Source organism: Triticum aestivum, chromosome 2D (assembly GCF_018294505.1).
Source record: "Triticum aestivum cultivar Chinese Spring chromosome 2D, IWGSC CS RefSeq v2.1, whole genome shotgun sequence".
Taxonomy (NCBI): domain Eukaryota; kingdom Viridiplantae; phylum Streptophyta; class Magnoliopsida; order Poales; family Poaceae; genus Triticum; species Triticum aestivum.
In genome coordinates this window covers 601,735,917-601,806,677 of record NC_057799.1, presented here as the reverse complement: position 1 = coordinate 601,806,677, position 70,761 = coordinate 601,735,917, and the positions used below count along the sequence as shown (strand labels likewise).

Genomic DNA, 70,761 nt, shown 5'->3' with positions numbered 1-70,761 from the left:
GTTGATGCTGTTCCAGAGATCGACAGCGAAGGGATCGTCGCCGGGCGTCATGACGGCGTCGAGGATACTGAGCGAGACAGACCCATAGAGCCAAGAGACGACGGTGGTGTCGAGGAGAGACCACTCAGGGTTCGGCGCATCGGGAGCATCGAAGTCGAGGTGATCCAGGAGGGCGTACTTGCGACAGGCGGCGCGGAAGAAGGTGCTCCACTGCCGGTGAACGCCGGTGTCGAGCGCGAGCTCGACGGGAACGTGGCCTTTGATGGAGTGGAGGCCGACGGCCTGGGCGTGCAGCGAGGTCAAGGAGAAAGACCCCGCGCTCGTCCCGGATCCATCGACGGCGGTCGCGAGAGGCAGCTTGGCCTTGGCGGCCTCGGCGTCCTGGCGCTCCTTGGCGGCGGCCAGCGCCTGGTTCGTCACGTCGGTGTCGGGCTGCGACATGGATGCGGCGGTGCGGGCGCGGCGGTGAGAGAGGAGGTGGTGGCTTCGCGGCAGCGGAAGGAGGAGGAGGGCGGCACAGGCTAGGTTTAGGTTTTTAGGCTCTATACCATGTAAGATTAGGGAAACCACACGTTGTGGTGCCTTGTATTGATCAATATATATAGGTTACAAGGCAGAGTTCGTATCGTACAATATACGGACACCTATACGAGGACTACACATATACAACCGTATAACTATAAAAAACAATACGGTTATATATTCTAACAATATGTCGCAATGTTCTACATCTTCCATTATATAGGAGTGTACGGTATATAATGTGGAAAGGTAGGTGAGCAGGAATGCAGCTCTCTAGCCGAAATAAAGTAACCAAGCTACCTAATACCCATTTTTTTGGTGCTACACAGAATCATCACCCATTCGCGTAAGGACAACGCTAGGCGCCGGCCGGCTGGCCCAAATTTTCGCCAGCCGCGCTAGCCGGCCGGTTCGCCCAATTGTGGCGGTGCGATTTCTTCTTCCCCGCGACATGCATCTCTTTCGTGCGAGTCCACAGAAAAAACAGAGAATAGCAGCGCCTCCTGCTTGCGAGCGTCACCGCCGCCCACCCCAGCTTGGACCACCGACAGCGCCGCTCATTTCCTCGGCACCGAGGCTGCTCATCCCGCCTTGCCGTTGCTGGTTGCAGCGTGGTGCATCCTCAAGTCGCAGCACCACCCCCCCCCCCCCCCCCCCCCCGCGTTGTTGCAGCTCCCATCGCCGTTTCCAACATTATCACATCGAGGTTGAAGCATTTTGTCGCCTAGTTCCATCAAACGACAGTGGGCGTTCCAACATTTCGGCCGACTGGTTCTAGCACTGCCGCACTCCTGTAGGCCAGTTCCAGCAAATGCTAGCCACTGTTCTAACAAATGTTGTTTTTGTTGTTTCAGCAAATGTTGTCGTTGTCATTCCAACATTGTCGTCAGCAGGTCACAACAACTGCAAGCGATGGCCCCGACATTCACCGATGCCGGTTCCAGCATGTGGTGACCACGTGCGCAACATCACGTAGAAGCTCCCATTCCAGCATGTGCTGACCACGGTCCTAGTATTTGTCGATGCCGGTTCCAGCACGTGGTGACCATAGTCCTAGCATTTGCCAATGTCAGTTCCAGCACATGGTAAGCATGGTCGCAACATTTGCCAATGTTGGTTCCAACACAAGCTGGCTGCGGTTGTAACATCTGTCGATGTTGGTCCTAGCAGGTCGCCGGTGATTCGTAGTAGCACCGAGCTTCATTTACGTCTTTGGGGTTGCTATGGTCGTTGACAATGGAGTCAGAGCCGCTTGCTCGGAAAGAAGTGATGACGATGATGACTTGTAGGCAACCTCAATGGCGATCCTTTTTCAGCATTGTATATGCATGGGTCCTATGGGTACATAGAAGCTCCTGGGTGCTCCACCCCCATAAGAATATTAAATTAAAAATACTAGAAAAATTCAAAAAAAATGGAATTTTTTGATATCAACCCTAGGTGCCCATTTTTACTCTCGTGTTTAGTTTCTTTAAGAAATGGCATACCTGATATCTCTGGCAAAGAAAATACTGTCCGACCTACGATCCATTCAGATAGTTTTCTCTATACAATTTTTTTTTTTAACTTTTTTACTGAGAATATGCGGGCGTCATTTTTCACGAAACTTCACAAGGGAGTAGATTGGGCACCCAGGATTGATATCCCAAAATTTTAGGTATTTTTGAATTTTCCTGGATTTTTTATTTATAATATTCATATAGGGGGTGGAGCACCCGAAGCTCTAAATCCTCATCCGTCCTATGTGTTGCTAGTTCTTACGGGAGCGTTATAAAAGTTTTTAATATCACCCGCAAAAGTGAACTAACCTGTGATTGGATGGTTATAGGTGGACAGCGGTATCCCGGCCCATCAGGGTTCAAATCCTAGTGCTCACATTTATACTGGATTTATTTCAGGATTTCCGGCGATGTGCCCTCATAGGGGTTGGGTGTGCGTGTGTGCGGATTCATATGGGTGAGTGTATGCGTGTATATATGAGCGGTTGCGTGTACTGTGTTAAAAAAATCATCCACAAAAAAAGGGTGCTTATAGGCGCCGACGCGCCGGCCAAAAGTTTTGGCTGGTCCAGCCCAGGCCGTTCGATTTGAGCCACGCAGCCGTTGGATCCAAGCAAAAAAAAAAGAATCGCCCCCAGCTCTCTTCTTCCTCGGGGAGTTGGTTGGATCCGCATGTCTCGTTCGGGGGAGCGCGGCGCGCGCCTCCTGTCCCCTCCGGTGGTCGTCGGTCCCCACCCTCGCTGGTCTTCCTCGTCGCCGCCGAACCCCGCCCTCGCCGGCCGTCCTCGTCGCCGGTCCCCGCCCTCGCTGGCTGTCCTTGTCGCCAGTTCCCATGCAACAACTCCACCTGCGTTGCAGCTCTTGACGGCAACGGTTGTAGCTCGACCGCCGCCCCTCGCCATTGATGCTCGCTGCAGGAAATTATGTCGACGGCGGCCGTGAGTCAATCAACGCCGTTTTGAATGGATGTAGCAAAAAGCTTCACCCGTAGTAGCAAAATAAACTACGGTTGCAGCAAAAATCAAACACCGTCGCCGTCTTTCGCGAGGTCGCAACTCCGCCTTACATGGATGTAGCAAAAAACTTCACCGGTAGAAGCAAAATTCTACTATGGTTGCAGCAGAAATGAAACACCGTCGCCGTCTTTCGGGAGGTCGCAACTCCGCCTTACATGGATGTAGCAAAAAACTTCAGCGGTAGTAGCAAAATTCTACTACGGTTGCAACAAAAATCGTCGTTGTCATCGTCGCGAGGTCGCAGCTCCGCCTGATGGATGTAGCAAAAAAACTTCGCCAGTAGTAACAAAATCCAACTGCGGTTGCAGCTTCCCCTTATTGTGCAGTTCCATTGAAGCTTTTCTGTCTATGGTTGAAGCTTTTTCAATAGCTGTTGAAGCTGTTCTAGGTGACGGTTGCAACACTAGTATACGCGGGGTGCATCCAGCCATGGCGGCCGGCGAGGGAGCGCCTGGCCACCGGCGATGGAGGTCGTGCAGCCCGGGGGGGGGGGGGGGGGGATGCGCCCGCGTGAAGGCTCGAGGTAGGGGATGGATCTGGCCATGGCAGCCGGCGATGGAGGTCGTGGTGGCCCAGTCGCAGCTCGGGAGGAGGGGGAGGGGACATGCTTCCAGTGGGAGGCGCTCGTGAGAGGAAGAAGCACAGAAGGAAAAAAAATTCGCTTGAGGCCCACCTAGCGTACGTGGAAAAGAGCGAGCGAGCGAGGGGCACCGGCCGAGCGTTCGGCCGGTGCGTCGATGCCAAACGTTTCCCCAAAATAAACTAACGGTTTTTAATGAATGCATCGTGCCCTAAGTCTCCCGACTTGTGGAAGAAATAATGGAAGTCAATCGCGCAACTATATATCTAGATCTTGATATATTATGAATATGAAATCCATCTAAAAAAAGAATATGAAATCAAATTCATTGGGAAAAAAAAACCTTTCCACAGCAAAGCCGGTAAAACTTGCTACATGTGGAATATTCATACGACGAATTTACCCTTTATCAATGGACGGTCAAAGTTGGAGCACTAGCATGGCCTCGTGCTAATCGGAACGTCGCTTTCCTGCGGAATCCGGCTCCGACAGACCTACGGCGAGGAGAGCTCATGTAAGACTCCGTCATCGAGATCAGCCCCGCCTCCTACGTGAGCGCGAGCCAGGAGTCGGAGGACGGCGTAGTTGAAGCCTTAACCTAGCCTCGTGCTAATCGGAGGACGAGGTCGCTTTGCTGCGGAATCCCGCCGCAAGAGACCTGCGTCAGCTCCGGCGCGAGCGGGAGGCAGCAGTCGGAGGGCCGCGTCAGCTCCGGCGTCCGGAAGTGTACGCGAGGAAGAAGAAGGCGATCAACACCCTCACTCGCCTCTATGCCCTCATCACGCCCCAAGGTTCGTTTCGACGGCTTTCTTACATCCTAGTATCATAAACCTCCATCTGATGCTGCTTCTCGTGGGCAGAAATTAAGCTTTGCTTCGGATGCTTTGAACTGTTTTTTTTTTTTTTTTTTTGAGAATTGAACTGTTGTTTCTGATAGTCGTGTCTCCTCTCTTTCTGGGTTTGTTTAGGAACCATGGGTGGTTTGACCTAAACAGCTCTAGGAGAGAGTTTTCCCTTATATATTAAAATTCCTCTAGTATATATTTCATGTAAGCTTTGTTATAAACAAGTCATTAGGTTTCATTAATCTCCTTTTCAAAAACAATGTATCATAAACCTGTGCAATGAGTCTGATCCACCGTTGCGTTGCCAGTTTGCAGCTGGAACAACCAACGAACACCTGCAAGTGATTCAAGACATCGATGAGCTTGACCTGGACAATCAGCTAGGCGTCGCGGATTACATTGAGGATATCTACAACTTCTACAAAGTTGCCGAGGTAACCGCATAATTAACTCTTACGTAGCGTGTGCAAAAACCTTGTGATATGTTGCTTGTATCTGAAAGTCTGAATCTGAAGTCGATCTTTGCTGTCCGTTGCAGAACGAGTGCCGCCCCTGCGACTACATGGACTCCCAGGTGGACATCGACTCGAGGAAGCGGGGCGCCCTCGTCGACTGGATAATAAGAGTGCATGAAAAGCTTGAGCTCATGCCGGAGACCCTCTACCTTGCGGTGTACATCATCGACCGGTACCTCTCGATGCAGCGGCCCGTGCTTCGAAGTGAGCTGCAGATGGTATGCGCCTCGGCCCTGCTGATCGCTTGCAAGTACGAGGAGGAGGACGCCTGGGATCCAGAGGTAGACCGAATGAAAACCTCACCCCTTTATTCCCTTTGCGGCGTACGAGCAGACGTTCTGATTGTTCAATTGTACACTTGCACAGGTGGAGGTTTTCGTCTATATATTAAACGACGTCTACACCAGGGAGCAGATACTGGGGACGGAGATGGCCATTCTGAACAAGCTTGAATGGAACCTGTCAGTTCCTACACATTACGTGTTCCTCTCGCGCTTTGCCAGGGCCGCGTCCTCCTCACATCTGAAGAACGACGAGGAGGTAAAGAATACCATATATATGTAAATTCAGAAGTATTTTGCGCCGTAAAGCGGCGAGTTTGTGTGCTGAAGTTTCTCTCTATGCATGTATGGATGCAGATGGAGAACATGGTGTTCTTTTTTGCTGAACTGGCGCTGCTGCAATATGCGCTGGTGCCGTCCAAGCCCTCCATGGTTGCTGCCGCTGCTGCCTATGCAGCCAGGCTCACACTCAAGAAGACGCCTCTATGGACTGAGACTCTCGAGCACCATACTGGCTTTACCGAGTCTCAGCTAATGTAAGCATGCACTTGTAGCTTAATAATCCTCGTGGGTTTCTGCCATGATTTCAGGTGTCCTGACATTTTTTGTGATGGTTTCAGGGATAGTGTAAAGATCCTGGTGACCGCACACTCGGCTGCACCTGAGAGCAAGTTGAAGGTGGTTTATGAGAAGTATTCCAGCGAAAAGTTGGGAGGAGTTGCCCTGCGCCCACCTGCAATCGACTTCTGCAAATAAATGGGATTTCGTCGACAGTCCCTGCCATTTGTGTGACAAAATGCACCTTGATCAGCCACACGGAAATTCAAGGAGGAAGCGATGGCGGACTTCATCACCAAGGCGAAGTAGCTGCTGCATCCACCACCTAGGCTAGACAACCACAATATATATTATCCATGGTAGTTGTCAAGGCTTACGGTCCTGATAATTATTTTTCAAGGCTGTAACTAAGCTTTGTGATACGCATGCATGGACATGCAACTTCAGAGGCTGGTTGTGTACTTATTGTGTTTGTATCCCCTTGATGGTTCATTAATTTTGAGTTAATAAATTTCACCGTTTGTTGAGAAAAAGCAAATTCAGCCTACGCCTAACATATCTCATGTCGGAATTCTGCACATTTCTTCTCGGAAAGGGTTTGTGAGGCTACTCCCATTTTCTGAGTTAATTCCATAGCATGTTATCTAGAAAGTATTTTGGTTCAGCTTCTACTGCGACTCCATACCATCTACTCTCTTTGTTCCAAAATAATTGATGTTCTAGATTTGTCCTATGTCAAATTTGCATAAGTTCGACCATCTTTATAGAAAATGTGTTAAGATCTAGTACAACACAAAATACACATAGTACGTCGTCAGCACCTTGTCTATTTCGTCAGCGAGGTGCTCTCCGAGATCAAGGCCTGATATCCACAAATTTAGAATATAATCTATGGTGTGCTCATGACATCTCGCAAGCTGATTAGAAGGAAAACAAGGAGGATGGCTCCCGCTCCCGCTCCCGCTCCCGTTCCCGCTCCCGCTTCCCCCTCCTTCTCGCCGGGCTCCGGCCAAGCTCCAGCCACCAAAAAAACCCCGGCCGCCTCCTCGCCTGAGTTAGCACTAGCCACCAGTCCTCTCGACGAGCTCCTTCCCACAGTGGCTCCTCCACCATCGCCATTCTTCGACCCGCCGTATGTCAAAGCCGGGCAGGTTGCGCTCCGCTGCTTCCTGGGCAGTGGCAATGCCATGGGCTTGGAGTTCGAGGATGATTGTTCATACTACCTCCGCCTTGACATCACCACCCCAGCCCTCCACCTCGCCTCGCCGCTCTACATCGTTTTCCACTACTCCAACCGCCACCTTGATGCCACAATCGTCGCCGCTCTGCTTCAGGCTGTCCTGGGAGGTGCTGCTGCTCACTTCTTCGTTGCTCAATGCTCTCCCCTCGTTTATCGTTTCCATGTTGCTTCTGCGCGTGTCGCTGAGCTCATCCTCGCCCAACCACGCTCCGCTTCCGCTCCTACTCCTTCTCTTTTGTGAGAACCCTGCCTCCGATCCCACCTTCACCGCTCCATGCTGCGACATGCATGTCACTGCCACAACTGCTCCAAATCCCAGAGGATCTGGGGCTCCACTTTGAAAGCGTAGCTTGGGCACAATGTCGCTCGCTCGTCTCCCTGCATCCACCAAATCAGCCGCATGGATGTCGCATGTATGCGCGCGTCATACAGTTTCCTTTTACCCTAGATGCTACCACGGTGGGTCTCATCCTCGCTTGCCTCTTCGGCGGCATCCACCACCACTTCAACATCACGGACGAAGGAGACTCATGCTTCTCCTTCACTATGGCCTCGCCTGACGTTGCCACGCTCATCGCCTCCATGGGCGACTTCCGCAAGCTGGGCATTCTGCTCCGCTTCCCGTGGCCTTTGCCTGCGGGAGGTGTTGCATGCTCGTCATCGGGACTGGCCTCGCCGTCGTCGAACGAACCCGCGTTTTCCTCGTCGTCAGCAATCGATCCTGCTCTGCTGCCACCTGCGACTACAACTTCTGTTCTCTCTAAGGAGCGTCGTCAACGGCCTGGTATTAGCTTCTTTTACCGTATGCTTAATGTTATCCGCTCTTGCCAGCTTACACCATACACAAATTACACTCAACACACGCACCTGTTTTGGCTTACATTCCTACCAATTACTGTTAGACCTAATGAACTACTAGTAGAATCTGCCCTAAACCACTGTTTTTCGGTCAAACAAGATTTTCTAGCAGTCAAAGTTCATGAGCATGTGTTTAAGTCTGGCGTCTTCTCCCGCTCAATTAAAATTCAAATCCTAAAACTTGGGTCCATAGATTTTGAAGGGTTCTGGCTCTTTCTCTTTGACCAGCTCGAACAAGCCGTTGCTCACTGCAGTCGTTTCTTTCATCATTACACCAAGTTTGCTTATCCTACCTTGCCCCCTCGGCCCTCGATCAGACTCCATTCTTGGCCCCTTTGATCGTCAGCATCTTCAGACCATCAACACACTGCACACCCCCGCGGTCGCACGCTTGCAGCACGTCCGCCCTGCTGCGCATGCACCGCTGGCCCACTCCATGCATCATGATGGTTGTGCGGCGCCCCCAGTCCCACCAAATCTCCCAAAAGATCTGTACACTGTACCTGATTCGCTGCATGCGGGTGGTGTTGGCGCGTGCCCCCAGAACCTCCCCTCTGTCTCTCTGCCTGTGCCATTTTTGGACCCGTTTGCCCACCCCGCGTCTAATCCGGGCTCAGCTGCGCCGCCCCCTGTCTCCCCACGCGCGGCCCCGACGACCGCATCATCACCGAATCTTGCGTTGGGAACCGACGATGAGACGAGACCGTGCGCTCGCCCGTCGCTGCAGACCCCCACGCCACCTATGATCAGCATCTAGACCTCATTATCAAGCCTAATCTCTCTGCTCAGGCTACGACGGCCGCTCGGTCTCCACGCCTCTGCCCGTCGTCCCCTCGCTCTCTGTCACACGCAATGGGCTCAGCCGCCCTGACGACGGATATGTCACCCATGCAGTCCAACCACAACCCGACGATCTCGTACAAAGATGCCCTCCTCTCTTCCCCTCTCGCCCATAGCCACCCGCATCCTCCCCCCTATATAACTCCTCGACGCCTCCACCCTCCCCATCGTCGCTCTCACACTCCTCCACCAACACTAAGAAAGCAGCGCTGCTTCCGCTGCCTAGCACTAGATCACCTCGTCGAAGCTTGCCGTGACCCAGTCCGCTGCGCTCGTTGCTGGAGGAACGGCCACCGCAGCCGTGACTGCAGGTACAGGCGAATCTGGCCCATCTTCCCTCCTCTCCCCGACGCATTCCAATCTCAACCAAACCCAGCATTTTGCACTCGCAGCATGGACTCTGCCGAATCTTCCTCGACGGCGGCTCGCGCTTCGCACACGCTCATGATCGGCGACGTCCCCATCATCCTCTCCGAACCTTTTCCCGCTCTCTGCGTCCCCTCTCCATTCATCCTCCATGGCACTCCAGTCAGCACCGCCAACCGAGCCCCTCCCCCCTCCTCACCACCACGATCCTCTGCACCTCCACCCACGCCCACCTCCCTCCCAACAGCTTTCAACCACACACACTCTCCCCCTTTCGACACTCAGGAGCTGAGGGACTGGCTTGCCGACGTCTTCCTCGCCTCCCAATACACCAGAGCCTCATCACACGTCTTTGAGACAGACACGGAGGATGATCTGCCCCGTCCGGCCCATGAGGCCGGGCTGCTGCCTTCCTATGGAGACATGCCCCTAATCGCAGCTCCTCCCTGCCTCGTTCACTACCCACGCCGCTTTGCTTTCGTCCACCTTCGCACACTAGTCCACAATCCCACTCCCCTCATCCGTCGAGCCATTCAGCATACTTGCGGCAACCCCGCATTTATCATGGGCGGCTCGTGGAGGGGGGTCGCCCGCCTCACCTTCCACACGCCTGTTGCAAGCAATGACGTGATCAGCCACAGTCCAATCGAGTATGAGGGAAACGTTGTCACTATCGAGCCCGTCGAGCACGTCGACCGCTCCATTGCCGTGTTCACTGACCTTGCAGAGGTCGAGGTCTCTGAGTTCCCACACGAGCTATGGCATGAAGATGGCATACGTTTCGCCTTGGCTTTCCTTGGCGACGTGTGTGCCACTGATGACTTCTGCCTTCATGGTATCGACTACACGTCAGTCCGTGCCTTTGTACTCGTCCAATCAGGCAAGCCAGCCCCACCAGGCATTGTCATCCAGCTTCCACCCATAAATGAAATCAAGATCGCCAAAGTAGTAGAGGTCTCCCGTTGGCACCACGGCGATGGTGCAAATCCGTTCAGTGATGGCTCCTCTGACGGTGATTCTGCACCACTTTCCCAGCGTGCCTCTTCATGCCCGCTCTCCCCTGCTCACCTTGCTCCTGTTGTCTCCGCGGTACGTGCGGGGTGGCGTGCCGACCCCACCTATGGCGGCACTAGGCTGGTCGCCCCCCCCCCCCCCCCGTGCCCCTGCTGCGTCTCCTGGCTCCGACACAAACCAGTCAGCTCTGGCCTCACCTGTCCCTCTCCATGGAACCCAGCGCCAGCCTCTCATCATTTCCGACGACGATTCGGCTGCCTCGGATGACTTGCATGCACCGCTCCTGCATGTCATCTCAGACTCGCTAGACGTGGTGCATGCACTCCCTTCCGACACGCATGCCCCTCCTGTCATCTGTCCGGTTGCCCAGGTGGGTTCCGTGGTGCCGCCTAACCCGTACACTGCACTGCCAGCCGCCCCTCTGATCGTGGACCCGCTGGTACAGTCCAGCACCTCTGGCGTTTTCCGCGGTTATCCCTCCTGCACATGCACCTGCTGCCCCTCCTACCTTCATGTTCACCACGGGCGAGTCCTCCCGTGCTGCTGGTAACCACTCTCGCCCTCCTACGCTCATTCCATCTAATCTTTCGCCCTCTGCTTCTCTGCCACTGACCGATGTCGCCTTGGACGCAGCCCTCCCTCTGCAGGATCTGGACACCCATGAGTGCACCATTCGCAAGGCGCGCCGCAAGACGGAGCGTGATCAGTCCGTCTCCAAGGACAAGCTGAGGCGGAGTGCGAGGCTGGCTGGCAAGCAGGCCATCTACTCCCCCATGCTTGCCAAAGCCGTCAAGGCCAAGGCTGCTCGCCTATCCGCTGTGGATGTGGACACGGCCATTGGTCGTGCTATCCAAGAGGCCCGCCTCCACGAGCCCGATGCCCCCCTGCATCCACCGAGGACCTTGCAGCCATTGCACTGCTCTGTGGTGCTGACGACGGCCAGCTGGATGCTATCCTTGGATCCGAGGACTCTGCCTCTGGTGATGACGATGCTCCATGATCAGTTCTCCTTGCCTCCCTAGAGTTGCGGCGCGACCCCGACCTTCCTTAGCTTTGCCGCCTGTTGCTGCTGGCACGATGCTCTTTTGGTTACCGTACCCTCTGTCGCATGTACCAATGTTACTCTTGGTCCCACCTGTAGCTTTTGCGTCTGTACGACAGTTGTACCCCGTTTCTACCCGCTGGTGTTCAAACGTTTTTAATGAGTAATTACGCTTTCTTAATTTGCTCCTGGAATGTACGAGGTCTTGGTGATAACGAAAAATGCTTTGATGTGCTATCCGAACTAATCGCAACTAAGCCACACATTGCCCTCTTGCAAGAATCAAAACTAGACTCTCTCACTGACATCAAAATAAAATCCTTCCTACCACGTCAATTTGACCAAGTCTTTCCCTTGCCAGCTGTCGGAACAGTGGGTGGCACCGTCTCTGCCGTCAACTCTGCGTCCTTCCAAGTAGTCTCCTTCTCTCATCTCACCTTTTCCTCCACACTAATCCTACAATCAACTGCGTGCGCCCACCACATTGCCATCACAAACATCTACGCCCCCTCCTCGCGTTCTCTCAAGTTAGCGTTTTTAGACGAACTCGCTTAAATTTCATAACCCGATGACACCCCCTGGCTTATCGCCGGTGACTTCAACCTTATCCGGTTTCCTTCCGAAAAAAATAACTCCGCCTTCCGCCCCGCCGAAGCCAACGCGTTCAACCAAACCTTAGATAATTTAGCGCTTATAGAACTGCCTCTTCTGGATCGTCGGTTCACCTGGTCAAATAACCATGCCACCCCCACCTTAGAACGGTTAGATCGCGTCTTCTTTAACCTAGCATGGGCGAATGCTTTCCCTAACACATCGCTCTCCTCTCGCTCTCGTTTCACGTCCGACCACGTTCCACTCCTCATCCACGTCACCACCTCCATCCCACGATCCAACTTTTTCAAATTTGAGGCTGCTTGGGCCAACTCTCGGCCCTGTAGAGACATTGTTACACAAATTTGGGATGCACGGCCCTCATCGCCAACCAATGCAGCTGCCTCCCTCGTCTCCGCTCAAAAAATCACGTACCTATCTAAAAAAATGGGCACGTTCTTGAAGGAAATATGCCCTAGAGGCAACAATAAAGTTATTGTTTATTTCCTTATTTCATGATAAATGTCTATTGTTCATGCTAGAATTGTATTAACCGGAAACATAATACATGTGTGAATACATAGACAAACATAGTGTCACTAGTATGCCTCTACTTGACTAGCTCGTTAATCAAAGATGGTTAAGTTTCCTAGCCATAGACATGAGTTGTTATTTGATTAACGGGATCACGTCATTAGGAGAATGATGTGATTGACTTGACCCATTCCGTTAGCTTAGCACTTGATCGTTTAGTATTCTGGTATTGCTTTCTTCATGACTTATACATTTTCTTATGACTATGAGATTATGCAACTCCCGTTTACCGGAGGAACACTTTGTGTGCTACCAAACGTCACAACGTAACTGGTTGATTATAAAGGAGCTCTACAGGTGTCTCCGAAGGTACTTGTTGGGTTGGCGTATTTCGAGATTAGGATTTGTCACTCCGATTGTCGGAGAGGTATCTCTGGGCCCACTCGGTAATGCACATCACTATAAGCCTTGCAAGCATTGTAACTAACGAGTTAGTTGCGGGATGATGTATTACGGAACGAGTAAAGAGACTTGCCGGTAATGAGATTGAACTAGGTATTGAGATACCGACGATCCAATCTCGGGCAAGTAACATACCGATGACAAAGGGAACAACGTATGTTGTTATGCGGTTTGACCGATAAAGATCTTCGTAGAATATGTAGGAGCCCATATGAGCATCCAGGTTCCGCTATTGGTTATTGACCGGAGACGTGTCTCGGTCATGTCTACATAGTTCTCGAACCCGTAGGGTCCGCACGCTTAAAGTAAGATGACGATCGGTATTATGAGTTTTGTGTTTTGATGTACCGAAGGTAGTTCGGAGTCCCGGATATGATCACGGACATGACGAGGAGTCTCGAAATGGTCGATATGTGAAGATCGATATATTGGACGACTATGTTCGGACACCGGAATGGTTTCGGGGAGTTTCGGACACCCCCCGGAGTACCGGGGGGTTACCGGAACCCCCCGGGGAGTTAATTGGGCCTAGTGGGCCTTAGAGGAGAAGAGGAGGGGTGGCCAGGGCAGGCCGCGCGCCCCCTCCCCCTCTAGTCCGAATTGGACAAGGAGGGGGGGCGGCGCCCCCCTTTTTCCTTCTCCTCCTCTCTCCCTTCCTTCCCTCTCCTACTCCAACAAGGAAAAGGAGGAATCCTACTCCTGGTGGGAGTAGGACTCCCCCCTTGGCGCGCCCTCCTCCTGGCCGGCCGCCTCCCCCCGTTGCTCCTTTATATACATGGGCAGGGGGCACCTCTAGACACACAAGTTGATCTGTTGATCTATTCCAGCCGTGTGCGGTGCCCCCTCCACCATATTCCACCTCGGTCATATCGTAGCGGTGCTTAGGCGAAGCCCTACGTCGGTAGCAACATCATCACCGTCATCACGCCATCGTGCTGACGGAACTCTCCGGTGAAGCTCTGCTGGATCGGAGTTCACGGGACGTCATCGAGCTGAAAGTGTGTTGAACTCGGAGGTGCCGTACGTTCGGTACTTGGATCGGTCGGATCGTGAAGACGTACGACTACATCAACCGCGTTGTGCTAACGCTTCCGCTTTCGGTCTACAAGGGTACGTGGACAACACTCTCCCCTCTCGTTGCTATGCATCACCATGATCCTGTGTGTGCGTAGGAATTTTTTTGAAATTACTACGTTCCCCAACAGTGGCATCCGAGCCAGGTTTTATGCGTAGATGTTATATGCACGAGTAGAACACAAGTGAGTTGTGGGCGATACAAGTCATACTGCTTACCAGCATGTCATACTTTGGTTCGGCAGTATTGTTGGATGAAGCGGCCCGGACCGACATTACGCGTACGCTTACGCGAGACTGGTTCTACCGACGTGCTTTGCACATAGGTGGCTGGCGGGTGTCAGTTTCTCCAACTTTAGTTGAACCGAGTGTGGCTACGCCCGGTCCTTGAGAAGGTTAAAATAGAACCAACTTGACGAACTATCGTTGTGGGTTTGATGCGTAGGTAAGAACGGTTCTTGCTCAGCCCGTAGCAGCCACGTAAAACTTGCAACAACATAGTAGAGGACGTCTAACTTGTTTTTGCAGGGCATGTTATGATGTGATATGGTCAAGACATGATGCTATATTTTATTGTATGAGATGATCATGTTTTGTAACCGAGTTATCGGCAACTGGCAGGAGCCATATGGTTGTCGCTTTATTGTATGCAATGCAATCGCCCTGTAATTGCTTTACTTTATCACTAAGTGGTAGCGATAGTCGTAGAAGCAATGGTTGGTGAGACGACAATGATGCTACGATGGAGATCAAGGTGTCGCGCCGGTGACGATGGTGATCATGACGGCGCTTCGGAGATGGAGATCACAAGCACAAGATGATGATGGCCATATCATATCACTTATATTGATTGCATGTGATGTTTATCTTTTATGCATCTTATTTTGCTTAGATCGACAGTAGCATTATAAGATGATCTCTCACTAAAATTTCAAGGTATAAGTGTTCTCCCTAAGTATGCACCGTTGTGAAAGTTCTTCGTGCTGAGACACCACGTGATGATCGTGTGTGATAGGCTCTACGTTCAAATACAACAGGTGCCAAACAGTTGCACACGCGGAATACTCAGGTTAAACTTGACGAGCCTAGCATATGCAGATATGGCCTCGGAACACTGAGACCGAAAGGTCGAGCGTGAATCATATAGTAGATATGATCAACATAATGATGTTCACCATTGAAAACTACTCCATCTCACGTGATGATCGGACATGGTTTAGTTGATTTGGATCACGTGATCACTTAGATGATTAGAGAGATGTCTATCTAAGTGGGAGTTCTTAAGTAATATGATTAAATTGAACTTAAATTTATCATGAACTTAGTACCTGATAGTATTTTGCTTATCTATGTTGTAGATCAATTGCTCGTGTTTAGCTCCCCTGTTTTATTTTTGATATGTTCCTAGAGAAAAATAAGTTGAAAAATGTTAGTAGCAATGATGCGGACTAGCTCCGTGATCTGAGGGTTATCCTCATTGATGCACAGAAGTATTATGTCCTTGATGCACCACAAGGTGACGGACCTATTGCAGGAGCAGATACAGATGTTATGAACGTTTGACAAAGCTCGGTATGATGACTACTTAATAGTGTAGTGCACCATACTTTACGGCTTAGAACCGGAACTTCAAAAATGTTTTGAAACACCACAGAGCATATAAGATGTTCCAAGAGTTGAAATTAGTATTTCATACTCATGCCCGGGTCGAGAGGTATGAGACCTCTGACAGTACTTTGCCTACAAGAGGAGGAGAATTGCTCAGCTAATGAGCATGTGCACAGAATGTCTGAGTACTACAATCACTTTAATCAAGTGGGAGTTAATCTTCCAGATAAGATAGTGATTGGCAGAGTTCTCTAGTCACTATCACCAAGTTACTAGAACTTCGTGATGAACTATAATATGCAAGGGATAACGGAAACGATTCCCAAGCTCTTCGTGATGCTGAAATCGACGAAGGTAGAAATCAAGAAAAACATAAGTGTTGATGGTTGACAAGACCACTAGTTTCAAGAAAAGGGCAAAGGGAAGAAGGGGGACTTCAAGAAGAATGGCAAGCGAGTTGCTACTCAAGTGAAGAAGCCCAAGTTTGGACCTAAGCCTAAGACTAAGTGCTTCTACCGCAAAAGGACTGGTCACTGGAAGTGGAACTGCCCTAGATACTTGGCGGATAAGAAGGATGGCAAGGTGAACAAAGGTATATTGGATATACATGTTATTGATGTGTACTTTACTAGTGTTTATAGCAACCCATCGGTATTTGATACTGGTTCAGTTGCTAAGAGTAGTAACTCGAAACAGGGAGTTGCAGAATGAATAGAGACTAGTTAAGGGTGAAGTGATGATGTGTGTTGGAAGTGGTTCCAAGATTGATATGATCATCATTGCACACTCCCTATACTTTAGGGATTAGTGTTGAACCTAAATAAATGTTATTTGGTGTTTGCGTTGAGCATGAATATGATTTGATCATGTTTATTGGAATACATTTATTCATTTAAAGTTAAAGAATAATTGTTGTTCTGTTTACATGAATAAAAACTTCGATGGTCATACACCCAATGAAAATAGTTTGTTGGATTTCGATCATAGTGATACACATATTCATAATATTGAAGCCAAAAGATGCAAAGTTAATAATGATAGTGCAACTTATTTGTGGCACTGCTGTTTAGGTCATATTGGTGTAAAGCGCATGAAGAAACTCCATGCTGATGGACTTTTGGAATCACTTGATTATGAATCACTTGATGCTTGCGAACCATGCCTCATGGGCAAGATGACTAAGACTCCGTTCTCCGGAACAATGGAGCGAGCAACTGACTTATTGGAAATAATACATACTGATGTATACGATCCGATGAGTGTTGAGGCTCGCGGCGGGTATCGTTATTTTTTGACCTAGGAAGGGGACGGCGAGGCCTAGGAAGGGGACGACGCGGAGCCGGGGAAGACGCGGCAGCGGATGCCCACACGTAGAGGAGTATGAGGGTTCACTCGTTCGGCTGCGGTGTGAGGCTGCCGTCACCGCAGAATAACAGGGGGTGTGGGTGCGTAGAGGGATGGCCTGGCCAGCGGTGGGAGTAGTAGGGGGCGGTGAGGCCTCCGCGGCATCACAGCCGGCCACGGGCAGCAGGAGCAGGCGGCACGACCGGCGCTGCTTTGGGCGGCTGGAGCAAGAAGACCAGAGGTTGAAGAAGCACTACGGCTGTTGGATGGACATCGTACGGTCACTGGAGCTAGAATCGTTCATATATTGACTAAAGTTGACAAAGGCCTCCGTCCCAGTCAACTTAGTAGGCCCACAAGTCAGCCTCCCACTAAGGTGGGTCCCAGCTAGCAGGGGGTATTCATTTTTTTGTGCGTAATAAGGAGGCACTTCCGGTGGGTCCGAGCTGACAGCGGGGGGAACGTTTTTTTCGCGAAATACGGTGGCCCGTCCTGTGGGTCCCAGCAGTCAGGGGGAAATGTTTTTTTTCGCGAAATACTGGTGGCCCGTCCGGTGGGTCCCTGCTGTTAGGTGGAGGAAGAATTATTTTCCGCGTAATAAGGAGGCACTTCCTTGCGGCTGCCGTGGACCCAGCTGTCAGCCTCTCCATGTACAGTACTCTTCCGATGGAAGTCGTTCGTTGACCACATTGACCACGCCGCGCCGAGAGCACCACGGCGGTGGACGACGGCGAGGCCTAGGAAGGGGACGACGCGGAGCCGGGGAAGACGCGGCAGTGGAAGCCCGCACGGAGAGGAGTACGAGGGTTCACCGGTTCGGCTGCGGTGTGAGGCTACCGTCGCAGCAGAATAACAGGGGGTGTGGGTGAGTAGAGGGATGCCCTAGCCAGCGGTGGGAGTAGTAGGGGCGTTGAGGCCTGCGCGGCAGCACGATCGGCCACGGGAGGCGGGAGTAGGCGGTCCCGCGGCGCTGCTTTGGCGGCTGGAGCAAGAAGATCAGAGATTGAAGGAACACGACGGCCGTTGGATTGACATCCAACGGTTACGTCTGCTAGAATCGTTTGTTGACGTATATAATAACTAAAAAAATCTTGCATACGCGTCAACTAAATAGGCCCACAAGTCAGACCACTCCCTCTTTTTTTTAATTTATATATAGCTCATGGCAACTTCTTATGCAATTTATTGCAGTCATTTTTTTTGGTTGGCCAGGGCCAATTTTGCATATTTCTGTGGGTTCCAAACTATTTTTAATACCAAAATGTCGAGCCAGATTTAAAGTACTTTGAAGATATATTTAAATTAGGTTAATGCCTAGTGAAATAGGAATCTGAAAATGTGAAAAAATTCAGAAATTATAAAGTAATTGCCAATTTGTCATCAATTTTTATATTTACAACCCATTTCATATTACTTGCAAGATTTGCAGGCGTCTTGAAAGAGTTGCAGCCCATCAGGGCGTAGAAAAATAAGTAGGGCTGGATTGGGTATTCTTTAGAAAAAATAAACTGGGCTCATTTTCACAAACAAAAAATAGCTGGGCTGGTCACATGGTGAACATAAAATATAAGCCTGGGCTAGAGAGGCCACAGCCCAGTTCAAACCCTGCTCCGTCTCAACAATACCAAACAAAAAAAATACTGCTCGAGTAGCTACATCCCAGGTGTCAGCCGATCTTGTGTTGTTCTCTTGTCTATTGACTATATACGCTCACAATGTCGTGGGTCCCAGATGTCAGGAAAACGCTAGGAGGAAGCATTTTATTTTTCCATACGCTGACGTGGTGGGCCCCTACTGTTATCTTCTCCACGTACTTCTGCCGATTCCTGTTGTTTGTTGACCATGTTGACAACGCGAGAGGGCGGCGGCGCGGCGAGCGCACCAAAGCGCGCGGAGGACGTCGGCGTTAACGATTTAGGAGACGGTGGGGCGGCGATGCGTGCGCTGAGGCGCAGCCAGCCGTGGGAGGCGGAAGCAGGCGGCCCCGCCGGCGCTGGTTTGGTTTTTGCGGCTGGAGGAAGACAGGACTGAAGAAACACGACAGACTGTAAAAGCAGCAGGAGTACTTAACAACCTTAACTGAAACCAGCAGGGGCACTTAACAACCAAAGATGAAAGCAGTATGAGTACTTATACAGGGTCAACCGTACAAAGCACGCCTCGAACAGTGCTACTTTGCCTACAGTTAACCAAGGGTGAGGCTGCCAAGCCCCAGGACAAGGCCCAGGCGCCACCCCGCGCATCCACAACCTTCTGAAAGCGGCTTAATCTCGCAACGTGGTCAATAAACAGGATATTCGCTTTAGAGCCATGGAAAAGCATGAACATAATCTTCTGTCCTATTCTCCAAGATGGACGGGCCTTCATTATTTTAGACCACCCATGAATAAGTATCTTTTCACCTCCAAGGGGAATTGAGTAGGTCATAAACATCATGTTGTGACCAAGCGCAAGTCTGACCCGACCATGGTCAGGAATCTGTATAGGAACAATAGAACTCGGCAGTTCCTATTTCAAGAAGATCACAACTGTAAAACTGTGTATAAGCAATAGTGTATGAACAACATATATAACAGAAAACAGCTCGTACCATAAGTTTCTCGACACAGTTGGACCTGTTCAACGAGTGCAGCAGTGGCACACATATCCCACGTGGCCTTCCACCATTGAAACGCCCCACAAGGACCTCAAGACGATCAATAAAGTGTAGGAACTTGTGGATGTCGATCCAGTCAACTTCAGTGCCATTAGTAACAGCCGAGTTATTACAGAGTAACAAACGATCAGACTTCTTAACTCTGAAAAAACCTACACGTGCCACCAATTATAAGAAAATATTAGTTAGAAGTAGCATATTCGTGAGAGATTCGTTGCTACTTCTAAAGTTAAATTGTGATTAGTTAGACAGAATAGGTGGATTAAGAAGTAATCGAGGCAACAAGCAAGAACCAGATACAAAACTAACATGGATGAACAATTGGAACGACGTCAGGGTGGAAGATCGCAGTGAAGATGAGACCAGGTTCTGCTATTTCCATCAACATTCGTGCGCCAACTTTCAGTCCGTAACACTTGAGAAAGTTTATCCAAGTTCGGCCATAAAAAAACAGCGATCTTCTTGGTTCATGAACCCAACTCGGAACTTATATCCATGGCTTGTCTTCACTGTGACCATTAAACTAGTGTATTCAGTTATGGCAAGGCCGAGCATCTTGAGTACATGTGTTCTGGCAGAGCAAATAATACACTGCAGGAAAAATAATATGAGAACACAGCATGTTCAAAAAACCCCCACCCTCCCGGATAGAAAAGAGGATTCTAGGAACATACTTTGCGCGTTTCAAAATGCTGTGTTAGGATGAGAAGGAACAAGTGTGGCGTCTCGCCAAGGGCGCAGAAACCTGTAGGGTACTCGCACTTTGGGCACTGCAAATGAAACACACTAGATTCAGTAGGAAGAAAAATGCATCAACGGCGGCGGCTGCCATCCTAGGATTACCTGCGACCAAGGGACTTGGATTTATCGGGGATGGATGAAGAATTCGTACCTGGTTCTCCATGAGAAAACCCTATGCAATCACCGAGAGGGGGTTTTCTCTGAACAAGCAGACGAGGGAGAAGAGGATTCAGGCCTAGTGAAATATTGCCGCTTCGTCCGTCCAGCTTACTGCTAAAGCTGGAAAGGGGGGGTTGTGATTTGACAGCTCATTGGGCATTACTGCGGCGCTACGACCGGGGTGTGTCTATCGTGAAGTTGTGCACTCTAATTTGTGCATATGGCACATGGCCCCCGTTGCCGGTTGCCCCACATATCAGCGAAAGGAAGTAGAAAGACAGGAGTAACTAGTTACACATAAATATATATTTTGACAGAGAGATACTCCCTCTGTAAAGAAATATACAGATCTTTTATATCACAGGCTCACCTTGCCGAGAAATATACTCCCTCTGCAACGCACGGGCATTATGGGGGTTCAGCTTTTTTATGGGGGTTCAGCTGAGAATATAATACTCAGATAGGCTCACGGTTCTGGACTTTGGGCCGCAGGCCGACCCTGCATGTTTGGGGGCCCATGTGTTCTACCTCAGCGCTTTTCATATTGCAAGCGATCGGTACGGCGCTGGTTTTAGATGCTGTCGCAAGGCGAATACACAAAATTGAATAAAGCACGACAGCTGTTGGAATAAAATCGAACGGCAGTTCCTAACCAGCAATCAGAGTTGCAATTCTATCAACGATATACCATGTGATAAATAATATTGTCGTACTACTTATACACACAGGACACTTGTTTCACCATGCCAGATTATTACATCAAAATCTCTCGGAGGATAGATCAGTTCGGCAGTTGCGTGCTACTACTGAAGAATTTCAAAGTTGATTTGGACCAGCTCTCCTTGCCGAGAAAGTTCGATTTTGACATCATCCCCTACCGCAAGATATGATTTAGATTTGAACCTTGACCATCCTTTAGCATCAATCATCATGCGACCTTCCTTTGTACTTACGGTATATTGAGCAGGTTCATTCACACCAAGGCTGCACATGGTAAGAGAAACTTGGCCGCGATCGCCCGGATTGTTGAACGACTCCCTAGTTGCTCTAGGAATTCTCTGTTTGCAAACAAGAAGACATACCCAAACAGTTATATCAACACAGTGAATCATGTGAAACAACATGGAAAGAAAAAAGAACGAAGCACTTGGGCGGCCAATGCTTACCAAGAAGGTGGACATGTCAGTTTTTGTAAGGACTTTGGTATATGAAGTGCGAAATGCAGCCCAGTCTGTTGCCGGTACAACTACACGGGCCGGAGCAGATGGAAGTGCAAGTGTTGGTGCAGGTGCCGAAGCCGCTGCTGCTGCCGGAGATGGTGCTCCTTGTAGAGCTGGTGCCGGTGTCGGAGCAGGTGCCGGTGTCGATGCCCGATCCTCCGGTAGATCAGACTGATCCGCTGACGCGGTCGGTGCCCAATCCTTAGCTGGATCAGACTGAGCTGTTGTCGCTGTCAGTGCTAGAGCAACTGCCGGTGCTCGATCTGTGCGAGACAGCGGCGATCGTGTCTGGTCTGCTATGATCAGCTTTCTAACTTGACTAGGATCCGTGACCGTGATCCAGTTTTTTTCTTCATTGCTTTTAAACGCGAGAAGGACTAATTGTCGTGTTTTTGTTAAACCAAAGTGCAGTTCATCATAGGGATTCAGCATGTACTCAGACAACAGACTGATCCAATTTTTTCCAGTAATATAAGTGATGGACAGTGCCTTCGTTACTGACACGACATAAGAAGTGAAACCTGCAAAAATAGCCATCGTAGAGCAAACCAAATGGTTTATTCTGTGATGAATGTCACATGGCAAAACCTGCATCGTAAAATTGCAGGAAAAGAAAGAAAACATGACATTAAATCAATAAGATTTAGACAGTAAATCAATAAGATTTACTTGATGTGACACGAGTGAATCCTTACCAGGAAATCACTATGTTGAAGTACTAAACAGAAGATTGATCGTCCAACTACGCGTGGCATGCAGGGGCCCCACCTACTCCCACAAGCAGGACAGTCCAAAGGTCGTGATAAATCGTATGGACCGAACATCCTTGGGACTGGAAATCATGGTGGGTGCGATAAACCCTGCAATGCATACAGATATTGGAGTGTAACCATAATTGATAAACCGTCCTCACAAAAAATTATGATCTGGATACTTCAAAATATACAGACTGAATTGAGTGGACAGACATTAACATAAACATTAACATAGACTGTTCACACACCAAAAGCGGCAGTACTAATAAACAATACAGGGTTCACAAACACAAATCAAGTACTGAACAATAGTACTTACTACAGACAAGCAAAGTTGCACTAACTAAACTCTGCAGACTATTTCTTGCCACCGACCTACGGGATGAACCCCGCATAACTGACTAGGCCATGGACTTCGTGTGAGATGTCTACATGCACCATCACCATCTTGTCAACCTTGGAGAACCTAACAGAGTGGTCTTTCCACTCATAAACATGATGATGAAGACAGGCCGCATCAGATTTGTTGGGAAGCTTTACAAGAACCACACCCTTCGTAATCGAAGGCACAACCAGGAAATTGTTGTGGTCAAGTACAGCCTCGAGAACACGCCTGACAACAATGCTATAGGAAAACACTAGTTGAGGACACGTGGCGACAAGGACACAGCAACTGGATAGTTCAGCAGTAGAACTCATCATCAGGTCTTCCAGTTCACACGGCATGACTTTGAGAACTTCATCTCCACCGCGGACTGGTTCTAATTCAAACAGAAACCATATTTTATTACTTCCTCCGTTCAGAAATATAAGATGATTTTCGATATTATACTCCATATATGACTACATATACGCACAGAAATGAGTGAACAAAGACACTAGAACATGTCTTCAAACGCATGAGAGCAGAGGGATTACATGCAATATCCATAACACAAGTTACTGAGGCAAATATACCCTCTTAAAAGGTAGCATTGATGTTCATAAAGTCCTCCCTCCGTCCCAAAATTCTTGTCTTAGATTTGTCTAGATATGGATGTATCAAGTCACATTTTAGTATTAGATACATCCGTAAATAGACAAATCTAAGACAAGAAATTTGGGACAGAGGGAGTAGTTGAAAGTAATCTATAAGAAATCAGTGTCAACCTCTCGCATGTTTTGGTCAAAAGAGGAATTTAGAACCGTCATTTGGCACACTAAAATCACATGCAAGATCACCCAGAAAGTTGTACTACCTACTGCGTGTTAGATGAAAAAACACGATCAAGATCGAGAAAAAGATCGTCAACAAGAGACATTACCTGGACTTGCTTAATGAGGGATCCCGGAGAGGGGGGCTTGGACAGGGCGATGGCTTTGAGCTTGTCTGCGGTAGTCTCGGCGGGGTGCTTGCGCTTCTTCGTACCATGAGCCTCGACAGTTTTGGCCAGAGCCATAGACATCACGTCGGCCGGTGCTCCGGCGTCCATCCAAGAGAGGAAGCTGAGAGAGAAGAGTGAAAGGAGGAACGAGATGAGGGAAAAGCGAAGCGAGTGGGGGTTTTCTTCAAGAGAGGAAGCTGAGAGAGAAGAGTGAAATGATGGTTGCTTCGTCCGTCCAACTTACTGCTGGAAAGGAGGGGGTTTTGTGATTTGACGGCTCATTGGGCATTACTGCGGCAGTTCGATCGGGGTAGTCTACCGTCACTCTACTACGGAGTAATTTAGTGCATGGCTGGTGGACCCAGGTGCTGGCTGTCCCACACGTCGGCGAAAGTGAGTAATTTAGTGCATGGCTGGAGGAGGATCCGCATGGTAGAGCGTGTCCACTGTTTTTATGAAGAAAAAAAATGATTACAGCAAGCGTTTCCACTCTTACGACGGAGGAGTGCGAAACACGGCAGCCACTTGAACATACACAGTGCTCCTACTACTAGGCATGTGCAGTGGTTCATACGTTAGTACTACACAATCTTGTTGCTAGTGTAGTAAGATATGACGATAACAAATTATGTTGTGCGCATGTCAACTACTCCTATATGTAACATAGTACCGCTTTTTCGACTGTCCGGTCGAGAATGAACGGTGAGATCAATGTTAACAGAACTAGGTCCACAGCGCACGGAGAGTACAGTGCTACAGTACTCCACGAAACATGAACCATATGAAGCACGAATAGTGTTAGGCAGGGTGTATGAAGGGTGCACGGGATGGGAGCAAAAGTTCCCTTCTCGACCCACTTTTCGGTGTTTGGCAGAGTGCATGAAAGATGCATGAGTCCACACTAGTAGGTTGACAAAAATACACGAAGAGGAAACAACTATATTGAGATGAGAATGCAACCAAACACACCCACATGCTTTGTGCTACAGTGACTGATCTGCACCGTCTGAGTTTGATCCAACGGTCATGTTGCGCCGAGACATGGACATGCCCATGCAGAGGGCGCCTAAACACCACCGAAGTCCCTCTGCTTCTCGAGGCGCACGACGATGGTGATGCAGGGTGCAACCGCCCGCAGAGCCCGCTCCCGGTCGACAGGAGCCAGCTCGTCAAAGACGGCGTCCAATGGCACGAATGGATTCCGGTGACGGAGCCCTGAAAGGATTCGCCCGGCAACGGCGACGGCAGCCTGCAACCCCTCCTTGTCCAGCTCAGCCCCCACCCTCGCGCGGAGACGGCTCAGCTCCTCGGAGATATAGGTGAAGAAGGAGACCAGGTCAGGAAGCTGCAGCTCGTTGAAGTCGACCGGGTGGTCGAACGGGTTTAGCCCGATGGCCAGCATCGTCGCGTTGGCACAACGGTAGGCATCGCGCAGCCGCAACACGTGCGTGGCAACTTGGTTCACCAAGTGGCTGAGGCGATCCTGGACCTCGTCATGATCGGCCCGCTCGTGCTCCAGCCGGCTCCCCTGACGGCCTATCGTATCTCCCGCTTTCTGCAGCAACGCCGCCGACGCCTCGAGCATCTTTGTGGTGGACGCCTGCCTCTTTTGAAGCTCCGTGAACTCCCGCACATAACGGAGGAGCATGGAACTCCTCTCCTCCTTGAGCTCATGGAGCTCCACGTCCTTGGCCCTAAGCTCCGCAACCTTGGCATGGAGCTCCTGTGTCAGGCGCCTCACCTCGGACTCCGTGATCTGCTGCACCGCCATGGCACCAGCAGAAAGAAAGGGGAGTCAGAACTCAGAACCCACTAAGAAGTTCCCGCCCGACTGCTCAGCAGTCGGACCGGAACTCGGGGGCTACACCCAGCGGGTGCGCTGGCGCGCCCCCGCCAAAGACTCCAAGAATCAGAAACAAGAAGCAAGTTACATACCCGAACGGTGGCCCACGTCTTCACGAACGCCTTCATACATTGCTGAAGGGGGGCGGCTTCGGCCCTGAAGTTGGCCTGGACGTCCTGCGCCGCCTTGATCAGGGTGCTTGTCCCACCCCCGTGCAACCACTCCGTCGGCGCCGAGCTGGTGTTGTCGGCATCGGGAATCGACGAGCTCGAGGCTCCAATCTCTTGGGGCCGCAGAGCTGAGGTCGCCTTTGATGCGCGCTGGCGCGTCGGGGTCCGAACGACAGAAGTCGCCCCCACCACCAGCTCGCCACCGCCTTGAGACACTGGCGGCGCGTTGGGCTGACCATCTTGGGCCTCGGCAGCCGGCAGCCGGCGTCCGCTGGGGCGCCTGCGGCCCAGGGACGATGGCGTCTCCTCCCTCCCTCACCATGGCCGGCTGGTCGATGCCGGCCCCTCCGGTCGGCACCAGGACCTCCGTCGCTGGCGGCATGGAGCGCAGCAGAATGATCATCAGCGGGGCCTGGCCATCTGTGGCCGCCCCCACTTGCGCCCCGACGGCCGCGTCCGCCTGGGTCTTGGCCGCCTCCTCCGCCTGGGCCTTCGCTGAGGCATTGGCCAGGGCTCTGGCCGCCGCATCCGCCTCCTCCTGCGCTGCCCTGGCGGCGTCTGCCTTCGCCCTCTCCTGCTCCTTGCGCGTCTCCCGCGCGTTCCGCTCCGTTGCCGCCTGGAGCTCGGCCTACGGGTCCACGCGGCGGGTGTTGGTGGAGCCCTCCGGCCCTCCGATGGTGGAGGCGGAGGTCGACCGCTCAAGAGAGAGCGGTGCCCTGATTCGCGCGAGTTGAAGAAAATTCAGTAGAAGTTTACAAGAAACAAGAGAAAGCATGAAGAGAAGTAAGCACTCACGCATGCACCACCGACGGCTGCTTCATGGCCCTCTGGAACCGGATAGCCTTCGTGGCAGCCTCCTCTCGTCGGGTCACCACGGCTGAGCCCTTGGGCTTCTTCGGCCGGGCGCCATGCAGCTGCGTGCCGGCTCGGCGCTTCGGCGCGCCGCCTGGTGCGGATGGCGGCGCTGAGGAGCTCGCCCTCGCCCTGTTGCCGGACGGCTGGCGGCGCTGCCCGGCCTCTTCTGCGTCGTCATCCGACCACGCTTCGATGCCGCCTCCGCCACCGGAGCCACCTGCCCCGTCGCCACCGCCTGTGGCATCGTCTTCCAAGGTGGCCGCCCCCAAGTCGGGGTCGTCCGCATCGCTCACCGCTCGGTCCGGCAGGTACTCCTGGCCTTGCGCCAAGGCGTCGGCTGCTGGTTGGGTCGTGAGGAGCTGCGACACGTCCGACTGATCAGCCGGCAAGCCAGAACTCGGCAGAGGAAATAAAGATCAAAAAAGAGAGAAGAATCGAGAACTTACGGCAGGAGGCGGGTTGGCGCGGGAGTATGGCGGCTTCCCAAACCGCCAGTCCGCCGCGAGCTTGAGGTTCGCAATCTCGTTCACCATGTGGGGCACCTCCGTGACCGGCATCTCGCGGGTGGACAGCCGGCATGGGTCCCGGTGACCACTCATCTGACAAATCATGTGAGGCCGGCCCTGGAGGGGGAGAACCCGGCGCGTCACGAAAGCTGTCAGCAAGTCGGCCGCCTGGAGGCCCTCCAGGTCCGTCATCTCCTCAAGCCTGGCGACAGCGGCAGCGCCGGCGGCCGACAGGTGCTTCGGCTTGTACGTCCAGCTGGCGCGCGGTTCAGCCGGCGGGCCGGCTTCGTAGGGCGGCAAGTTGAGGAAGTCCACCGCTGGGTCGACGTTCTTCACGTAGAAGTACGATTTCTGCCAGAGCTTGACAGACTGGATCGGAGTGATGGGGGAAAGCGGTTGCCGGCTCCTGGGCGCCGCACGGCGACGAAGGCGCCGCACTCGGCCGACTCATCCTTGGCGGCGACTCCAAGCTTGGTGTAGAAACACTCCCCCACAGCTCGAGTGTGGGGAGAATGCCGAGGTAGCCTTCTCACATCATGACGAAGGCCGATAGCAGCACCACCGTGTTGGGCGTGAGGTGGTGCGGCTGGAGGTTGTAGAACTCGAGGAAGGAGCGAAGAAAACCGCAGATTGGCAAGCTGAAGCCGCGGAGGAAGTGCGTCCGGAACACGACGCGCTTGCCGTCCCTCGGCGCCGGCGCGATTTCTCTCGCCGACGGGACACGCGCCTCAACATAGCCCACGCCGGGCAACCGCCTTGTGTCACGCAAGAAGTCGAGGTGGTCCTGCTGGACGTTGGAGCCGTCCCATGCACCGAAGTTCGCCTTGTCGCGCGCCATGGATGTCGAAGGCTCGATGGAGGCGCGACACAGTGGAAGAGGAGCGGATCTGCGGCGGAGCAACAGCGCCGTGGGGGAGAAGGACTTGGCCACGAGAGGCCGGGACGGCGCTCCGGCGAGACTGCGGGGGTGCGGTGGCGGCACAGAGAAAGAAGAAGAGCAAGGAGAAGGAGGAGGTGGGCGCGCGTGCTAGTGCCGTCCCCCCTCCTCCCCCTATTTGTAGCCCCGGGCTGCAAAGCCAAGGGGGCGGGGCGTGGGGTTCGTGGGATTAACTGCGCCCACCACCCCACGTCCCTGCAGTAACCGCATAGTAAAAGGCGTGTGGTAAATGCGCTCCAGAAGCCCAAGCGTCTACCTCGGCCGCAGCGGATCCGCACGCGGGCTGAGGCCCGATAGTGGTGGGCCCTAGCCTGCGGCTACGTCCCATCGCGCGCGTGGGCTGGCAGGACCATTGGCTTGCTGGAGCCACGTGGCGCGCGAATAGCTGGCGGCTGGCCTAGGGCTAGGCTAGCGTGCCGCTTGGTTCCCGCCTCGATGTTTCGAAAACCACCAAGCGGCCGCCTGGTTGTGTCCGACTCCTCGCAGTCGGCGCTTCGGAAGTCGGATGAAGCAAGATCAACAGATTACTCACGGTAGGAAGCTGCTGCGGCCCCACGTCACTTTCAGCCGCGGCGCCCCACCAGCTTCGGGGACTACTGTCGGAGTAATTGGCCACGGGTAGCCTCATCAGCTCCCCATGGCATTTCAAGACATCGGGGCCGACTGCGCCCCTCAAGAATCCAAGACCAAAGCGCCGCCTTCTCGCCGCCGGCTGGTCCAAGCGGCCGGCTGCTAGAAGGCGGCGTAGCCCAGAGGGCGGCCTCAAGATGGGCCGACTCCTCGTAGGCGGCCTCTGGAGAGGCCGGCTCCCAGCATGTGGCCCCAAGCACTCTCAAAATCTACACCCTCATAAATACGACGGGACGGGGCGTGGCTACAGCACGCCTCGCCACCCCTAGCCTAGGGCATAGCAAGGCCATAGTGCGCCGTACTAAGCGGGCTCTTCCGTTCGGCGCGGCACTGTTGCCACGCTGACCCTGATGTCACCCCTGTCAGAGGGGGCTGCGCCCCACGACGGGCTGTCGGTACGGCCCGCAGGCGGTGGGCCCCACTTGACGACAAGAGGACCGGAAGGCGGCTGTCCCTGGCCAGTCGGCTCAGTAGAGGCCGGCAGATGACTAGGCGGCCCTCCCCCTTTTGGGGACCGGTGCGCCATTAATCAGATGAGACGGGGGATGGCTACAGTGAACGCCCACAAGGCGGCGGTACTGTAGCCACGCCTCCCCCAACAAAGCACGCATCATTAGCCGCATTGCTACAGTATCGAGCAGCCGGCAGGACCCGCAAGCGGCGGGTACGGCCTGTCGGCCAAGTACCGGACATGTCGTGGTTTTGTCACGGCAGATGTCCTAGAGAAAGGACTTAGTCGTGGAGCCATCGCTACGGGTTAGGTTAAAGGGGTTAAAGCGGACAAGGGACACAAGAGAGTTTTAAACTAGTTCGTCCCCTTACGATGAAGGTAAAAGCCTACGTCTAGTTGTGATGGTGCTGGGGTTTCGATGACCAGGGAGCGAATACGCTTTGCCTGAGTCTCGAGTTGTTGTCTGTTGTTCTTTGAACCGCCGCCGGGTCGTCCCCTTATATACATGGGTTGACGCCCGTCGGTTTACAGAATCCCGAGTCCGGCTCATAATCGTGTCCGGCTCGGTCTCTGCTATCTTACAACACAAGTTTACATATCAATGCCGGTTTATGTCTACAGGCCTTAAACCGACTTTGGGCCCTGGGCCTCCATAAAGCGTCACCGTCTGTCTTCATGGACTTCAGATACAGATGAATTACTTATGGGGTTAACCCGGCCTCTCCTGGCCAGTTTACGCCCAGTGGTAATATCCCCACATGACAGACGGCGGGACCCACCAGGCGGCGGAGAAGCCGGCGACCAGAGACACTGACGGCTCGGGCCAACACCCGGCCGGATTACCATTGTACCCCTGGGGGTAGGCCTATATAAACCCCCTAGGGCACCCATGCAAAGGGTTCAGCCTCTTGTTCACCCACATACCCATCCTGATATAAATATCTAGGGACAACATGGGCCTCCTCATAGCTCAGCGATTTCTGGCCGTCGGATCTCTTGTTTGATGCATTTTCAGCCGTCGGATCTCGCTCATGGGCCGTTGGATCGAAGTGAAAACACTGCTACAATGAATAGTTCCCTCTCGTTTGTGCGGCCGCGTGTTAATTTAGTGCCCCGCCGAGGGTATTTTGGTCATTTCGCATATACGGATATAAATTGGCGGCAGCTCCCGTGCTAAAACCTAGCCGCCGCCTCCTCCCTCGCTCGCTTCCACTCCTCCCGCAGCCGCCGCCTCCTCCCTCCCTCACTCGCTCCTCATACGGCGGCGGCGGCTCCCACGCCCGCGTTCTTCCTCCCCCAACACGCCCCCGCTCGGCCCCGCACGCCTAGGCGGCTTCCACCAACCACGGCGACGGCGCATCGGTCACGGAGGAGGGCGGCGGATCAGCGGCGCCGGCGATGGCGTCCGTGGCAGCGGTGGAGGGCGCGTCCCGAGCCCGCCATTGCTGCTCTGCCCTCCCTCTCTCCGACCCGACCCGCCACCCTCCTCCGCACCTTCGCCACCGGCCATGTCCGCCCCCACCAGCAGCTTGGCCCGGCACCGAGCGACGCCGGTCTGGACGAGCGGCGGCCGTGGCGACGAACGCTGCTGCTCTTCCGCTTCCTCGAACTCCAAGATGCGGGACACGGATCCGTGGTCCCTGCTTCCTTCCTGACGGCAATGGATCCCTTCCTTGCAGGTAGCACTTCCCCTCTCCCTCCCACTGACTTGCTAATCTAATTTAGCCACAAGCTGCTACAAATCACATTGCTTGCTGCATCTGACTTTGCTGCCTTGGATTTAGTTGCCTGGATTGCTGACGAGATCCATCTGCCCGGCTGGAGCATGCTATTCACTTGATATATGTTTACAACACTCTGAAATCATATCCATTACCATCTCAATATGTACGTGCATCTTATATAGATATAGGCTTGTATGCTCGTTTCAGGGTCCCATTTCTGATCCATAAGCTTCTATATTAGGCATACTTGTACAATTTTACAACGGTGGCACCATGTGAAATAATGAGCTGTGTATCAGCTGATCAACAACAACTTGCTCTGATTAAGTAGTAACCGATGTCAATATCCATTTCACCATCCAACAGACTGTGATGGATCTTTGCTTCTTCTTTCAGCTGACCTGATCTGATTTTTTTTGGGGGGTGAACGCAGCAACGTCACGTCGATATATTAAGATTGCAAATAGGATTTACATGGGGGGTTTTATTTGGGGGCTACAAAGAAGTTACAGAGAGTATTCAGAAGTTAAGGCCAGCTTACTGTTCTCAATCACTGGGAACTACAGACCCCCAGCCTGCGACTTCTTATTCTCGAACCTCATAGGTGAACCTGATCCGACTTACTAACACGAAACTATATGTACCGGTGTAAAGTGCAAACGCTGTGCATACTCCTTTTTCTGTTCTTATTGGATATGCATTCATCTGCGTTAAGAGTTAAAATTTCTCGCAAAGAACCCAAGTGGATTTACGCACAGTTGCACGGTTGTTGTTCTTGAGCTCCTTCCCCTCTTATGTTCATGTACCATTTAGTAGGACTGGCTAGGTTGCTGCAAAAATGTCTTGGGTTTCTTCTTGTGCAACAGATTCTAGGTTCCAAAGGAGGACTATTGGGGGCTTTTTTGTTTTGTTGGTGCCTTGCCGTCAAGTAGATCCTTGGATTTAGCTAGGTTCTTTGTTTCACTTCTGGGTTGATGTCCATGCCCAGCCATAGGCCTCTTTTATAAAGAGAAAACATGTTCTAGCCATTATCAATTTGTTTGCATATGTTGTAATATATTTCTCTTCAGCACAGTATTATTGTTGTTTATCACCCAGCCATAGGCCTCTTCTGGGTTGATCTCCATGCCCAGCCATAGTTCAGTATTGTTGTTTATCACCTTTCTGAAATTTATGTTATGCAAACAGAACTTTTAAAATGTTACATTAAAAGACTGAGATTACTAAGCTTTCTTTTTGTATGTCTGAGCATAGATAATGTCGATACTACGTTGTGCTTTTAGTCCGTAATTTTTGTGTGTTGAAAGCAGTTATGGCCTCTAATTCTTGCTGGTCAGTCACAAAGCATTATTTTTGATTACTTTACAATTTTTTAGGGGTAATGGAATGCTAATTGGCTGGTGGCGGCATGTTTAACGCGCGGTGTGAAGTGCGCCATCCCACCCTCCCTTCTATCCATCCTCCTTCCTCTCGCAGTCATTCCTCCTGCCTGGGCTGATTTCATGGTCGTGTTGCAGTTGGTTCCGAATCTGACTGCATGCCTCGCGTCCGCGGTCCACCGTTTGCTCGGTTGCCGCCATGGGAAAGGTTCGTTCTTCCTTGCTTTCTTTGTACTTCCAATGCTCGTGCTGATGTGGGCCTATACATGAGAAATTGATTTGTCTCTAAAAATACATGATGTTCTACCATTCACTTTCTCTATTGATGTGGTTGAGCAATTGATTTTCTCTAAAAAGTACATGTTGTTCTTACATTCGCTTTTCGGCCTGATTCTAAGTATCATGTGTAGGAGTGTTTGACCAATAGGTAGAGAATTTAACAAGTAAATTGAAATTGTTGGGTCTGCAGCTGCTGCTCCTTTGGATTGGTTGGGTCTGCACCTGTTGCTGTTTTGGATTGGCTGGGTCTGCAGCTGCTGCTCCTTTGGATTGACCTCTATTTGGTTTATGCATTCCATTTTTCTAGGTGGATCAGTATGACTAGCTAGAATTCATATAGAACCATATGTGTATGTAAGTGTAAGTTAACCACACTTAGTAGGATGGCTTTATATTTCTTCTCAGGTGGGGAATGCAGCGATCGGGGGGTCATCTCCCTCCTAAATAATTGTTTCTGATAAACAACGATGCCTTTCTTACACAGGTTGTTTGATGCGTTTGTGCTCGTCGGTGGGACGGTGCAAGGCGCAACTCCGACGCGGTTCCTCGCCGGTTGGACGGCGTTCAGGCGCAACCCCAGCGCGCACTGAGTATTGCCTCGGCTACAACCTCCCTCGGTGAACTCCATCTTCCTCCTGCTCCTCTGCTTTGGCTACTGTATCCAGAAACATGAGACGGATCGAAACCTGAGCGTTCTCAGCGATTAGAGCATTCTGGCCGTCCGATTGTTTCCTTGATGCTGTTCTGGCCGTTGGATCTCGGGCTCAGTCGCTGTGGGCCGTCGGATATTTACCCAATCGTCTCCAACCGTCGGATATTTTTCCCTGTGAGCGGTGTCCCGCCCGGCCGTGCCACCGCGCGTTATTTGGGTGCCCCCCGAGGGTATTCTCATCATTTCACTTTGTCTGTGGCGGTGGCGTTCGTGCTAGGGCGATGATGATTAACTGTGGCTGAAATAAGTTTGCCTTTGAGCAATCGAGGCACCTGTGGGTATCAAGTTGGATCCTCCCTGTTGTCTCTAGAATCCTTTTTGATCCTGTGATACCTATTGATCTGTCCTTGGATGGTCATTCTTGTTGATTGATAACCAGGGCAGCTCCATTGTATAAACAGATTGATCTGGTGATAAGAGATGATGGGGGTAGGTTATATGATCGAGGAAAGGCGAATCTGAGCCCACTATGCAATGAACATCAAACCCTTTTTATTTGTATTTAAAGCCGTTGCTTACTTATGCTCCAGTGTTTATAGCCGTCTTATGTAAAGATTTATTCTCTCTTATATCTTTATTGCATGTAAGTTGTTCTTGATCTTTTATTGTTTGTTGTTGGTCCTTGATTTAGTCTGGTTAGGATTTCTTCTGTGTCTTATGTAAAGATTTCTTCTCTCTCATACCAATGTTTTGTCCATGTAGTAACAGATATATATTTCAAGCATGACATGAATAAACCTGAATGGTCTTTGAGATGAGATGCATGGTTGTACAATATTGGGTACTAAGTTAGAGATCGGCTGTCCCTATGAATGCAAACTATTGTTAGCTATAAATATGTTTGCCTCCTACAGTGTTTGGCCTAATTAGTTATTGGGTTGATTTTGGTAGTTCTACTTTTTTGCTGCCAACAATCTGCAAGTTAATGTTCAGGGTGTGCTTTGGCCTTGGGATTCTATACTGTTTTTATTCTAGATGTGGTGGTCTTATTAGTCAGATCAACATTTCTTTTATCGGGCTTTACATGGCTAATATGCATATCCGGTAGAACAGAGTCTGCTCATGCATTCTTATGCTATTTTCACGTGTGTTTATCTGTCTTGTGTTCAGCTGGTTTCCCTTCAGTCAGTTCATTGCATGAAACAAGCACTATAGCTGACATGTAACTCGAGTGCCTGACATGTAACTTGAGTATTCAGTGCATATAGTTTGTGCCTTTGTGTATGAACATTTTTCTTTCTTTCTTAGAAAGCTGCTATTTTCATTTATTTGGAGAACACCTCTGAATTTTTATTGCACATGAAATGAGTCGCTGTCACTACCCAGCACATGAGTACTCAATGTGTGTATTTTGAGGTCTACGTCTTCAAAAGAAATTTGACTATTTATTATATGGGGAACTATAGTTAGTAGCGTGTAACTGGACTCCTATTTGGAGCAATGGCATCGTTGATACTGGTCTCTGATTTATGATTTGATCCACCGCCCCTCCAGTAGCGCGGTTTTTTTTTTGCATGAGGCTGGATAATTTGCAGTTCGGTCGGTGCCGTGGCGGAGGGTTGTCTTGTGGTTTGACCAGAGAGGGAGCACACCAGAGGAGCGATCTCGTCCCCATTGGTCAGGTACCCTTCGTCTCGCTCTCGTTCGACCTCTCCAAGAAAGTTATATAGGTAGAGTAAGCTAATTGTGTTTTCCGGGTGCTGTATAGGATACTACGGTTAAAGATTGTTCTCATTTATATTGATGTTGCTGATTATCAAATCAATGGCTGTTATCTAGAGTGCTTCTCCTTCAGATTTGATGTACTATGTCTTCCAGCTTATACTATATATGATTTCTTTCCATGGTTTTAACTAATTATGGATATGTATCTAATTATGTTATTTTGGCATCAACAAATTACTCACCTAGCATTTATTCTGCTATATGTAAACAATCATTGGTTCTTTCTTTTCTATCTAAACTGAGAAATAATTCTAATCAGTTGTTTTTTTATTTACTGTCTAAGTATCATTCTTACCTAAAACTTGTGCCAAAACTGTTTTTTCTTTCATATGTGCCATAGATTATCCAACCCCCTCTGCTTCTGTACAATTTTGTCGACTTATCTGGCATTTTCTCGGCCGTGTGGAACCAGCACATCTACCTGCGAATCTCCAGGCTATGGTACCAGCGGGGTGGCTTCGATGATGACCCTGTCAAGAGTATACATATGGTCATGACCGACGAAAAGGTGAGTGGTTATTTTGTTTTCTGTTTTTCTTTTAACAAAGCATACACTGTTTACACTAGGGGTGGCTGACTCTTCTATACATTGTTGTCTCCTTAGGAGATCCAAGAGCTTCTCTTGGTTGTGTATAATCTAAATAGGCTAAATTGTAGCTTTTTAATGCTGATGGCTGTATCTTTTGACATTGCTCTCTAGGGTTATATGCTTCTTGCTGGTTGTTTAACATATTCTGCATGTGCTCTTCTATAGGGAAATCATGCCAACGAGACGGTGCCTAATGAGGTCATAGACATGTTTGTGGACACTTTGAATGAGAGAAATTTATACAAGCGTGCCAGGATCTATGTGAGGCAGTGGAAGGCACGTATACGTTATGGTTCACTAGATCAACAATTGCCCATCACCTTGAGGGTGTTCCATTTGGTCATGTCTGTTAACATGCTTAGTTGCTTCTTCTTTATTATGTTTCTGCTCCAATAACTTTCTCATATTATATCACTTTTGTTATTAACCATCGTATCGAATGGCTGCGCTTTTGGTTTCGAGGTTCCTGTCGAGAGACTTTTTTTTAATCTAATGAACGAGCTGAGATCAATTATGCCTTATAGTTTCATGCTGGTACTGAGTGGTATTATGTCTCACTTCTATCACGTTTGAATGTTTCTCTTTCGCTGTATTGTTACCATATATGAGTACATATGATATACATGTACTGCTACTGGCTAGCATTCCCTACTTGACCAAAAATGTTTGGACCGGCACCCTCGCGCCAAGGTGCGATCCTGATCTAGTATAGAGAGAGGAAGCTAGGGCTAGACTTGCTCTCCTTCTCCCTCTAGAGAAACAGCTCAAGGAGCAAGTTTGTAGCCACCATTGTTGCTTGAGTGATCATGCGAAGACCCCGCAGAGCAGGACTAGGGGTATTATTTCCACGGAGAGCCCCGAACCTGGGTAAGATTCGCCGGCGTACATGTCTTCGCCTCATCCCGTTTCCTGGCACCGGCGACGTCTTACTAGCCTCCATCATGATAAGCCATCCTTTGGCATATGTCGCACCAAACCCCTGACAACAGGTGTTTCTCCGTATCATTGCACAGTAAGGAAAGTATATACATATAAAAGAATAATTCGGCATGAGGGTGGTAAATTAATGACGTCAATCGTGTGCAACTATATAGATCTTTTTCTTTTTTTATAAATGGGACTATATCCAGATCTTGATACATTGTGAACTGAAAAGAGAATCCATTGAAAATATTTCCTTATTACCGTAACAGAGTCGGTAAATTTTGCTATAGGTGGAATATTCACAGGGTCGATTTTACCCTTTATCAATGGATGGACGGTCAAGTTGAGAATATCTCCTTACCTATACCATAACAAAAGACGGTAAAATTTGCTAATCGGAACGTGGCTTTGCTGCGGAATCCCCGCTGCAACTAACCCCCGGCGAGGAGGGCTCATGCCAAGCCACTCTACCCCTCCTCTCCCCGAACACGCCATTGAGATCCGCCCCGACCCCGGCGTGAGCACGAGGCAGCAGCCGTAGGGCAGCGTCGGTTCCGTCCGAAGTACTCGAGGAAGAAGGTGATCAACACCCTCGCTCACCCCTCATACCTCTTGGCCTGCGATGCTTTGGTACTGTTAGCATGCCTCATACTCCCTCCGTTCCTAAATATAAGTCTTTGTAGAAATTTCACTAGATGGACTACATACGGAGCATAATGGACAAATCTACATTTAAAATGCATCTATATACATCCGTATGTGGTTCATAGTGAAATCTCTACAAAGACTTATATTTAGGAACGGAGGGAGTACCTCTTTGTGAACTGTTGCCCCCTCCGTTTCTCATAATTCTGTCTCTAGCTCTCTTTCTGTGTTTGTTGAGGCACCCTGGGTGTTTATGACCTAAATTACACCGGGGAGAGTCCTTTTACTAGTCTTTATTACTTTTCTGTAAGCTCTGTTAAACAAGGCATCGGTTTATATTATCAAAAAAATAAGATAGTAGTATCATTTAACCTGTGCAATGAGCCTGATCCACCATTATATTGCCAGTTTCCGACTGTGATAACAAGCGATTCAAGACATCGATAAGGTTGACGGCGACAATCAGCTAGCCTTCATGGATTACGTTAATGATCTGTACAAGTTCTATAAAGTTGCCGAGGTAACTGCAGAGGGAGTACTTAGGTGGTGTGTGCAAAAACCTTGTGATCTGTTGCTTGTCTCTGAAGGTGATCTTTCCTGTCCCGTTGCAGAATGAGCGTCGCCCCCGCGACTACATTCACTCCCAGGTGCATCTCAACTCCAAGATGCGGGCCATCCTCGTCGACTGGATAATAGAAGTGCATGACATGTCTGATCTGATGCCAGAGACCCTCTACCTTATAGTGTACATCATCGACCGGTATCTCACGAAGCAGCTCGTGCTTCGGAGGGAGCTGCAGCTGGTAGGCGTCTCAGCCCTGCTAATCGCTTGCAAGTATGAGGAGGGGATGTTTCCAGAGGTAGACTGAAAACTTCTCACACCCCCTTTGCTTTTCCACTTTGCAGTATATCGAGTCCATGTTCTGATTGGTTGTATATACACACCTGCAGGTGAGGGATTTGGTCTGGATAACAGACAATGCCTACTCCAGGAGGCAGATACTGAGGATGGAGAAAGCCATTCTCAATCGGCTTGGATGGAACCTGACAGTTCCTACACCTTATGTGTTCCTTGCGCGCTTTGCCATGGCTGCGTCTTCCTACAATTTGAACAACTATAAGGAGGTAAAGAATACGTACAATATACCATATGTAAATTCAGATGCATTTGCACTGTAAAGGAACGAGTTTGTGTACTGAAGTTTCCCTATCTGGAATCTGGATGGATGCAGATGATGAACATGGTGTCCTTTTTTGCTGAACTGGCACTGATGCAATATGCGCTGGTGCCGTCCAAGCCCTCCATGGTTGCTGCTGCTGCTGTCTATGCAGCCAGGCTCACACTCAAGAAGACCGATCCATGGACTCACACTCTCAAGCACTATACTGGCTTTACTGAATCACAGCTAATGTAAGAATGCACAACAGTGACTTTACACACTCTTGTAGCTTGAATAACTCTGTGTTTCTGTGATGATTTCAGATATAGTGCAAAGATGCTGGTCACCGCACACTCGACTGCCCCTCAGAGCAAGTTGCAGGTGGTGTATAAGAAGTATTCTAGCAAGAAGTTGGGAAGAGTGGCCCTGCGCCCACCTGCAATCAACTTCAAATAAACGAGATTTCTAGGATTTTTTTCTTCAAATAAATGGAAGGTGTGTCTGACATTCATTCGCTGGTTATTTCCTGCATTTAGAGTGGAAGAAGGGTTTGAAAACTTGAGGCAGTTGCTACGCTGTTTGGCCACAAGTCAGGGATATTATCTTTGAACTAAAACCACGTCACTTATTCATGAATGGAGGGAGAATTTGTGAACAATGGGAGTAGTTGTCAAAGCTTACCGTCCTGAGTAACTATGTTTGAAGGCTGTAACTAAGCTTTGTGATACACATGCATGGACATGCCACTCCAGCTTACGCCTAATATATCTCATGTCGGAAGTCTGCATATTTCTTTTGGGGAAGGGTTTGTGATACTACACGCAATTTCTGAGTTAATTCCCTGGCATCGGTCCCTGAAGAACTCCTTGTTACATGAGTTCATCGGTTGCCTCCTCACTCCTCAGTGTGTCAGCGAATTTTGAAAACTTAAGGACATAAGTAAACATGATGTAGCCTTCCAAACATTGTCATGATCATCCATAAGTGTATTGCTCAAGAAAACAAGAAACGTAGTCCAAGAAAGAAACACCATAGACATACGTCCAAAATAAGATAAACATAAAACGGAACAAAGCAAGGCTAGCAATAAAACAGACAGGCAGCAACCATAATTACAAGAAAAATGAGTGTCTGAGCATTACTTATGAATCACAAGCCAAGTTTTTATTATTATTTAACAGCCACATCTGAAATAGGTTCACAACAAGCACACACACGCGTGAAATAGCAGTACACAGTTCAAACAAGTTAAGCGAAAACTAGTTTGGATACGAAAACACAACTCGCTTGCAGTCTTATAATAAGCCGCAGCCGGAATCGGTCAGTAGGAAATACCATCACATTTCACAAGCAAAAGCACATGATGACTAGAACAGTAGTAGCAGTAGCAAACGCAGGCGGTAACTGCACCTTAGCAGAGGTGGAACAAGCAGCAAATGATGTGCAGTACGTCAAAAAGCAGAGAAACCCGGACAGTATGCACATTCCGCAGCGGGCCAGCAGCACGTACAGAGCATCTTCCTTCAGACGAAGACCTACATAACCAACATTACATCACATCAACAATTTGAGACGAGGGAGGAAGCAAGTAGTGGTACTAGTTAGCAGGTTGCTATACCTCCGAGTGCATTACACATTTCCCAACCAGTGTGGCGGGTCAATCCCGGAGAGTATACCGCCACTGTGTCCCTAGAATTGCAGAACATTGATCCAGCAACCAAAAGAAATCACTAGTGATTTCAAAGAAGCCTAGAGACTGGAGGGGCATGAGGAACTCAATGCCAGCTGGGACCACCATCATGCTGCTGAGGTTGACAAAGTATAATCTTTCCAGGCTCGCCATGGCACCTTGCTGTATCTCTAGCCGATTCAGATTAGGCATGTCTATTAGATAGAGAATCTTTAGCTTGGGAAACCACCCCGTGAGAAATGCTAGCTGCTCTCCGTTGTATGCTCTGGTGAATTCTAGATGCGTCAAATTTGACAGCCGTGAAAGGGATGGCAGGGGGTCTTCTCTCAGTTGTGACCAATATAGATTCAAAACATGCAAGTTCTGCCCCCCAGCAGCTTGGAAGAGAGGAGACTCATCCAACGCCCCTTCCGCCAGTCGTCCACCCAAACGTAGCCTTTGCAGGTTTGGCAGGAGGACATTCAACGAGAGAACCTCATTCTCATCACTTGCATTCACATCAAGATGGGACAAACACCGCATCTGAACTAGAGACTCACTGATACGTCCACAATAGCTTCCCTTCACATCCAACAACCTCAAGCTTCTCAGTTGCCTCATCTGCCGTAAATGTCTAATAGACTCATCATGTGCTACCAACGCTTGTAACGTTTGCAGGTTTGTTAGATTTCCAAGACCATTGGGGACATGCACACCACTGAAACATTTAATCCCTCTCAAATCTGTATTAATTCTTTTCTCAACAAATAAGTGCCTAAGCTTCTTCAGCTTCACAATCCCACTAGGCAGCTCATGTACATCAGATCTAAGAAGGTCCAGTGTTAACAATTTTGAAAGCTTCTCAACAGAACTCGGGAGCATCTTCACTTTTGAATCACGCAAACCCAAATGGCGGAGATTAAAAAGGTCTCCAATAGCATCTGGAATATTCTCAATGGGTAGACCACTTAATTCTAGCACTGTCATATATCTTGACTCCTTACATAGCATAGGTAGTAGAGTAAATGTTACCATACTATCGTCCAGCATAACGAATGTTCGAAGTCGGCGTACACTAGAAAATGACTGCTGAATATCCTTCTTCTGTTTGTGCAATACCAATCGACGTCCATTCCTCTCAAAAGACCCCCCACGCTTATCCTCATATGTAACACCAAAACAGTTCTTCTGGCACAAGTCAAGTGCCAATTCACGTAAGATATCGTGCATTTTGAATTCTTTCATCCTACCAAATGAGTTTCTCTTGACAAGTTCTAGCATGTTTCTGTCAATTAGCTCCTTCAGATAGCCTTCTGCCACTTCTTCTAATGTGCTTTCACCCCTCTCTTCAATGAACCCCTCTGCTGTCCATAACCGTATAAGTTGTTTCCTTTTGAAACAATAGTCTTCTGAAAATAAGCTGCAATGCAAGAAACAGCATTTTAAGTGTGTTGGAAGGTAGATGAAGCTCAGATGCAAAACATTCCTTATGTGATCGAGTCTTGAATTGTTGATTAGCTCCCAACTTAATTGGGCATGTATTCTTCTCCATTCTTCCACAGTTTTCTCACGCACACGCAAGAGGCTACCAACTAACACAATAACAAGAGGCAAGCCTTTGCACTTGCTAACTATTTGCTCGGACAAAGGATTCAACTCCGCAGGACATTCATGATTTGTATCTCTTGGAAAGGCTTTTTTACAAAAGAGATCCCATGCCTTATCCTCTGGTAAAGGTTTCAGTGTTAAAGTATGTCCTTGAGAGGCAAGTGCAGCAACATCGCCTTCCCTTGTTGTGACCATCAGTCTGCTGCCCTTTTTATTATTAATAAGCACCCTAGACAAGTCATCAAATGCTTCTGGAGTCCAAACATCGTCCAATATGATCAAATACTTCTGTTGCTCTAGAAATTTCCTCAGTGTCTCTTCAAGGCATGTGATGTCCATGGCCACAGTGTTAGATAGCACACTGACTTTATCTCGGGAAATTTCCTTGATTATATTCCTCAAGACATGTTCTGTAGAATAAGTTTGAGAGATGGAGACCCAAGCATGGCACTGGAATTTCTCTCTATGCTTCCTGTAGACATTTGCAGCTAAAGATGTTTTACCAAGCCCTCCCATTCCAAGCAGTGCTATCACAGAGCGTTCCAAATCGTCACTTAACAACCACTGCTCAAGTTTATCTCTGTTTTTATCCACACCGACTAGATCTTCTTCATCAAGGGAGCGTGAAATGTTTGCTAGATCTTTGGACCTCTTGACAATGTAACTTGAGCTGCTAGTATCCCCATTGTTTATCATGTGAACCCAACGATTTTTTGTCTCAGACAGGTGTGTTAGGTCTTTCGATATTTCCTTCACCTTGAAAGTAATCCGGTTCAAAGAAAGCAGATATCTTGGTTTTGTAAACCCTTTCTTCAGGTAAAAGCAACATCCCGTGTCATGTTCGTGACCAACAAGATACAAGTACTCATCCACCATGTCCTCCATCACATGTGCTACTTTCCGTACTTCCTCCAACCAGCCCTCATATACTTGATTGTTGCGGTTTCGGATATCCATTTGACAGAGAACATCATGCATTACTCGAAGCTCCCTCGCAACACGACCCATGCTGCCCTGTAGCTCTAGTATTTGCTTCCTGTACTTCGCAAACAATGTGCTGGCCTGGTCTGCCACTCCATTTGCCAAGGCGGTTCCAATCTTTTTAATGGCTAGAAGAATCACAATCTCCGGCATCACTTTCTGAGAATAGCTAATGTATCACTGTTGGGTGGGGGCCTAGTTGTAGATTTGCCTCAGTATTATTACAATGACCACTGCAAAATGAAGTGAAGCATTAGTTAGTAGCAAGCACTTGGGTGAAACACTTCAAAACTCTCCAACCGCAATGAAATAAAACACTTGCTGTGGTGAAATAAGTAGAACCTTTCAAAGTAATCCTCCTAAACTCTGATTTCATACAGTTAACCTATCTAACGCTGACCCACATAATAATCAATCAAAAAACAGAACTTATGACGTGCAGGTCCATGAGGATTTTAAAACACTTGGGACTGTGCTATCGTCAATGGGAAACTAAATGTTATTAACTGACAAGAGCGAGTGACACTCAACCAACTAACTGACCATGTACGCTCCGCTTCCCTGTAGGGGACATCTCAGGTTAAAAGGCCCCAAATATTGAAGATTTAAACAAGTGAGGTGAAGAGGGAGACTATCTGACATACCGGCCAGCTCCAAGTAACTTAGTTCCATATTTTTCTCAACATATATATCTTACAGTATCTCCAGATTTATGGAGAAACAAATAGCTAGAGTTGTTGATTAAGCCACAAGAAAATGTGTCACAATCAAGAAATAAATAAGGAAGCAAAGCTATAATGTCAGAGGACTAGAGGAGTCATTACTCATTAGAAGAAATCAATATACTATTACTGTAACTAAAACCACTTTAATTAAAAGGAACTGTCATGTGCACTTTAGGAGACCCTCACACATCAAGAATGTTGACTTTAGGAGGCTAGAAATTTCCACATTAGCGTATCTAGAACTCAAGAGCATATGCTCATCGTGTGCTAGGTATATCACCAGTACAAAGCATTATCAACAACTGCGCTGCAGATCGATTCAAGACATTTTATTAATGGAAGGGAAACAATCAGGGATGGAGCAGCTCACGGGGACCCCAGGCAGCTGCCTGGGCTCAACCGGAGAGTCCGTTAAGCATTAGCATCAATTTATGGGTTAGCAATGATGTTTTGCTGGACAAACACTGGCCAGCGGTGACCCTGCCCATGCTCGGTCAGTGAGCTGGCTTCACCACTGGAAACAATGGATATCAACTAAAACCTGAACACTGCCAGCTCACCGGACCTTGAAGCCGTACAAATTAAGAAGCTCGACCAGAGTACAGTCTAAGATAGCCAGAAAACTATGGAAGGACGACGCACCTGCCGGATGGCATAGATCCGATCGAGCTTGGTGACCTCCTTGTGCATTTATGAATCTGAAACAATCAGAATAGTCTCATGGATTCTCGGAGGTAAAAGAGACCTCATGGCTTGGGTGGTCTTGTTGTCACTGAAGCTTAATTGTGCAGATCGTGAACTCTCATGGAGTCATGTGTATGACTGAGAGTATGCTAGCTTGCTGTTGGTGACAAGTAGTTGGATGTGATTTCAACTTCAGGTGTTCCCTTGTTATCTTTACCCACTAAACCAGGGAACAACCGCCTACCTAGCATTTAATGGCAAGGAAAACGGGTTAATACTTCCTCGACCTAGCTTAGGATATACAGGAGTAATAGGAACAGAACCAAATTGAAGGAGATAATATCATCAGAATTGCACCTGGTTTGTAATAACTGTAGATCTGACCAGATTTGGACCTGTGGTGGCCTCCTTGCGCGCTTCAGAATCTGAAATCATCAAAATAGTGCCATGGGTTGGTGAGAGTGGGGCATCATGCTAGTCTTATTGCTGAAGCCATGAGCCATCAAGAAGCACCCAGAGAACCTGCAAGTCAAGTCAATGTTAGTTTTCTTGCGGTGGTTGTTGAAGCTCAATTATTTTACAACATGATGTATTATCTGAAAGCAATGTGCCTGTGTGAATATCTAATCAGTTCAATGTTCATGGAATACACATCTGATCACTTCAATAGTCTTGACTGGCCCACTGCAACCAAGAACTCCAGCTACAATATTCTGCTTGGAGCATAGCCACATGCTTTTCAAGGTTCCCTACGGCTTTGGCGCTTTGTCTTCATGATTATATGTGCCTCTCCTTTTGTTTCTGACAAGGGAGAAGAATTAGGATTTCTGAAACTACCCAAATGGTATGGATGGCCATTTTTATAATTAGGCATTTGCCCATATAGACCATGCAGTGTTGTATTCTGATCATGAGGGTCAGTCACCGAAGCTTACAAAGGTTTTTGAGACGCCCACTAGTAAGTAATAGGGCTATATATTCAGATAAGCCTTGTTAAACATGAGATATTGTAGGGATATAGATGGCAGCAAGGACTTGTCTTGCACCATAGATAGAGTCCTTTTCTATTTAACCTTCTATCCCTATCTCTCTCTCTCTCTGTAATATCTCTAGTTGGTTGAATCCCAACAGAACTCTTCTGTACCCCTCGCGAGACACCCTCGCTCGACCAATATAACCTGCGGGCTCTCCCTGTTGGAGAGTTGAGATGCTTCAATAACTTTCCACATGGTATACAGAGCAGGCCCTTCCATCACATCTAGCTAGCTTCCATTGATCTCCCATCACCACCCTCCCATCATGTCGTCCTCCGCCATCCCTATCACCTCCGGCCTCAACTACAACACCTCCGAGCCACTCTCCTGGACGAACTATGTCCTTTGGAGAGCTCAAGCGCGATCCCAGATAATGGGCGCCGACTTGTTTGGCTATATAGATCGAACCCTAGAGGAGCCTCCCAAAACCATCACCACCAAAGACAAAGATGGCAAGGACCAGGTGATTCCAAACCCTGCCTATGCCCCCTGGCTGATCCAGGATCAGCAGATCGTTGCCTATCTCCTTCGCAACCTGTCCAAAGAAGTTCTTGTCCAAGTTGCCTCCCTTGAATCCTCACATGCGATCTGGGCTGCACTGGCGGCTATGTTTTCTGCCGTCTCGCTATCCCGTGTCAACAACATCTGATCTGCGCTAACCAACGCGCAGAAAGGTACGCAGTCGGCCTCAGCATACTTCGGGCACATGCGCTCCCTCTCCGATGAGCTCGCGGCGGCGGGCAAACCACTCGGGGAGGGGGAGCTCATCTCCTTCATCGTCGCGGGCTTGGACGTGGACTACCAGCCAATCATCTCCGCCCTCGACGTGCACACTGAACCGGTCACCATCGACGCGCTCTTCTCCCTGGTGGCGAACTTCGATCAGCGGATCGAGATGTTCCATGGCGGTGGTGCTGGTGGCTTCAAGTCATCGGCAAACGCTGCTTCCAGGGGTCGTCCAAATGCCGGAAAGGGAGGTTACCGCAACCAGAAGGGCGGCAGTGGCGGTGGCCCTCGAGGAAACGGCGATGGCTACGGTGCTCCCGGTGGCGGCAACTACGGCGCCGGTGGAGGAGGCTACAACGCCGTTGGTGGCGGCGGCTACCACACAGGCGGCGGTTCTGGTGGTGGCTACCATCAGAACAATGGAGGAGGAGGCCACTATGGTGGTGGTGGTGGCGGTCACTATCACCAGAACCCCTCTGGTGGCGGCAACAACACTCGGCGCCCTCCCAACAACAACAACAGGGGGCGTCACTTCCAAGGGTATGATGGTTATGAGGGACGATGCCAAATCTGTAAGAAAACAAATCATCTTACAAAGGATTGTGATTGGCGCTATGCTGATGATCCTAACTCCCAAAGCAAGAAAATTGCAGCTGCAGCTGATGTGTCCTATGGTGTCGATACCAATTGGTATATGGACACAGGCGCCACAAATCATATCACTGGTGAATTGGAGAAGCTGACAATGCATGAAAAATACCGTGGCCATGATCAAGTCTACACCGCCGCCAATGGGGCAGGTATGGAGATAAGTCATATTGGTCACTCATTTATCAAAACCCCACACAAAAACCTTGAGCTTAATGAAATCTTGCATGTTCCCAATGCCTCCAAAACTTTGTTATCTGTTCATCGTATAGCTCTTGACAACAATGTGTTTCTAGAGTTTCATCCATTCTTTTTTTTATCAAGGATCAGGTCACGAAGAAAGTTCTTCATAGAGGTGTTTGTGTGCAAGGCCTCTACTCTTTACTTCCGCAGTATTGCCGATACAATGAACAAGCCTATGGTGCCATCAAGCTTTCTGCTGAACGGTGGCACAATCGCTTAGGACATCCTTCGTTTGCTACTGTTCATCGTATTCTTAGTAGTAATAATCTCCCAGTTGTTGGTGAGAGAAACTCAGAAACAATTTGTGATTCCTGTCAATGTGCTAAAAGTCATCAACTACCATATCCTGTGTCTATTAGTGTCTCTACAAAACCTTTGCAACTTATCTTTTCTGATGTATGGGGTCCAGCACCCACTTCTGTTGGTAGACACCAATACTATGTAAGCTTTATTGATGACTTTAGCAAGTATATGTGGATATATCTCCTTAAGAAGCGTTCCGACGTGTTTCAAGTGTTTCACAATTTTCAAGCTCTTGTAGAGCGAAAATTCGACAGTAAAATCATTGCTGTATAGTCCGACTGGGGTTGTGAGTATGAGAAACTAAACTCTTTTTTTCAAAAGATAGGTATCTCTCATCATGTTTCATGCCCACATGCACATCAGCAGAATGGCTCTGCTGAGCGGAAACATCGACATATTGTCGAGGTAGGCTTAGCCCTCCTAGCTTCTGCCTCCATGCCCCTCAAATTTTGGGATGAGGCTTTTCTTACCGCTGTTCATCTTATTAATATGTGGCCCAGTCGCACTATCTCACATGAAACTCCCACTGAACCTCTTCTTCATATCACACCAGATTACACCGCTCTTCATGTCTTTGGTTGCGCATGTTGGCCAAATCTTCGTCCCTATAATGCTCGCAAACTCATATACCGTTCCAAACAATGTGTTTTTCTTGGCTACAGTGCGCAACACAAAGGTGTCAAGTGCCTTGACGTCTCTACCGCCCGTGTGTACATCTCACGTGGCGTAGTCTTTGATGAGACTCAGTTTCCCTTTGCACATCTACACCCCAATGCCGGTGCCCTCCTTAGAACAGAAATCCTCCTACTACCATCTCATCTTTCTGGTGTCTCGTGTGCGGGTGATGATACTTGTAGTGACCAAACTATGACTCATATATCTCCTATTATTCCTGAGTATACTGTTTTAGGAAGAATCGGCGAAGAAAATGGCGTTGCAAACAGTGCATTAGGGGGCTCCAGCATGCATACAGGAGATCCAGCGCCATCATCCTCGGGATCGCCCTGTCTGGACGCGCCAGGTCCGACCGGATCCTCTTCGGGATCGCAGCCAAGTCAGGCGGCTTGGGGCCCTCCACCATCACCCGCCCCGCGCCTCTCTCCGGGCGACGCGTGTCATCCCGCATCTGTGCTGGGCTCCGCGGACGCTGCGCACCAATCAGTGCCGGGGGACCTGCGGACAGCGCGGTACGTGCCGGTCCCGCACACGTACGCCAGGCGCCCCACGTGGGTTTCCGCGTCCTCTGCGCCAGGCGGGCCAGACGGGCCCGCTGCTGGATCCGATGCAGATCCGGTCAGCCGGCTCCTGGATCCTCTGCGGCCTCGCCCGTCCCCGCATCAGCTCGCCCTGCCACAGCCAATCCGGCGGGCCCTGGTGCTACGGATGCCTCGGGATCTTCTGCGGCTCCGCTCGCCCCCACACTGCCTCGTACACGTCTTCGTGACAGCACCATACAACCTATCAACTACAAAACTAAGTATGGCTTAGTTTATTCTGTTTCCACAGGTGAACCCCGCACTGTTAATGAGGTGCTGACTGATCCCAAGTGGCGGATGGCTATGGAAGAGGAGTTTCATGCTCTTCAGAAAAATCATACATGGCATCTTGTTCCATCACGTCCAGGCAGAAATGTCATTGATTGCAAATGGGTGTACAGAATCAAACGCATGTCCGATGGCACTATGATCGATATAAAGCCAGACTTGTTGCCAAGGGTTTTAAGCAGAGGTATGGACTGGATTATGAGGACACCTTTAGTCCTGTTGTTAAAGCTGCTACCATTCGCCTTGTTTTATCCGTTGTTGTGTCCAAAGGATGGAGTCTCCGACAGCTAGATGTGCAGAACGCGTTTCTTCATGGTGTTCTGGAAGAGGAAGTTTATATGAAGCAACCTCCTGGGTTTGAGGATAAACACAAACCATCTCACATCTGTAGACTTGATAAGTCTCTCTATGGACTCAAGCAAGCTCCACATGCATGGTATTCTCGTTTGAGTTCTAAGCTGCACACCCTTGGTTTTATTCCCTCTAAGTCTGATACATCCTTGTTCATTTACAATAAGTCACAGATAGTTATCTTTGTACTCATTTATGTGGATGATATCATTGTCACTAGTTCCTCAAATGAGGCTATCACAGCTCTTCTGAAAGATTTGAATTCAGAGTTTGCTCTTAAGGATCTTGGAGATCTTCACTATTTTCTTGGAATTGAGGTCAAGAGAAATAAAGAAGGTGGTCTTCATCTCTCTCAGGAAAAATATGCATCTGATTTGTTGAATAAGGCTGGGTTGCAGGGCTATAAACCATCTCCAACACCACTCTCCAGCTCAGAAAAATTGTCCCTTGCAGAGGGGGTTCCTCTGAATCCAGAGGATGGCACCAAGTACAGGAGTTTGGTAGGTGCACTTCAGTACGACACTCACCAGGCCTGATATTTCTTTTGCGGTTAATAAAGTATGTCAGTTTCTCCATGCACCCACTTCAGCTCATTGGACTGCTGCCAAGCACATCTTGAGATATGTAAAGCACACCTTGGGTGTTGGACTCATCTTTAGCAAGCCATCTTCAACACTTGTTAGTGCATTTTCTGATTTTGACTGGGCAGGTTGTCTGGATGACAGAAGGTCTACAGGTGGTTTTGCAGTTTTCTTTGGACCTAATCTCATCTCCTGGTGTGCCAAGAAGCAGGCAACTGTCTCTAGGTCGAGTACCGAGGCAGAATACAAGGCATTGGCCAATGCAACAGCCGAAATTATAGGGTAAAGTCTATGCTCAAGGAGCTTGGGATATGTCACATACAAACTCCATGTCTTTGGTGTGACAATCTTGGTGCTACATATCTCTCTGCCAATCCTGTTTTTCATGCAAGAACTAAGCATATTGAGATTGATTATCACTTTGTTCGAGAAAGGGTTGCAAGCAAGGAATTGGAGATCCGGTTTGTTCCTTCAAAAGATCAAGTTGCGGATGGTTTCACAAAGGCCTTGGCTACAGGACCGTTTGAGGAATTCAAGCGTAATCTAAACTTGAGAAGCTTAGATTAAGAGAGGGTGTTAAACATGAGATATTGTAGGGATATAGATGGCAGCAAGGACTTGTCTTGCGCCATAGATAGAGTCCTTTTCTATTTAACCTTCTATCCCTATCTCTCTCTCTGTAATATCTCTAGTTGGTTGAATCCCAACCGAACTCTTCTGTACCCCTCGCGAGACACCCTCGCTCGATCAATATAACCTGCGGGCTCTCCCTGTTGGAGAGTTGAGACGGTTCAATAACTTTCCACAAGCCTGAGCAGTACAGTACCTAATCACTAGCAGCAAGCTGAGCTATATACATACAGAGAGCTAAGAGTAATTACTTACAGTTACAGAACATCCATCAATCCAATGGAACAGCTATATTACCAGCATATATTCTTCTCCATGTCTTCTCATTCCAGCACCAAGAACCTGCCACACTTGACAAGAAATATGAGTTTATTAGTACTACACTTTTCTGAAATATACTATGGGCCATTGAGCCCACACCTGCCGGAAAATGGCGAAGACTCTCAGGTTGATCAAACAAAGGACCATAAATCAGTCAAAGCCAACAGATCGAGATGGCAACGGTTTGGGGGAGGCTTGATTAAGGTCGAGCTCGCGGATACAGTAGAGAACAAATCAACCTCCTAATGTGGTTCAGATTCAGCAAGTTCATATTGTCACCCAAGTCCTACGGACAACACAAAAGGGGCATGGATACATGTAATGTAAGGGACGTTGGCTGGCTTTACCTCGTCGTCGCTGCCGGCAGGGAGTCTACTTCGCGGCGGCCACTGGGGGAGGGGTGATTTGACCGGGGCAGAGAGGCCCTGTCGCCGCACCGGAGCGAGAGGGATGCGCCGATGGGGTGGGGTGGAGTGGAGTGGGGACGGGCTTGGCCGGAGACGAGACGAGGCAGTCTCCCTGCTATCCTAACCCTCGCCGGCGGTGGAGTCGTCTGCTTCCGGCTCCGTCTGCGCGAGTCTCCAGTCCAGTAGGTGCCTGGGTTAGATCGTCTTTTTTTTTTGCGGGCCCAGGGTTAGATCGTTGACCGGCTATTCTACTACTAGGTATCAGTTTTGGATATGGCCCTGAGTGTATATACACACACTACATGCAAAAGAAATACTAGTAATTATAAAGCAGTAAAAAAATGATTTTTTTATATATGGAGTAACTCATATGGATTTTTAACTTTACACCCTCCTTCCATGTATATACGGCCTTATGTGTTTTTCGGGGCTAACTTTAATCATATGTTAGAGCAATAATATATGACATGCAAGTTACACAAGGACGTCATCAAATTCATACATGAAAGGAGCTTCTAATGATATAATGTTCACATTATACATCTTATATATTATTAATCTTATATCAATAGTCAACGGCAAGCTTGAAAAATATATTAGGCCCTTTTCTCTACAACGTAGCTCCGCCGGTGATGCCATCCATCTATATCTATGCTAATATAAAAAGACTCAAAGGGACAGATCTACTCCCTCCATCACAGTTTAAAGGGCGTATCTTCAAAACCAGATTTTTTTCACAATTAGAGGGAAACAGGGCGCAGGTCATTAATTAGCCTATTAACTGCATCGTTTTGGGAGGAATTAGCCCGCTGAAATTACTCCTTCCGCTTGCCTTCCTGGTGCGCATGCATGGTGTGAACTGAAACTTTAGGTGGAGGTGTGAATTGGTTTTGTTTGCATGCATGGTTGTGCGAGGCCTTTTGCATGGCTGTTTCCTTCTTTTACTGGACGGGGAGGTTACTATGCGTTTGTTTGGCGATTAATTAGGCGCATATCCTTAACTACCGCAGCTCCAGTGCATCTGTTATTCCTGCCAATCGCTAGCAACCTTGGGCCAGAGAGATGTGAGGTACGCCCTTTAAACTGTGATGGAGGGAGTAACTGATATCGGCCATCGAACTAAGTCAATCCAACGACCTAGACTGCTTCAATGGCCGGCGTTAAACATGTTTAACGTGCAATTAATATCATACATAATAATCGCGTGCAATTAATATATTGTCTAAATATTAACGTGCGCATTTACTAGTGTTGGGTAAAAAGTATCCCTCCGACGTATCCGTAGTACACGATGAAAGTTGAGTCAAACTCGTGCATTTTAGGGTCCACCTTTCCAAATCAAATGCACTCTTTCCGTTCTGTTCTTTCCGAGAAAAAAGTCTACTGAGAGAGCGACGGAGACAGAGAGAGAGAGAGAGATGCCGGAGAGGAAAAGTATGTCTCTCCTCCGTCCGTCAGACTGCAGCACTCGCTACCATTGGGCCAGCAGAGCAGAGCTCACACGTCGCCGTCCGTTCCTCGGCCAGGACCGGAAGCTCCCGAGGAAGCGCCGGCGTCGCCATCGGAACCAGATGGTTCGGCTGAGAGATGCCACAACCACGCAGTAGCAGCAGGTGCAAACACCGGCAGGCAACTGACGGGAGCTCGGACCTTCGTCACTGATTCGCTTGGCCAGTCAAGGACGGCCGCGCGCGCGCGCTTGTTTACTCACCTCCTTCCTCCTCCGCGGGTCGCACTCTCGCACCTGCTCCGCCTCGCCCGGTCAGAGACAGTGGAATCTCCGATCAAATATCAGACATTCAGACCGATGCTTTAGCTGTGCTGAGGTCAGTTCGTCGGCGGTAAAGCGCGAAGAAGATCAGGCAGAAAGTAGTAGTAAGAAAGAACATACTGACGCAAGTGAGTTACTCTACTCCGCCTTCATATCTTGCAGTTTTCCCGCCACTGCAACTGTTTGTGTTCCTGTTCTATGGTCATCCGAATTTGCAGCCGCTCAGTTTCTGAACATTAACCGTCCGCTTCAGTCGTTTTGTTCTCCCTATTAAAACTGCTATGATCTCTGAATCTGAAACTGCGGACCAGTGTTTTGCGCTGAGAGTCCTTTTGAATCGAGCGTCTGTGGGTGGCGGTTTGATCAATTCAGGGTATTATGTGAAGTGGGATTCGATGTCTATAGCTCGCCAATTTTGTTTCTAGGCATAAAGATGAGTATCCACTATCCAGAGTTTACGAGTCTTGAGCTAAACTAGTGTAGCCAAAATGTCAAACCGAGTGCACAAGCGGAGAGCAATGGTTGGTTGCATAGCAGGAGTATCAATCAGTGCCCTGCACCCTTCTTTCTTAATCGTCTGACATATGCCATGACGCATAGACAGTGTACAAGTCCAAGCACGCTCTACAGCAATCAGTTACCTATAAACTTACTTGTCACTCCCCTGCAAAAAAAACTAGCCAGCATTATCAGTAACTCTCCACTAAGCTTGTTAATTAGTTGGCTGTGTGCGACGTAATGATGCACATGCCGGGTGCTATCCTCCTTTTCTACAAGAATAAATTGTTAATTAGTACTCTAGGATTCCTATGCTAGCTTGTCTGACTAATGTCAGATACATTGCAGAAGTGAACTAAGAAGGCCTTGAGAGCTTGGGCAACGCGGACATGTCGACGGCTGTCACTGCAACTGGTAAGTAAGATACATCTACACCTGACAGAATAATTAAGCAGGTCTTTTTAGATGATAATAAGCAGATTAAATTGCTAGGTTTGTTCCTTGATTAGTTTTCCACCAGCTTACTCAGTTCTTGTCTCGATTTATCCAGTATCGGCGGTCTGTGCGACTGTTGCGGTAGTGATAACCATCGCCGTGATCAGACGATGCCGCCGTTGGAGGTGGAAAGTTTACAAGAAGTTCATGGCCAAGATCACCGACGAGATCAACAGAAGGAACCGAGAGCTGGAAGCATGCGCCGCAGTGAACGACGTGGTGATCGAGATCGGCCCCGTGGAGAAGTTTCTGCATGAGATCCTCAACGAGAAGCCGATGAGGTTCAGCTCGGAGCAGCTGGCGTCGTGCACCGGGAAATACTCCACCGAGCTGGGCTCCGGCGGCTTCGGGGTGGTCTACAAGGGGGAGCTCCCCAACGGGCTGCCCGTGGCGGTGAAGGTGCTCAAGGTGTCCATGAACAAGAAGGTGCAGGAAGGGTTCATGGCGGAGATCGGCACCATCGGCCGGACCTACCACGTGCACCTCGTCAGGCTCTACGGCTTCTGCTTCGACCCGGACACCAAGGCGCTCGTCTACGAGTACCTCGAGAACGGCTCGCTGGAGAAGTACCTATACCGCGACGGGGAAGGCGCGGGCGACGGCGAGAGAAAGGAGAGGCTCGAGTGGCGGACGCTGCACAGCATCGCCATCGGCACGGCCAAGGGGATCAGGTACCTGCACGAGGAGTTCCAGCAGAGGATCGTGCACTACGATATCAAGCCGGCAAACATTCTACTCACCGCCGACTTCACGCCCAAGGTGGCAGACTTCGGGCTGGCCAGGCTGGGCGAGCGCGAGAACCCGCACATGTCATCGCTGACCGGCGGCGGGCGCGGGACGCCGGGATACGCGGCGCCGGAGCTGTGGATGGCGCTGCCGACGACGGAGAAGTGCGACGTGTACAGCTTCGGCATGGTGCTGTTCGAGATCCTGGGGCGGCGCCGGAACTACGACGCCCAGCTGGAGGACGAGAGCCGAGAGTGGTTCCCCAAGTGGGTGTGGGACAAGTACGAGCAAGGGGACATGGAGTGCATCGTGTCCGCGGCGGCCGGCATCGGGGAGGCGGACCGGGAGAAGGCGGAGACCATGTGCAAGGTGGCGCTGTGGTGCGTCCAGTTCCAGCCGTCGGCGCGGCCGACCATGAGCAGCGTGGTGCGGATGCTGGAGGGGGAGATGGCCATCGTGCCGCCGGTGAACCCGTTCCACTACGTGTCGGGCGGCGGCAGCTCCAGCAGCTGGGCGCTATCGAGCAGCACCGGCACCGGCACGTTCACCAGCAGCAGCCGTGATACGGGATGGGACAGCAAGGTCTCGGCAGCAAGTACTCCTGGTAAGCCGACAGATGCAATGGTGAAAAGTGTCGAGTCCACTGATCCAGTGACGACATAGGCGTGGAGCTCCCCACGGAGGCTTGCTCTGCTTCCAGTTTACATGTAGGAAATGTTTTGTAAATAGCACTGTAGAGTACTATTACAAGAGTGTCTGTTGGTTTCTCTTCCATCACTCTCATTGATATATGGGAGGGGAACGTTTGGTTCCTGGGTACATATGTACACTATATGAGGAAAAAATTAGCAATTCAACAAAAAGTTAAAAAAAAATCTGATTTTTCATTTTGAAATAAACTTGACCTTTCATTGTACTAGTGAGAAAAGTTCCACAAAAGGAAAATTCCACTTTGACTTATTAAAAAAAAGGTTCAAAATAGCATGAATAGTGACCTATAATAGCAAATAAATTTTGTCTTTTTTGCTGTGAAGTCAACGTTGGTTTTTTGTTTATGAAAATTTAGATACTAGTGCGCAAGTAAGTCAAGTTTAATCTAAAAATACTTTTGAACTATTTTGAATTTTTGTTTAATTATTTTAAAAATTATCCCATATAGGGTGTATATACATGCGGGAGCCAAGGGTATTTCCCTTGATATATGCCCATTCACAGATTTTTTTTTCAAACTACAGAATAACCCTTATTAGTTATTATTGTTTTCCACACCGACCCCTACCTCATGGTTTCTGGATATGCCTGACCATGGGCAGCCCGGCCCGGACGGCCCAACCCGACCCTGGCCGAAAAAGCCTGACCCGACCCGGCCCGACGTTGCCCACGGGCTAGGCCTGGGCCTAGATTTTGAGCCCGATGGCTGGGCCAGGCCGGGATCAGGCTTGTCATGTTTGCAATTTAAGGAAGAGGCCTGACACGAGCCCGACGGGCTTTTTGACTGATTGACCGGGCTTGGGCTTGAAAACTAGGCCCGACACGAGCCCGGCGGGCTTTTTGACTGATTGACCGGGCTTGGGCTTGAAAACTAGGCCCGACGACCGGGCCGGGTCGGGCCCGTGCCTAGGTTTTCTGCGTCCGGCTTTGTTAGGCCCGACCCGAGTTATGCCCATGTATATTTTTGGGTAAAGAAATATCTTCCAAGCAACGAACAAAACCACACGATAACCCCCTTCAATTTATTTCCAAACCTAGGCAAAAGAAAATCCATTCCAAACAAACAAGAAACCGACTCACGTAGTTGTGTATACACAATCTCAATCACATCATACCATTCCTTACCTTTGCCTATGGATTCCCTTCCCATCCAGTTTGCACAAAGTATTTGTCTAAGGGGTCGTTGGAATGACTTGTGTGTTTGACCCTATTTGTATGTGTCCGATTGCAACGGAATTGTCTCTTGCCCTTTTCTCATTCGAAAGGCCCCGCGGGTACCCAGAAAATAGCAGATCGATCAATGAGTAGGTAAAAGAGCTAGGAGGACGTGGAGCGCTATCCCGAACAGCAGTGAGAGAATGGATTAGTATGGTAGCGGAAAGCTATTCCTTGGGAATGGATGAGGTGTTGTCATTAAACGCCCAATGCTTTAGTCTGAATATTTATTCTTAATAAGTGAGGTGACCCCGCTCGACGGTAAGGGCCATCGGTTGGACAACTAACTCTTGATGCAAGTCTCGCACCGATCATGATGAACTTTGCACCCCCCCCCCTCGTCGCGTCACAAACACATCATAGTGAGTGTCTTCTAGAGCTTTGCTGATTATCTCGATGAGATCTCATGCACAAATATAAAGTTGTGAGAGTAAGACCTCATACACATGCATAGGTTCGGTTGAAAAATTGAAATTTACTCTCTTAGCAATAACTAGTCAGACCCTTTGTCATAGTGCACATCTTCTCATGAGGTCGATGACTAGGCGTCACTCCATGGGAAAAGGCACGAGAACGTTATGCTATCCCAACCGGATCTCAAATGGTATCATAAACCCGGAGATCAAAGTGGACTGGGGATTCTTAATTTGGAACTGATGAATAAAACCTTCTTATCTAAGTGGTTTTGAAAATTAGAAATTGTATCTGGGCTTTGGCAATATGTCGTGCTGAATAAATATGTTCCTGATGGGTGCATCTCTAGAGCAAAACCGAAATGGGAAGATTTACAATTTTGGGCTAACATTCTCAAAGTCAAAGGTATGTTTTATCAATTTTGCAAAAAAAGTTTGGGGGATGGTCATAATACAAGATTTTGGGAAGATGGTGAGTAGATGATAAACCATTGAAACTAGCTTACCCAAACTATATTTGCTGAGTTTTGATCATAATATCATGGTTGTTGAAGCCATACACAAAGGATGGGATGGGTTTAGATTCAAAAGAACTCATCATGGGGAGTCTCTGGATCTTTGGGACAGCTTAATACATACTAGATGCAAAGACATTGAAATGGTGTCAAATGTGAAGAGGTTGAAACTAGAATAGTTGAATGAGTAGTTTTAGTTTAAAACATAGTAGACGTGAAGAGGTTGGAACTACAAACTAGATTCTCGACCTTCTATTTGGAGATGTATAAATGTTGTCTTCTCTGAGCAAAAGCTGATCGATAATCCTATGATCCTCATAAACCTGATTTTCTATTGGATAATTGGATGGTCTGTTTTGCAGATAAAGGAGAAAAACAGAAGGGTGTTGATGTTGGTGGCAAAACTATTCGGGCGGGTAGCAAATGAAGTCCATAGTGAAAGAAATATGCCCTAGAGGCAATAATAAAGTTATTATTTATTCCCTTATATCATGATAAATGTTTATTATTCATGCTAGAATTGTATTAACCGGAAACATGATACATGTGTGAATACATAGACAAACAGAGTGTCACTAGTATGCCTATACTTGACTAGCTCGTTAATCAAAGATGGTTATGTTTCCTAGCCATAGACAAAGAGTTGTCATTTGATTAACGGGATCACATCATTAGGAGAATGATGTGATTGACTTGACCCATTCCGTTAGCTTAGCACTTGATCGTTTAGTATGTTGTTATTGCTTTCTTCATGACTTATACATGTTCCTATGACTATGAGATTATGCAACTCCCGTTTACTGGAGGAACACTTTGTGTGCTACCAAACGTCACAACGTAACTGGGTGATTATAAAGGTGCTCTACAGGTGTCTCCGAAAGTACTTGTTGGGTTGGCGTATTTCGAGATTAGGATTTGTCACTCCGATTGTCGGAGAGGTATCTCTGGGCCCACTCGGTAATGCACATCACTTAAGCCTTGAAAGCATTGCAACTAATGAGTTAGTTGCGAGATGATGTATTACGGAACGAGTAAAGAGACTTGCCGGTAACGAGATTGAACTAGGTATTGAGATACCGACGATCGAATCTCGGGCAAGTAACATACCGATGACAAAGGGAACAACGTATGTTGTTATGCGGTTTGACCGATAAAGATCTTCGTAGAATATGTGGGAGCCAATATGAGCATCCAGGTTCTGCTGTTGGTTATTGACCGGAGACGTGTCTCGGTCATGTCTACATAGTTCTCGAACCCGTAGGGTCCGCACGCTTAAAGTTCGATGACGGTTATATTATGAGTTTATGTGTTTTGATGTACTGAAGGTAGTTCGGAGTCCCGGATGTGATCACGGACATGACGAGGAGTCTCGAAATGGTTGAGACATGAAGATTGATATATTAGACGACTATATTCGGACACCGGAATGGTTCCGGGGGTTATCGGATACATACCGGAGTACCGGGGGGTTACCGGAACCCCCCGGAGGTTATTGGGCCTCATGGGCCCAAGTGGTGGAAGAGGAGAGGCGGCCAAGGGGCAGCCGCGCGCCCCTCCCCCCCAAGTCTGAATTGGACAAGGAGGGGGGGCGCCCCCCCCTTTCCTTTCCCCCTCTCTCTCCTTCCCTCTCCTCTCCTTCTCCAACATGGAAGGGGGGAGTCCTACTCCCGGTGGGAGTAGGACTCCTCATGGGGCGCGCCAAGGGTGGCCGTCCCCCTCCCCCTCCTCCACTCCTTTATATACAGGGAGGAAGGCACCCCCTAGAGACACAACAATTGATCCCTTGGATCTCTTAGCCGTGTGCGGTGCCCCCCTCCATCATAATCCACCTCGGTCATATCGTAGCGGTGCTTAGGCGAAGCCTTGCGTCGGTAGAACATCATCATCGTCACCACGCCGTCGTGTTGACGGAACTCTCCCTCAAAGCTCGGCTGGATCGGAGTTCGAGGGACGTCATCGAGTTGAACGTGTGCTGAACTCGGAGGTGCCATGCGTTCGGTACTTGATCGGTCGGATCGTGAAGACGTACGACTACATCAACCGCGTTGTGCTAACACTTCCGCTTTCGGTCTACGAGGGTACGTGGACACACACTCCCCTCTCGTTGCTATGCATCACCATGATCTTACATGTGCATAGGATATTTTTTGAAATTACTAAGTTCCCCAACAGTGGTATCAGAGCCAGGTTTTATGCGTTGATGTTATATACATGAGTAGAACACAAGTGAGTTGTGGGCGATACAAGTCATACTGCTTACCAGCATGTCATACTTTGGTTCGGCGGTATTGTTGGATGAAGCGGCCCGGACCGACATTACGCGTACGCTTACGTGAGACTGGTTCTACCGACGTGCTTTGAACACAGGTGGCTGTCGGGTGTCAGTTTCTCCAACTTTAGTTGAACCGAGTGTGGCTACGCCCGGTCCTTGAGAAGGTTAAAACAGCACTAACTTGATGAACTATCGTTGTGGTTTTGATGTGTAGGTAAGAACGGTTCTTGCTCAGCCCGTAGCAGCCACGTAAAACTTGCAACAACAAAGTAGAGGACGTCTAACTTGTTTTTGCAGGGCATGTGATGTGATATGGTCAAGGCATGATGCTATATTTTATTGTATGAGGTGATCATGTTTTGTAACCGAGTTATCGGCAACTGGCAGGAGCCATATGGTTGTCGCTTTATTGTATGCAATGCAATCGCCCTGTAATTGCTTTACTTTATCACTAAGTGGTAGAGATAGTCGTAGAAGCAATAGTTGGCGAGACGACAACGATGCTACGATGGAGATCAAGGTGTCGCGCCGGTGACGATGGTGATCATGATGGTGCTTCGGAGATGGAGATCACAAGCACAAGATGATGATGGCCATATCATATCACTTATATTGATTGCATGTGATGTTTATCTTTTATGCATCTTATCTTGCTTTGATTGACGGTAGCATTATAAGATGATCTCTCACTAAATTTCAAGATAAAAGTGTTCTCCCTGAGTATGCACCGTTGCCAAAGTTCGTCGTGCCCAGACACCACGTGATGATCGGGTGTGATAAGCTCTACGTCCATCTACAACAGGTGCAAGCCAGTTTTGCACATGCAGACTCAGGTTAAACTTGACGAGCCTAGCATATGTAGATATGGCCTCGGAACTGAGACCGAAAGGTCGAGCGTGAATCATATAGTAGATATGATCAACATAGTGATGTTCACCATTGAAAACTACTCCATTTCACATGATGATCGGTTATGGTTTAGTTGATTTGGATCACGTGATCACTTAGATGATTAGAGGGATGTCTATCTAAGTGGGAGTTCTTAAGTAATATGATTAATTGAACTTAAATTTATCATGAACTTGGTACCTGATAGTATTTTGCATGTCTATGTTTGTTGTAGATAGATGGCTCGTGTTGTTGTTCCATTGAATTTTAATGCGTTCCTTGAGAAAGCAAAGTTGAAAGATGATGGTAGCAATTACACGGACTGGGTCAGTAACTTGAGGATTATCCTCATTGCTGCACAGAAGAATTACGTCCTGGAAGCACCGCTAGGTGCCAAACCTGCTGCAGGAGCAACACCAGATGTTATGAACGTCTGGCAGAGCAAAGCTGATGACTACTCGATAGTTCAGTGTGCCATGCTTTACGGCTTAGAACCGGGACTTCAACGACGTTTTGAACGTCATGGAGCATATGAGATGTTCCAGGAGGTGAAGTTAATATTTCAAGAAAATGCCCGGATTGAGAGATATGAAGTCTCTAATAAGTTCTACAGCTGCAAGATGGACGAGAATAGTTCTGTCAGTGAGCATATACTCAGAATGTCTAGGTATAACAATCACTTGATTCAACTGGGAGTTAATCTTCCAGATGATAGCGTCATTGACAGAATTCTTCAATCACTGCCACCAAGCTACAAGAGCTTCGTGATGAACTATAACATGCAAGGGATGGATAAGACGATTCCCGAGCTCTTCGCAATGCTAAAGGCTGCGGAGGTAGAAATCAAGAAAGAGCATCAAGTGTTGATGGTCAATAAGACCACCAGTTTCAAGAAAAAGGGCAAAGGGAAGAAGAAGGGGAACTTCAAGAAGAACAGCAAACAAGTTGCTGCTCAGGAGAAGAAACCCAAGTCTGGACCTAAGCCTGAGACTGAGTGCTTCTACTGCAAGCAGACTGGTCACTGGAAGCAGAACTGCCCCAAGTATTTGGCGGATAAGAAGGATGGTAAGGTGAACAAAGGTATATGTGATATACATGTTATTGATGTGTACCTTACCAGAGCTCGCAGTAGCACCTGGGTATTTTATACTGGTTCTGTTGCTAATATTTGCAATTCGAAACAGGGACTACGGATTAAGCGGACACTGGCTAAGGACGAGGTGACGATGCGCGTTGGAAACGGTTCCAAAGTCGATGTGATCGCCGTCGGCACGCTACCTCTACATCTACCTTCGGGATTAGTATTAGACCTAAATAATTGTTATTTGGTGCCAGCGTTGAGCATGAACATTATATCTGGATCTTGTTTGATGCGAGACGGTTATTCATTTAAATCAGAGAATAATGGTTGTTCTATTTATATGAGTAATATCTTTTATGGTCATGCACCCTTGAAGAGTGGTCTATTTTTGATGAATCTCGATAGTAGTGATACACATATTCATAATGTTGAAGCCAAAAGATGCAGAGTTGATAATGATAGTGCAACTTATTTGTGGCACTGGCGTTTGGGTCATATTGGTGTAAAGCGCATGAAGAAACTCCATACTGATGGACTTCTGGAATCACTTGATTATGAATCACTTGGTACTTGCGAACCATGCCTCATGGGCAAGATGACTAAAACGCAGTTCTCCGGAACTATGGAGCGAGCAACTGATTTATTGGAGATCATACATACTGATGTATGTGGTCCAATGAATGTTGAGGCTCACGGCATGTATCGTTATTTTCTCACCTTCACAGATGATTTAAGCAGATATGGGTATATCTACTTAATGAAACATAAGTTTGAAACATTTGAAAAGTTCAAAGAATTTCAGAGTGAAGTTGAAAATCATCGTAACAAGAAAATAAAGTTTCTACGATCTAATCATGGAGGAGAATATTTGAGTTACGAGTTTGGTCTACATTTGAAACAATGCGGAATAGTTTCGCAACTCACGCCACCCGGAACACCACAGCGTAATGGTGTGTCCGAACGTCGTAATCATACTTTACTAGATATGGTGTGATCTATGATGTCTCTTACTGATTTACCGCTGTCGTTTTGGGGTTATGCTTTAGAGACGGCCGCATTCATGTTAAATAGGGCACCATCAAAATACGTTGAGACGACGCCTTATGAACTGTGGTTTGGCAAGAAACCAAAGTTGTCGTTTCTTAAAGTTTGGGGTTGCGATGCTTATGTGAAAAAGCTTCAACCTGATAAGCTCGAACAAAGGAAACTGTTGGGTACACCTTCAGATCAAGTTGTTACTGAACCTCGTAGGTCAACCAGAGTAAGATCCGCACCAGAGTGGTACGGTAATCCTGTTCTGGAGGTTATGTTACTGGACCATGACGAACCTACGAACTATGAAGAAGCGATGGTGAGCCCAGATTCCCAAAAATGGCTTGAAGCCATGAAATCTGAGATGGGATCCATGTATGAGAACAAAGTGTGGACTTTGGTTGACTTTTCCCGATGATCGGCAGGCCATCGAGAATAAATGGATCTTCAAGAAGAAGACTGACGCTGACAGTAATGTTACTGTCTATAAAGCTCGACTTGTTGCAAAAGGTTTTCGACAAGTTCAAGGGGTTGACTACGATGAGACTTTCTCACCCGTAGCGATGCTTAAGTCTGTCCCAATCATGTTAGCAATTGCCGCATTTCATGATTATGAAATTTGGCAAATGGATGTCAAAATTGCATTCCTGAACGGATTTCTGGAAGAAGAGTTGTATATGATGCAACCGGAAGGTTTTGTCGATCCAAAGGGAGCTAACAAAGTGTGCAAGCTCCAGCGATCCATTTATGGACTGGTGCAAGACTCTCGGAGTTGGAATAAACGTTTTGATAGTGTGATCAAAGCATATGGTTTTATACAGACTTTTGGAGAAGCCTGTATTTACAAGAAAGTGAGTGGGAGCTCTGTAGCATTTCTGATATTATATGTGGATGACATATTATTGATCGGAAATGATATAGAATTTTTTGTAGCATAAAGGGATATTTGAATAAGAGTTTTTCAATGAAGGACCTCGGTGAAGCTGCTTATATATTGGGCATCAAGATCTATAGAGATAGATCAAGACGCTTAATAGGACTTTCACAAAGCACATACCTTGACAAAGTTTTGAAGAAGTTCAAAATGGATCAAGCAAAGAAAGGGTTCTTGCCTGTGTTACAAGGTGTGAAGTTGAGTAAGACTCAATGCCCGACCACGGCAGAAGATAGAGAGAAAATGAAAGATGTTGCCTATGCTTCAGCCATAGGCTCTATCATGTATGCAATGCTGTGTACCAAACCTGATGTGTGCCTTGCTATTAGTTTAGCAGGGAGGTACCAAAGTAATCCAGGAGTGGATCACTGGACAGCGGTCAAGAACATCTTGAAATACTTGAGAAGGACTAAGGATATGTTTCTCATTTATGGAGGTGACAAAGAGCTCGTCGTAAATGGTTACGTCGATGCAAGCTTTGACACTGATCCGGACGATTCTAAATCACAAACCGGATACGTGTTTATATTAAACGGTGGAGCTGTCAGTTGGTGCAGTTCTAAACAAAGCGTTGTAGCAGGATCTACATGTGAAGTGGAGTACATAGCTGCTTCGGAAGCAGCAAATGAAGGAGTCTGGATGAAGGAGTTCATATCCGATCTAGGTGTCATACCTAGTGCATCGGGTCCAATAAAAATCTTTTGTGACAATAGTGGTGCAATTGCTTTGGCAAAGGAATCCAGATTTCACAAGAGAACCAAGCATATCAAGAGACGCTTCAACTCCATCCGGGATCAAGTCCAGGTGGGAGACATCGAGATTTGCAAGATACATACGGATCTGAATGTTGCAGACCCGTTGACTAAGCCTCTTCCATGAGCAAAACATGATCAGCACCAAGACTCCATGGGTGTTAGAATCATTACTGTGTAATCTAGATTATTGACTCTAGTGCACGTGGGAGACTGAAGGAAATATGCCCTAGAGGCAATAATAAAGTTATTATTTATTTCCTTATATCATGATAAATGTTTATTATTCATGCTAGAATTGTATTAACCGGAAACATGATACATGTGTGAATACATAGACAAACAGAGTGTCACTAGTATGTGCTACCTCTTGAGCACTGCGTTGGTTTTCCCTTGAAGAGGAAAGGGTGATGCAGCAAAGTAGCGTAAGTATTTCCCTCAGTTTTTGAGTACCAAGGTATCAATCCAGTAGGAGGCCACGCACGAGTCCCTCGCACCTACACAAACAAATAAATCCTCGCAACCAACGCGATAAGGGGTTGTCAATCCCTACACGGTCACTTACTAGAGTGAGATCTGATAGATATGATAAGATAATATTTTTGGTATTTTTATGATAAAGATGCAAAGTAAAGAAAACAAAATAAAAACGGCGCCAGAAATAGCTAAGTGTTGGAAGATTAATATGATGGAAAATAGACCCGGGGGCCATAGGTTTCACTAGTGGCTTCTCTCAAGAGCATAAGTATTTACAGTGGGTGAACAAATTACTATTGAGCAATTGACAGAACTGAGCATAGTTATGAGAATATCTAGGTATGATCATGTATATAGGCATCACGTCCGAGACAAGTAGACCGACTCCTGCCTGCATCTACTACTATTACTCCACACATCGACCGCTATCCAGCATGCATCTAGAGTATTAAGTTCATAAGAACAGAGTAATGCTTTAAGCAAGATGACATGATGTAGAGGGATAAACTCATGCAATATGATATAAACCCCATCTTGTTATCCTCGATGGCAACAATACAATACGTGCCTTGCTGCCCCTACTGTCACTGGGAAAGGACACCACAAGATTGAACACAAAGCTAAGAACTTCTCCCATTGCAAGAAAGATCAATCTAGTAGGCCAAACCAAACTGATAATTCGAAGAGACTTGCAAAGATAACCAATCATACATAAAAGAATTCCGAAGATTCAAATATTGTTCATAGATAAACTTGATCATAAACCCACAATTCATCGGTCTCAACAAACACACCGCAAAAGAAGATTACATCGAATAGATCTCCACAAGAGAGGGGGAGAACATTGTATTGAGATCCAAAAAGAGAGAAGAAGCCATCTAGCTAATAACTATGGACCCGAAGGTCTGAGGTAAACTACTCACACATCATCGGAGAGGCTATGGTGTTGATGTAGAAGCCCTCCGTGATCGATGCCCCCTCCGGCGGAGCTCCGGAACAGGCCCCAAGATGGGATCTCACGGGTACAGAAGGTTGCAGCGGTGGAATTAGGTTTTTGGCTCCGTATCTGGTAGTTTGGGGGTACGTAGGTATATATAGGAGGAAGGAGTACGTCGGTGGAGCAATAGGGGGCCCACGAGGGTGGAGGGCGCGCCTGGGGGGGGGGTAGGCGCGCCCCCTACCTCGTGGCCTCCTGTTTGATGTCTTGATGTAGGGTCCAAGTCCTCTGGATCACGTTCGTTCCGAAAATCACGTTCCCGAAGGTTTCATTCCGTTTGGACTCCGTTTGATATTCTTTTTCTGAGAAACTCTGAAATAGGCAAAAAACAGCAATTCTGGGCTGGGCCTCCGGTTAATAGGTTAGTCCCAAAAATAATATAAAAGTGTATAATAAAGCCCAATAATGTCCAAAACAGAAGATAATATAGCATGGAGCAATCAAAAATTATAGATACGTTGGAGACGTATCAAGCATCCCCAAGCTTAATTCCTGCTCGTCCTCGAGTAGGTAAATGATAAAAACAGAATTTTTGATGTGGGATGCTACTTGGCATAATTTCAATGTAATTCTTCTTAATTGTGGTATGAATATTCAGATCCGAAAGATTCAAGATAAAAGTTCAATATTGACATAAAAATAATAATACTTCAAGCATACTAACTAAGCAATTATGTCTTCTCAAAATAACATGGCCAAAGAAAGTTCATCCCTACAAAATCATATAGTTTAGTCATGCTCCATTTTCGTCACACAAAAATGCTCTCGTCGTGCACAACCCCGATGACAAGCCAAGCAATTGTTTCATACTTTAGTAATCTCAAACTTTTTCAACCTTCACGCAATACATGAGCGTGAGCCATGGATATAGCACTATGGGTGGAATAGAGTATGATGATGGGGGTTATGTGGAGAAGACAAAAAAGGAGAAAGTCTCACATCAACGAGGCTAATCAATGAGCTATGGAGATGCCCATTGATTGATGTTAATGCAAGGAGTAGGGATTGCCATGCAACGGATGCACTAGGGCTATAAATATATGAAAGCTCAAAAAAAAGAAACTAAGTGGGTGTGCATCCAACTTGCTTTCTCACGAAGACCTAGGGCACTTGAGGAGGTCCTTTGTTTGAATATACAAGCCAAGTTCTATAATGAAAAATTCCCACTAGTATATGAAAGTGACAAAACAAGAGACTCTCTATCATGAAGATTATGGTGCTACTTTGAAGCACAAGTGTGGTAAAAGGATAGTAACATTGTCCCTTCTCTCTTTTTCTCTCATTTTTTTGGGCCTTCTCTTTTTTTGGCCTTTCTCCCTTTTTTTTATTCCTCACTTGGGACAATGCTCTAGAAAATGATGATCATCACACTTCTATTTATTTACAACTCAATGATTACAACTCGATACTAGAACAAAGTATGACTCTATATGAATGCCTCCGGCGGTGTACCGGGATATGCAATGAACCAAGAGTGACATGTATGAAAGAATTATGAACGGTGGCTTTGCCACAAATACTATGTCAACTACATGATCATGCAAAGCAATATGACAATGATGAACGTGTCATAATAAATGGAACGGTGGAAAGTTGCATGGCAATATATCTCGGAATGGCTATGGAAATGCCATAATAGGTAGGTATGGTGGCTGTTTTGAGGAAGATATAAGGAGGTTTATGTGTGAAAGAGCGTATCATATCACGGGGTTTGGATGCACCGGCGAAGTTTGCACCAACTCTCAATGTGAGAAAGGGCAATGCACGGTACCGAAGAGGCTAGCAGTGATGGAAAGGTGAGAGTGCGTATAATCCATGGACTCAACATTAGTCATAAAGAACTCACATACTTATTGCAAAAATCTACAAGTCATCAAAAACCAAGCATTATGCGCATGCTCCTAGGGGGATAGATTGGTAGGAAAATACCATCGCTCGTCCCCGACCGCCACTCATAAGGAGGACAATCAAAGAACACCTCATGTTTCAAATTTGTTACATAACGTTTCCCATACGTGCATGCTACGGGACTTGCAAACTTCAACACAAGTATTTCTCAAATTCACAACTACTCAACTAGCACAACTTTGATATCACTACCTCCATGTCTCAAAACAAACATCAAGCATCAAACTTCTCTTAGTATTCAACACACTCATAAGAGAGTTTTTACTAATCTTGAATACCTAGCATATTAGGATTATTTAAGCAAATTACCATGCTATTTAAGACTCTCAAAATAATATAAGTGAAGCATGAGAGATCAATAGTTTCTATAAAACAAATCCACCACCGTGCTCTAAAATATATAAGTGAAGTACTAGAGCAAAAACTATATAACTCAAAAGATATAAGTGAAGCACATAGAGTATTCTAATAATTTCCGAATCATGTGTGTCTCTCTCAAAAGGTGTGTACAGCAAAGATGACTGTGGTAAACTAAAAAGCAAAGACTCAAATCATACAAGACGCTCCAAGCAAAACACATATCATGTGGTGAATAAAAATATAGCTCCATGTAAAGTTACCGATGGAAGTAGACGAAAGAGGGGATGCCTTCTGGGGCATCCCCAAGCTTTGGCTTTTATGTGTCCTTAGATTATCTTGGGGGTGCCATGGGCATCCCCAAGCTTAGGCTCTTTCCACTCCTTGTTCCATAATCCATCAAATCTTTCACCCAAAACTTGAAAACTTCACAACACAAAACTCAGCAGAAAATCTCGTGAGCTCCGTTAGCGAAAGAAAACAAAAGACCACTTCAAGGTACTGTAATGAACTCATTATTTATTTATATTGGTGTTAAACCTACTGTATTCCAACTTCTCTATGGTTCATAAACTATTTTACTAGCCATATATTCATCAAAATAAGGAAACAACACACGAAAAACAGAATCTGTCAAAAACAGAACAGTCTGTAGTAATCTGTAACTAACGCAAACTTATGGAACTCCAAAACATCAGCCAAAATAGGACGACCTAGAGAATTTTTTTATTGATCAGAAGCAATTGGAATCAATATTTTATGACGTTCTGGTGATTTTTAACAATTGTTTCGTGAACAGAAAGTTTCTGGAATTTTCTGCAAGATCAAATAACTATCATCCAAGAAGATCCTATAGGCTAAACTTGGCACAAACACTAATTAAAACATAAAAGCACATGTAACCAGAGGCTAGATCAAATATTTATTCCTAAACAAAAGCAAAAAGCAAAAACTAAAACTAAAATTGGGTTGCCTCCCAACAAGCGCTATCGTTTAACGCCCCTAGCTAGGCGTTGAGATTTCGATGATGCTCACATGAAAGACTAGAATTGAAGCACAAAGAGAACATCATAAAATACGTGACAAACACATCTAAGTCTAACATACTTCCTATGCATAGGCATCTTATAGGGAAACAAATTATTATGGCAAGCAAAAACTAGCATATGCAAGGAAGCGGAAAGAAACAATAGCAATCTCAACATAACGAGAGGTATTTTAGTAACTTGAAAATTTCTACAACCATATTTTCCTCTCTCAGAATAATTACATGTAGGATCATAAGATAATTGAACAATATAGCTATCAGAAAACATATTCTTAACATGATCCACATGTATGCAAAGTTGACACTCTTCCAAAATAGTGGGATTAACAGTAACTAAAGTCATGACCTCTCCAAACCCACTTTTATCAAAAAATTCATAAGATTGAATATTCTCCAAATATGTGGGATCTAAAGTTGACACTCTTCCAAACCCACTTTCAATATTATTGCAAACATTATTATCAATCTCATATTCATCATGGGGCTTAAATAAATTTTCAAGATCATAAGAAGAATCACCCCAATCATGATCATTGCAACAAATAGTAGTCATAGCAAAACTATCATCCCCAAGCTTAGGGTTTTGCATATCATTAACACAATTGACATCAAGAGAATTTATAATAACATCATTGCAATCATGCTTTTCACCGAAGGAGCTATCAAGTATGGGTGCAATAGCAACGATCTCATGTTTAACATAAGGAACTATAGCAAATTCATCTTCATAAATATTGGCATCATGACCACAAGAATAGCAAGCATCATGTTCATCAAGGGATATTTCAATCAAATCATCGGAATCATCATTATCTATAGATTCATGCATATCATTATTTTCTTCCAAAGCAACAGTCATTCTCTCAATAAATTCTTTGACATAGACATTATGAGCATAGTTTTCATAGCAATATTTAAGTATGTCAAAAATTTCAGATTCACAGAGAGTAATATCATACTTTTCAATCAAAGAAGCAACTTCATAAGCACCCTTAAAAGCAACAAATTCTTCAATTTGTTCGATATCATAGTAACTATAAACACCCTTTGCATAAGAAGATACGATTTCATTATCATTAAACTCACATAGGTAGGGAAGGTGTTTTTTAGGGTTCTTAGAGCAACAAGTAAAATCACAAATTTCGCAAAGATTCCAAGCATAACACAGCAATCTGTTTATTTGATTCCATAAGAGCCTCCCTTTTTCAGACAAACGGTGATGCACAAAATGAGCATGCTCATCTAAAGATTTCCCATCAACTAGGCTAGTTGGGGTTTCAGCACGAGCGCATAAGGATCGAAGATGATCCAAGTAGAACACTTTAAGTGGATCCATATCAATAGATTTTTAGCAAGCAAAGATGCAAGCAAATAGAAGGCACATGGAAACACAAACAAAAAGACATACAAGAAGAAGGCGAAGAAAGGGTGAATAAAATGGCAAGGGTGAAGTGGGGGAGAGGAAAACGAGAGGCAAATGGCAAATAATATAATACGGGAGATAAGGTTTGTGATGGGTACTTGGTATGTTGACTTTTGCATAGACTCCCCGGCAACGGCGCCAGAAATGGCTCGTTGTCGGGAGTCCAAATCTGGACTTGACTTTGCGTAAGCCTCCCCGGCAACGGCGCCAGAAATCCTTCTTGCTACCTCTTGAGCACTGCGTTGGTTTTCCCTTGAAGAGGAAAGGGTGATGCAGCAAAGTAGCGTAAGTATTTCCCTCAGTTTTTGAGAACCAAGGTATCAATCCAGTAGGAGGCCACGCACGAGTCCCTCGCACCTACACAAACAAATAAATCCTCGCAACCAACGCGATAAGGGGTTGTCAATCCCTACACGGTCACTTACGAGAGTGAGATCTGATAGATATGATAAGATAATATTTTTGGTATTTTTATGATAAAGATGCAAAGTAAGAAAAGCAAATAAACGGCCAGAAATAGCTAAGTGTTGGAAGATTAATATGATGGAAAATAGACCCGGGGGCCATAGGTTTCACTAGT

At 47.7% G+C, this 70,761-nt stretch overlaps 4 protein-coding genes across 12 annotated transcripts; 3 read left to right on the top strand and 1 right to left on the bottom strand.

Annotated features, from left to right (window-relative positions):
• Positions 1-4,042: 4,042 nt before the first annotated feature.
• Positions 4,043-6,290, top strand: LOC123050308 (cyclin-B1-1-like). Its single transcript, XM_044473122.1, has 6 exons — positions 4,043-4,408; positions 4,771-4,896; positions 5,001-5,258; positions 5,344-5,517; positions 5,616-5,794; positions 5,879-6,290. Exons 1-6 carry the CDS (start codon positions 4,388-4,390, stop codon positions 6,012-6,014), a joined length of 894 nt encoding a protein of 297 aa, XP_044329057.1. The 5' UTR covers positions 4,043-4,387; the 3' UTR covers positions 6,015-6,290.
• Positions 6,291-30,258: 23,968 nt separating this feature from the next.
• LOC123054870 (cyclin-B1-1) lies at positions 30,259-38,678 on the top strand. Of its 4 annotated transcripts, XM_044478745.1 has the most exons (11): positions 30,259-30,755; positions 32,177-32,229; positions 32,318-32,387; positions 32,943-34,792; positions 35,236-35,403; positions 35,650-35,764; positions 37,482-37,573; positions 37,641-37,856; positions 38,005-38,178; positions 38,286-38,464; positions 38,537-38,678. In XM_044478745.1, the coding sequence occupies exons 4-11, from the start codon at positions 34,685-34,687 to the stop codon at positions 38,667-38,669; spliced, it is 1,185 nt and encodes a 394-aa protein (XP_044334680.1). In that variant the 5' UTR covers positions 30,259-30,755; positions 32,177-32,229; positions 32,318-32,387; positions 32,943-34,684; the 3' UTR covers positions 38,670-38,678. The 4 variants fall into 4 exon arrangements, 1 of the variants encoding a protein (XP_044334680.1); XR_006426348.1 differs by lacking the exons at positions 37,482-37,573; positions 37,641-37,856; positions 38,005-38,178; positions 38,286-38,464; positions 38,537-38,678 and having other exon boundaries at positions 30,267-30,755; positions 32,943-33,075; positions 34,665-34,792; positions 35,308-35,403; positions 35,650-36,007; XR_006426347.1 differs by lacking the exons at positions 37,482-37,573; positions 37,641-37,856; positions 38,005-38,178; positions 38,286-38,464; positions 38,537-38,678 and adding an exon at positions 30,861-30,963 and having other exon boundaries at positions 30,267-30,755; positions 35,308-35,403; positions 35,650-36,007.
• On the bottom strand, positions 38,203-50,843 carry LOC123054869 (disease resistance protein RPM1). Of its 6 annotated transcripts, none has more exons than XM_044478741.1 (6): positions 50,609-50,843; positions 50,196-50,282; positions 44,238-44,402; positions 43,839-44,124; positions 39,832-42,704; positions 38,203-39,748 (listed from the first exon to the last, which is right to left on the bottom strand). In XM_044478741.1, exon 5 carries the CDS (start codon positions 42,622-42,624, stop codon positions 39,871-39,873), a length of 2,754 nt encoding a protein of 917 aa, XP_044334676.1. In that variant the 5' UTR covers positions 42,625-42,704; positions 43,839-44,124; positions 44,238-44,402; positions 50,196-50,282; positions 50,609-50,843; the 3' UTR covers positions 38,203-39,748; positions 39,832-39,870. The 6 variants fall into 6 exon arrangements, with proteins under 6 accessions (XP_044334676.1, XP_044334673.1, XP_044334677.1 ...); XM_044478738.1 differs by having other exon boundaries at positions 44,238-44,305; XM_044478742.1 differs by having other exon boundaries at positions 43,839-44,120; positions 44,238-44,305.
• A 2,286-nt stretch (positions 50,844-53,129) lies between these two features.
• Positions 53,130-55,032, top strand: LOC123050307 (G-type lectin S-receptor-like serine/threonine-protein kinase SD2-5). Its single transcript, XM_044473121.1, has 2 exons — positions 53,130-53,351; positions 53,488-55,032. The coding sequence occupies exons 1-2, from the start codon at positions 53,327-53,329 to the stop codon at positions 54,819-54,821; spliced, it is 1,359 nt and encodes a 452-aa protein (XP_044329056.1). The 5' UTR covers positions 53,130-53,326; the 3' UTR covers positions 54,822-55,032.
• Positions 55,033-70,761: the final 15,729 nt, after the last annotated feature.

Excerpts from the sequence above, each read along its gene's own strand:
- LOC123050308 (XM_044473122.1), top strand. The coding sequence starts at position 4,388 with ATGCCCTCATCACGCCCCAAG. Across the intron at positions 4,897-5,000 it reads ACTTCTACAAAGTTGCCGAG|AACGAGTGCCGCCCCTGCGA; the intron begins GTAACCGCATAA and ends TGTCCGTTGCAG. Across the intron at positions 5,795-5,878 it reads TTTACCGAGTCTCAGCTAAT|GGATAGTGTAAAGATCCTGG; the intron begins GTAAGCATGCAC and ends TGATGGTTTCAG.
- LOC123054869 (XM_044478741.1), bottom strand. The coding sequence starts at position 42,624 with ATGCCGGAGATTGTGATTCTTCTAGCCATTAAAAAGATTGGAACCGCC.
- LOC123054870 (XM_044478745.1), top strand. The coding sequence starts at position 34,685 with ATGAGGCTGGATAATTTGCAGTTCGGTCGGTGCCGTGGCGGAGGGTTG. Across the intron at positions 35,404-35,649 it reads TGGTCATGACCGACGAAAAG|GGAAATCATGCCAACGAGAC; the intron begins GTGAGTGGTTAT and ends GCTCTTCTATAG. Across the intron at positions 35,765-37,481 it reads TGTGAGGCAGTGGAAGGCAC|CGATTCAAGACATCGATAAG; the intron begins GTATACGTTATG and ends TGTGATAACAAG.
- LOC123050307 (XM_044473121.1), top strand. The coding sequence starts at position 53,327 with ATGTCGACGGCTGTCACTGCAACTG. Across the intron at positions 53,352-53,487 it reads GACGGCTGTCACTGCAACTG|TATCGGCGGTCTGTGCGACT; the intron begins GTAAGTAAGATA and ends CGATTTATCCAG.